The sequence below is a fragment of the Hordeum vulgare genome, chromosome 5H (assembly GCF_904849725.1).
Source record: "Hordeum vulgare subsp. vulgare chromosome 5H, MorexV3_pseudomolecules_assembly, whole genome shotgun sequence".
Lineage (NCBI taxonomy): Eukaryota > Viridiplantae > Streptophyta > Magnoliopsida > Poales > Poaceae > Hordeum > Hordeum vulgare.
The window spans coordinates 428,816,738-428,888,826 of NC_058522.1; the positions used below are offsets into that span (position 1 = coordinate 428,816,738).

The 72,089-nt window shown below is 43.5% G+C and overlaps 2 protein-coding genes across 3 annotated transcripts; both read left to right on the forward strand.

Moving 5' to 3' along the window:
- The first annotated feature begins 11,923 nt into the window (after window positions 1–11,923).
- LOC123397989 lies at window positions 11,924–13,103 on the forward strand. The gene is made up of 2 exons (XM_045092498.1): window positions 11,924–12,706; window positions 13,012–13,103. Exons 1-2 carry the CDS (start codon window positions 12,007–12,009, stop codon window positions 13,020–13,022), a joined length of 711 nt encoding a protein of 236 aa, XP_044948433.1. The 5' UTR covers window positions 11,924–12,006; the 3' UTR covers window positions 13,023–13,103.
- LOC123397990 (homeobox-leucine zipper protein HOX10-like) lies at window positions 13,041–16,234 on the forward strand. 2 transcript variants are annotated; one of them, XM_045092499.1, is made up of 10 exons: window positions 13,041–13,170; window positions 13,591–13,673; window positions 13,780–13,853; window positions 13,950–14,045; window positions 14,649–14,762; window positions 14,861–14,944; window positions 15,040–15,195; window positions 15,314–15,388; window positions 15,630–15,743; window positions 16,193–16,234. In XM_045092499.1, exons 2-9 carry the CDS (start codon window positions 13,655–13,657, stop codon window positions 15,717–15,719), a joined length of 708 nt encoding a protein of 235 aa, XP_044948434.1. In that variant the 5' UTR covers window positions 13,041–13,170; window positions 13,591–13,654; the 3' UTR covers window positions 15,720–15,743; window positions 16,193–16,234. The 2 variants fall into 2 exon arrangements, with proteins under 2 accessions (XP_044948434.1, XP_044948435.1); XM_045092500.1 differs by lacking the exon at window positions 13,950–14,045 and having other exon boundaries at window positions 13,057–13,170.
- Window positions 16,235–72,089: the final 55,855 nt, after the last annotated feature.

Sequence of the window (72,089 nt, forward strand, 5' to 3'; positions counted from 1 at the left end):
TGACAGTTCCTTACCTCCTCTCGTGCGAGAGGGGATGATCTAAGTTAGAGTATCTTTCATATTCTTCATAGTAGAAATTGGATATCCTCAAATTAACACAATAAATATAGCTATGCTCCCCCGCAAAAGTGCCAGAAAAAGGTCTTGATAACCCACAAGTATAGGGGATCGCGAAAGTCTTCATGGGTAGTATTTCGCCCTAATTTATTGATTCAAAACAAGGGGAGCCAAAGAATATTCAGAGGCCTTGATAGTTGAGTTGTGAATTCAACCACACCTGGGTTATCTCTCTGTAGCAAAAGATTTAGTAGCATGACAAATAATAGTGGTAGTAGTTACAGTGATACCGACAATTTTGGTAACGACAGTAGCAATTGAGTAGAAGGTGTTGATGGGGTTGTACATTAGGGGTGCCACGAACCTGCATTCCAGGGTCCACCTAAGACCCCACATGGACATCAATGTCCTCAAAACTACCAGTGCAGTTTGGGTCTCGCTCGGGCTGACAGGTTCTCACTCAGTTACTCAAGGTCACTCAGACCATCATCGGTCAGACGGACGTGCCCCGACACTCAGATAACAACAAGGTGTGGACGACAAAGGGACTGCAATGGAAATAGACTTAAACTACCACATGAAGTGTAGTGAAGACCAACTTTACCAGTAACGCTGGAGTTAGAGTTGTTGTTACTAGTAACTTCTGTAGTTCTTAGCATTAACTCGCCCTTGTAATGGTGCTCGGCCACTCATGGCGCACTCTATATAAGTCGCAGCCGAGCTCCTGGACAAGGGTTGAGCATTCTGTAATCTCACGCCCCCCATAAGCAAACACTAGCCTCTAGGCTCGAGACGTAGGGTCTTTACCACTCCTGAGTGGGGCCCGAACTCGTACATCTGAGTGCAACCATTGCACCGTAGCTAGGCTTCGCCCCTCGTTCGTACCCCTGGTACTATTGTGAGGATCATTCCCATGATAGTTGGCGCCCATCGTGGGGCTATGTGTTTAGCAAAATCTAGCACAGTTGGAATTTTCATTCCTTCCATCATCATGATGACACTCGGCGGAGAGATCCTCTTTGGTTCCCCCAGCTTCGTCGCTGACGACTCGACATGGCTGCAGGAAGCGTCGTTGGACACCAACGCTCTGCTCGCTCGAGGTGCTTCACGCTTTATCACGATGGCGCACGGGGTCCTGATCCGATAGCCATCGGTGTCGTATCATTCGTGACCCACGCCAAAATGCGGTTCGTCGCAAGTGCTCCGGGCGCTCACGAGTGCGGCAATGGATCAAGCATGGAGTGGCCCTTCACGCCACGTCGGGAGAGGTGGCCATGCACGACTCAGACGAGCCCACCGTCAGCCTTTCCCCTTCGTCGAGCGACCATTCGTTCGACGACTCCGACTGTGAAAGCAGTAGGGATGTCACAGAGGTCTCGATGACCGACACGGCCAGGGGAGGAGACATTGGTTTTTCCGCGAGGAATCCCACGGACATGATGGTAGCGAGCGTGGTCATGCCGACTCCGACGACCACGTTCCCCAGCGGCTCACGAAGCAGCAACTGGAGGAACTTCAACGGAGGAGCGATCAGGCTCTTCGTACCCCCATCATCGGGAACACCCAAGAGGAGAGAGCACTCGAGAACAAGCGCCAGGCCCCTCTGGCCGAGCGTGAACGACTCGAGCAACTTCAATGCTCACTCGACGTCTGAGCCGCGAGGGATCAGCCCAGTTCCATTTGCAACCGCCAATAGTTATTTTTCGAATGACCGCCAGCGAAACATCGAGGTGACGCGAACACCTTTGCAGAACCTGGCCATGACCACTCAGATTGCTGATTCCATTCAGCCGAGTGATTGCGCGGCCAGAGACCCACACTCTGTTGAGGACCGCACTCCAATAGAACTATGTGGTGTCATAATTGCACTATTGCATCCATAGCAAGTTCGTCCTAGCGAACATAGTGAAGTCAGCACACAACCCTCATGCATAAGAAGACGCCAAGTATCTCCTCATCTTCCGAGAGGCCCATATGAGGATTGGAGGCACGATTATTTGGTTCGTAGAAGGACACCTCCCCTGAGGAGTGGCTCACTCAGACACCGACCCCACGACCGCAGGCCAAGACGCAATCGTCACATGGCTTATGGAGACGACGGTTACCGTGCTCCCTAGTTCAACACAAGGTCCATAATCACGCAAAACATGGTTGAGCCGTCATGGGCGGGTCGGGGAGTCTCTGCCCTAAAGTGTTTCGAAAGACACATCCGCGAAGCAGAGATCCCCTCCAACTACCAATTGGCTACGGGGATCGGCAAGTTCAACGATGATTCCAAGCCGGAGACATGGATCGAGGATTACCGAGTGGCCGTCCAGATAGGCACAGGCAATGACTTCATCACGACGAAGCACCTGCCTCTCATGTTGGAGGGGTTGGCGAGGGCTTGGCTCAATCAGCTGCCCTCGAGTAGCATCCACAGTTGTGGGACCTTTCCCGGGTGTTCATCAAAACATTCGAAGGCACTTACAAGCATCCGGGTGGCCTGGCAGAGTTGCACCACTGTGTTCAGATGAGCTACGAGACTCTCCGAGAGTACATCCAGTGATGGACCATGTTGCACAACAACGTGGAGAATTTCACCAAACATCAGGCCATGTGTGCTTTTAAGGCAGACACTCGGTATAGGGATCTCATTCTCAAGTTTGGTCGATCGGGGGACCTGTCCCTTAGTGCGCCATGGAAGTTGCCAATATGTATGCTAACAGCGAAGAAGAAGACCGCCTCCATAATAGCAAAGGCCGAGCTGATGATGCCCCTCAATTGGGGGTAACACGGGAAAGAAGCAGAAGCGGAAGGCTGACGTGTCACGCAAGGCCGAAGTTTCTGTTGTTCCAGGGCAAGGCGAGAACAAGTCCAAGCATAAGAAAAAGAAGGATTGGGCGGCTAAGAAGAAAACTAAGTCCAAGAGCAACCCCTTGGACCAACTGTGCCTGATTCACACCAAGGAGGATGATGACAGAGAGCCCATTCTCCCTAAGCATACAGCTCGAGACTGTCGCCTGCTCCGGCAGGAGATGGGCGGAGAACCCTCTGGGGAAAAGGACAACAAGGACGATCACGACGTTACCTTGGGTATTCGAACATCGAGAAGGTCCTCATGACCTTCGTCGACGTCGAGAGTAATAGCCGATTGAAGGTCATCAATCGGGAGGTGAACATGGTAGTTCTGACTGTTATGAAGTATGTCGATTGGGAAAAGACGCTCGTCACATTCGATCGGCCGGACCACCTAGCCCACATTGCCACACCCGGGAGGCATGCGTTGGTTGTCGATTCGGCTCGCAATGGGGTCCGACTACATAGGGTCCTCATGGACGGCGGTGACAGACTCAACATCATCTACACTGACACGCTTATGGCCATGGACAACCCGTTCTCCCAACTGAGCAAGTGCAAATTCATTTCCACAGGGTCATCCCCGGGAAAAGGCCGAGTCACTCGGCCAGATCGCCGTGAACAACGAATTCGGCGGTGAAAGAAATTACACAAACTAGCGACTTACCTTCAAGGTGGTTGACTTCCAAAGCGCTTATCACGCCATCCTGGGTAGGCCTGCCTACGCACGTTTCATGGCCTGACCATGCTACGTGTATGTTAATCTTAAGATGCTAGGGCCGAAGGGTGTGATCATGGTGATCGGAACTTGGAAGATTGCTAAGGAGTGCCTCCAGCGGGGCTCCAAGATAGCCAATGAACAAGTCCACGCGGTCGAACTCGAGGAATACAAGAAGACGATGGACACTGCTGACTTGCTCAGGTCAAAGCGGCTTGTGATACGTCTCCAACGTATCTATAATTTTTGATGGATTCATGCTATTATCTTGTCAAACTTTGGATGTTTTGCATGCCTTTTATATATTTTTTGGGACAAACTTATTGACTCGGTGCCAGGTGCCAGTTCCTGTTTTTTCCATGTTTTTGACCCCTTTCAGAGGAGATTTTGAAACGGAGTCCAAACGGAAGAAAATCCCCGAAAAGATTTTTTCCGTAACGGAGGAAGATCGGGAAGCTTGAGAGCCAAGGCAGGGGAGCCTCAGGGGCCCCACAAGCCCTCACCCCGTGGCCAGGGGGAGGCCACGGCCCACAGGCTTGTGGGCCGCCTGGGCGCCCTCCGCCCTAGGGGTTGCGCCTATATATTCCCTAAAAATCCCAAAAGAATCATGAGTCATTGAAATCACTTTTCTGCCGCCGCAAGCTTTTGTCTCCCCAAGATCCCATCTGGGGCACGTTCTGGTGCCCTGCCGGAGTGGGGATTCGGATACGGAGGGCTTCTTCATCAACACCATGACCTCTCCGATGATGCGTGAGTAGTTCACCATAGACCTACAGGTCCATAGCTAGTAACTAGATGGCTTCTTCTCTCTCTTGGATCTTCAATACAAAGTTTTCCATGATCTTCATGGACATCTATCCGATGTAATCTTCCTTTGCGGTGTGTTTGTCGAGATCCGATGAATTGCGGATTTATGATCAGATTATCTATGAATCTTATTTGAGTTTCTTCTGATCTCGCTTATACATGATTTCATATCCTAGTAATTCTCTTCGAGTTGTGGGTTTTGTCTGGCCAACTAGATCTATGATTATTGCAATGGGAGAAGTGCTTGGTTTTGGGTTCATACCGTGCGGTGACCTCACCGAGTAACAGAAGGGATAGCGAGGCACGCATCGTGTTGTTGCCATCAAGGGTAAAAAGATGGGGTTTTCATCATTCGTTTGAGATTATCCCTCTACATCATGTCATCTTGCTTAAGGCGTTACTCTGTTCGTCCTAAACTCAATACACTAGATGCATGCTGGATAGCTGTCGATGTGTGGAGTAATAGTAGTAGATGCAGAAAGTATCGGTCTACTTGTCTCGAACGTGATGCCTATATGTATGATCATTGCCTTAGATATCGTCATGACTTTGCGCGGTTCTATCAATTGCTCGACTGTAATTTGTTCACCCACCGTGATATTTGCTATTTTGAGAGAAGCCTCTAGTGAACACTATGGCCCCCGGGTCTACTCCACACCATATTTTCAGCCTTACACTTTTTACTTCGTTGCACTTTCCGCCTTCAGATCTCACTTTGCAAACAATCTTGAAGGGATTGACAACCCCTTTGAAGCGTTGGGTGAAAGCTTGTTTGTGTTTGCGCAGGTACTCTGGACTTGACGAGACCCTCCTTCTGGATCGATAGCTTGGTTCTCAAATCGAGGGAAATACTTACTGCTCCTATGCTGCATCACCCTTTCCTCTTCAAGGGAAAAAACCAACGCAAGCCCAGTCTCCGTTAACGTGTCAATTTCTGGCACTGTTGTTTGAGAAGTAGCAGAAGGATTTTTGGCGCCGTTGCCAGGGAGGAAGATCAAGTCAAGAACTCATCCAAGTAGGTGTCGCAAACTCATCTTTTGCATTTACTTTGTTTGTCAGTTGCCTCTCGTTTTCCTCTCCCCCACTTCACCAATTTGCCTTTTTCGTTTGCCTTTTTCGTTCACCTTTTCTCGCTTGCTATTTGTTCGCTCGTGTGCTTGCTTGCTTGCCGAAGTCACCATGAATGAAAACACCGAACTTTGTGACTTCTTGAATACTAATAATAATTATTTTATTAGTACTCCAATTGCTACCACCACTAGTGTGGAGTCATACGAAATCAATGCCGCTTTGCTGAATCTTGTTATGAAAGAGCAATTTTCTGGCCTTCCTAGTGAAGATGCCGCATCCCATCTCAATACCTTCATTGAGCTTTGCGATATGCAAAAGAAGAAAGATGTGGATAATGACCTGATTAAATTGAAGCTTTTTCCTTTTGTCGTTGCGAGATCGCGCAAAAACTTGGTTTTCTTCTTTGCCCAAAAGAAGTATCGATTCTTGGGATAAGTGCAAAGATGCTTATATATCCAAGTATTTTCCGCCGGCTAAGATCATCTCTCTCCGTAATGATATCATGAATTTCAAGCAACTTGATCATGAACATGTTGCACAATCTTGGGAAAGAATGAAATTGATGATTAGAAATTGTCCAGCTCATGGCTTGAGCCTTTGGATGATTATTCAAATCTTTTACGCTGGCTTGAATTTCGCTTCTAGAAATATCTTGGACTCCGCCTCAGGTGGAACATTCATGGAAATCACGTTAGGGGAAGCCACAAAGCTCTTAGACAACATCATGACGAACTACTCGCAGTGGCACACTGAAAGGTCACCTACTAGTAAGAAGGTACATGCTATAGAAGAAATTAACTCGTTGAGTGCTAAGATGGACGAGTTAATGAATTTGGTTGCTAGTAGAAGTGCTCCTTTGATCCCTAATGATATGCCCTTGTCTTCTTTGGTTGAGAGTAGAAACTCTAGCTTGGACGTTAATTTTGTTGGTAGGAATAACTTTGGCAACAACAATGATTTTAGAGGAAACTATGTTCCTAGGCCTTTTCCTAGTAACTCCTCTAATAATTTTGGCAACTCCTACAACGATACTCATGGAAATTACAATAGATTACCCTCTGATCTAGAGAGTAATATCAAAGAGTTCATCAACTCTCAAAAGATTTTCAGTGCGTCCATAGAGGAAAAGCTACTCAAAATTGACGATTTGGCTAAGAGCGTTGATAGAATGTCTAGTGATGTTGATGCTTTGAAAGTTAGATGTGCTCCTCCTAAAATCAACATGGATGAAACTTTGAAAGCTATGCGTGTTTCCATGATTGAGAGCCAAGAAAGAACCGCCCTAATTCGTGCTAGACATGAATGGCTTAAAAAGGCGTGTTCTCGTGATGAGAATCACGAAGATCTTAAAGTGCTTGGTGTGACTCCCATTGAATCTTTGTTTTCTTGTGTCAAACCTAATGATTATGGGGCTGGATATGAATCCACTTTGGTTGAAAAGTGCCCTAATGATTCGGAGTCCATCTATCTTGATGCTAAAATCATTGAAAGTAGAGTACAAGATATTAAAACTTTGAGTAGTAATGAAATTACTACCGTGGATTTCAAGGAATTCAGTTATGATAGTTGCTCCTTGATTGAATGCATTTCTTTGATGCAATCCATGTTAAACTCTCCACACGCTTATAGCCAAAACAAGGCCTTTACCGATCATATCGTCGAAGCTATGATAAAATCTCTTGAAGAGAAACTTGAATTGGAAGTCACTATCCCTAGAAAGCTTCATGATGAGTGGGAACCTACCATCAAAATCAAAATCAAAAACTATGAGTGCAATGCTTTGTGTGATTTGGGTGCTAGTGTTTCTGCAATTCCAAAGTCTTTATGTGATGTTCTGGGTTTTAATGAGATTGAAGAGTGTTCTCTTAATTTGCATCTTGCTGATTCTACTGTCAAGAAACCCATGGGAAGGATCAATGATGTTCTTATTATTGCAAATAGGAAGTATGTACCCATGGATTTCATTGTGCTTGACATTGATTGCAATCCTACATACCCTATTATTCTTGGTAGACCTTTCCTAAGGACTATCGGTGCTATCATCGATATGAAGGAAGGGAATATTATATTTCAATTCCCTTTAAGGAAGGGCATGGAAAATAAGATTGCCTTATGAATCCATGATGAGGGCCACTTATGGTTTGAGCACCAAAGACGACGATACGTGATTCTATCGCTTTTATGCCTAGCTAAGGGCGTTAAACAATAGCGCTTGTTGGGAGGCAACCCAATGAATTTATCTTTTTCTTTCCATTTTGTTGCGTCCACACCATCACGATTCTGTTGTGATTGTGTTTTTTGTGTTTCTTTTTGTGTTTGAGCCAAGCAAAACCTTTATGACTAGTCTTGGTAATGGTTGTTTGATCCTGCTGGAAAAAGACAGAAACTTTGCGCTCACGATATCATTTTTCATTCTTATTCAGGAAGAGCTTTTGAGTTGATTATTTTTGTTGCTGGTTGATATGCTTTTTCCCAGGCCGTGGTAATTGTTCAGATTTTTTTAGGTACCAGAAGTATACGAAGTATACAGATTGCTATAGACTGGTCTGTTTTTGACAGATTCTGTTTTTGTTGAGTTGGTTGCCTGTTTTGATGAAACTATGGTTAGTATGGGGGGGGGTACTAGCCATGGAAAAGTGAGAATACAGTAGTCCAACACCAATATAGATGGAATTAAAGTTTGCTACAGTACCAAAAGAAGTGGTAGTTTGTTTTCTTGTACTAATGTTATCACGAGTTTCTGTTTAAGTTTTGTGTTGTGAAGTTTTCAAGTTTTGGGTGATGTTCTCATGGACGATGAGATAAGAAGTGGAAAGATCTCAAGCTTAGGGATGCCCAAGGCATCCCAAGCAAAATTCAAGGACACCAAAAAGCCTAAGCTTGGGGATGCCCCGGGAAGGCATCCCCTCTTTCGTCTTCAATCCATCGGTAACATTACTTGGAGCTATATTTTTATTCACCACATGATATGTGTTTTCCTTGGAGCGTCTTGTATCGTAGGAGTCTTTTTTTTGTTGTGTCACAATCATCCTTGTTGCACACCTTTTTGAAAGAGAGAGACATGCACTCATCGTGATTTTGCTAGAATGCTCATAGTGATTCACTTATAACTTTTGAGCTAGATACTTTTGCTCTAGTGCTTCACTTATATCTTTTAGAGCACGGCGGTGCGTGACTTGGTAGTTGGCTTATGCTATGAAAGTAGTCCCAAATTTGATAGGTACCCAAAGAGGATGCAAAAACATCCATTCTCATGTGCATTGAGTAGAAAGAGAAGTCTTGATTCCTCTCAATTAGTTTTGAGACATGGATTCGATAATATTGAGAGCTATGTTAGTAGGGTGTTGTGAATCTAGAGATACTTGTGTTGAAGTTAGTGATTCCCGTAGCATTCATGTATGGTGAACTGCTATGTTAGGAAGACGGAGCATAATTGATCTATTGATTGCCATCCTTTGTGTTGAGGTCGGGATCACGCGATGGTTAACTCCTACCAACCCTTCCCCTAGGAGTATGCGTTTAGCACTTTGTTTTGATTACTAATAAAAACTTTCTCAACAAGTATGTGAGTTTTTCATGACTAATGTGAGTCCATGGTATAGATGCACTTTCACCTTCCACTATTGCTAGCCTCTCTAGTGCCGCGCAATTCTCGCCGGTACACAAACCCACCATATGCCTTCCTCAAAACAGCCTCCATACCTACCTACTATGGCATTTTCATAGCCATTCCGAGATATATTGCCATGCAACTCCCATCGTTCCGTATCATGACTTGTGTCGTCACTCTCATATTGCCATTGCATGATCGTAAGATAGCTAGCGAGATGTTTCCAACGTCATACGTCGTGCTAGATCGTTGCACATCCCGGTACACTGCCAGAGGCATTTCCTATAGAGTCATCATCATTTTTGAGCTTTGAGTAAATAAAAGTGTGATGATCATCATTATTAGAGCATTGTCCCATGTGAGGAAATAAAAAAAGAGGCCGAAGAGCCCAAAAAAGAAAAAAAGACAAGAAAATAAAAGAGAAAAAAAAGAGGCCTAAGAGCCCAAATGAAAAAAAAGAGAAAAAGAGAGAAGGGACAATGCTACTATCTTTTTCCACACTTGTGCTTCATAATAGCACCATGTTCTTCATGATTGAGAGATTCTTGCTTTGTCACTACCATATGCTAGTTGGAATCTTCATTATAAAACTTGGCTTGTATATTTCAATGATGGGCTTCCTCAAAAATGCCCTAGGTCTTCGTGAGCAAGCAAGTTGGATGCACACCCACTAGTTCTCCTTTTGAGCTTTCACATACTTATAGCTCTAGTGCATCTTGTTGGAAATATGCCCTAGAGGCAATAATAAATTAGTTATTATTATATTTCCTTGTTCATAATAATCGTTTATTATCCATGCTAGAATTGTATTGATTGGAAACTAAAATACATGTGTGGATACATAGACAACACACTATCCCTAATGAACCTCTAGTTGACTAGTTCGTTGATCAAAGATGGTCAAGATTTCCTAGCCATAGGCAAGTGTTGTCACTTGATAACGGGATCACATCATTAGGAGAATCATGTGATGGACTAGACCCAAACTATGAACGTAGCATATTGATCGTGTCATTTTGTTGCTATTGTTTTCTGCGTGTCAAGTATTTGTTCCTACGACCATGAGATCATATAACTCACTGGCACCGGAGGAATGCTTTGTGTGTATCAAACGTCGCAACGTAACTGGGTGACTATAAAGATGCTCTACAGGTATCTCTGAAGGTGTCCGTTGAGTTAGTATGGATCAAGACTGAGATTTGTCACTCCGTGTGACGGAGAGGTATCTCGGGGCCCACTCGGTAATACAACATCACACACAAGCCTTGCAAGCAATGTGACTAAGAGTAAGTCATGGGATCTTGTATTACGGAACGAGTAAAGAGACTTTCCGGTAACGAGATTGAAATAGGTATGCGGATACCGACGATCGAATCTCGGGCAAGTAACATACCGAAGGACAAAGGGAATGGCACACGGGATTATATGAATCCTTGGCACTGAGGTTCAACCGATAAGATCTTCAAAGAATATGTAGGATCTAATATGGGCATCCAGGTTCCGTTGTTGGATATTGACCGAGGAGTGTCTCGGGTCATGTCTGCATAGTTCTCGGACCCGCAGGGTCTGCACACTTAAGGTTCGGTGACGTTTCGGTATAGTTGAGTTATAGGTGTTGGTAACCGAAAGTTGTTCAGAGTCTGGGATGAGATCCAGGACGTCACGAGGAGCTCCGGAATGGTCCGGAGGTAAAGATTGATATATAGGAAGTCCTGTTTTGGTCACTGGAAAAGTTTCGGGCTCATCGGTAGTGTACCGGGAGTGCCGGGAGGGGTGCCGGGGACCATCGGGAGGGGTGTCATGCCCCAAGGGGTCTCATGGGCTATGGGAAGAGATAAACCAGCCCCTAGTGGGCTGGAATAAGTTTCCACTAAGACCCATAAGGGTTGAGAAGGAAAAAACACAAGGTGGAAAGAGTTTCCAAGTGGGAAGGTAGAATCCTAGTCCAAGTAGAATTGGAGTAGGACTCCTCCTCCTCCAATTTCGGCCAAACCTTGAGGGTTTGAGGCTGCCTCCTCCCCTCCCTCCCTCCTATATATACTAGAGGTATTGAGGGTTTTTGAGACACAACTTTGCCACGGCAGCCCGACCACATACCTTCATGGTTTTTCCTCTAGATTGCGTTTCTGCGGAGCTCGGGCGGAGCCCTGCTGAGATAAGATCACCACCAACCTCCGGAGCGCCGTCACGCTGCCGGAGAACTCATCTACCTCTCCGTCTCTCTTGCTGGATCAAGAAGGCCGAGATCATCGTCGAGCTGTACGTGTGCTGAACGCGGAGATGCCGTCCGTTCGGCACTAGATCAGAGCGGATCGTGGGACAGATCGCGGGACGGTTCGTGGGTCGGTTCGCGGGGCGGATCGAGGGACGTGAGGACGTTCCACTACATCAACCGCGTTTATTAACGCTTCCTGCTGTGCGATCTACAAGGGTATGTAGATCTGAAATCTCCCTCGTAGATGGACATCACCATGATACACTACTAGGAAAAGGGCTATAGATAATATAGACACTAATGGCGCACCAGACAAGTGGTGCGCCACTACTATATAGCAGTAGCGCACCATGTGCAGGTGCACCATTAGTGTGCTGGACACTAATGACGCACCACACACACAGTGCGCCACTACTAATAAACTTTTTTTTCCAAAAATACTAATGGCGCATAGGAACAGAGTGCGCCATTACTAGTTTAACTAGTAATGACGCACCACTCACCCAGTGCGCCACTACTATAAATTTTGGTGGGCCATTAGTAACCAGACGGGACGGATCGATTCGCAGCAAAACAACAAGTTTGTTTCTTTAGTCGGCACCCAACGCATATCCTGCACCATTCAGGAGGGCATCTCACCCAACACACATCGCGGCCGCCGCCATCCTCCGACGGAGCTCGCCGCCAGCCATGGTCTCAACCACCTTCTCCTCCTCCCGTCCCGTCATCAGAAGAGAGGAGGGAGGGAGTTCCACCGCGACCGCGAACCAGCAGGTGAGCCGGCGGCCATGGCACGCCCAGATCCACGCGGCCACGGTATTTCGACCCGCGAGCTCGCGTGCTCCGTGCGGCGAGGAGGGGGCGCTGACCGGCGCATGCGTGCCTGCGGCGGTTGCTTCTCCTGGAAGCTTCGGTGGGCACGGCCCGATCCGGTTTAATCCGAGAGCAGGCGGCGGCAATGTCGGCCGCGGGGGAGGACATAGTGCAGCACCTCTCGTCCAACTCCAACCCGTCCTCGTCCAAGCTCGCCAAGCTCGAGGCGCGCATGGCCGGCAAGGCCGTCTCGGTGCTGCCCCCATCGTCGCCGCACCACCCGTGGTCTCCGCCACCTCCGCCCCCACCTTCATGGAGCAGGAGGAGCTGCTTGAGTTCTCCTCCTCTTCGGTGATGGCGATGAGAGGGGGAACAGCGACGGCGGTGGTTCCGATAGGGCCGGGATGGACTCGGGGAAATACGTGCGCTACACGCCCGACCAGGTCGAGATGCTCGAGCGGGTGTACGCCGACTGCCCCAAGCCGACGTCCTCGCGCCGCCAGCAGCTGCTGCGCGAGTGCCCCATACATGCCAACATCGTGGCGAGGCAGATCAAGGTCTGATTCCAGAACAGAAGGTAATAACATAAATCCTAGTTAGAATCTGCTGATTCTGAAAATACTGGCTATTGTAGCATCCTCTCAGTCATGCCCCTTCAGTTCAGAATATATGCCCCTACTCTTCATGGTGGTGTTCTTGTCAAAATGTACTGTAGCTCTGTAAACTGTTACATTGCAGTTGTGAACATGCAATTTGTTTTGATATGGAGAGAAATTGTCATCTCAATTGCTTGCTGCATTTCACCTCTATCAGGTCTATAGTCTTCCTTTTTTTTCGTTTCATATTGTGCTAATGTGGATGATTACGCCTGGCTGTTACAAGTGCCGAGATAAGCTGTGGAAAGAGTCTTCACGGCTTGAGTCCGTGAACAGGAAGGTGTCGGCCATGAATAAGCTTCTTATGGAAGAGAACGAACGTCCCCAGAAACAGGTCTCCCAGCTGGTTCATGAGAATGCACAAGTGCGGCAGCAGCTGCAGAATGTAAGTCTTTGTTGTGTGGTAGGCGTCACGCCCTCTTCACAAACATCCCCTTTCTGAAGTCTTGTTTATTCACATTTGGTTTTGCATAATGTACTAATACACAATTACACATTAACATCCCTCTTTGCATAATGTAAGACACATGGCATCTGCAGGAACGTTCAGTTTCATATGATGCTTCGTACTTGTATTTGAGCATGGTAGTATAGCAGCAGTGAGTTGTTAGTTGTACAGTAGTGTAGTTGTATGTGCCATTATCATATCGAGTCCTTATGCTGTTGTTGTAAGGTAGGTGTATGGTGTACCACCTAGAGGCATGTTCAATACAACCATGAACTCGTCCTTGAGATGTTAGAAACTTAACCAGATTGTTCTACTTTTACCTTACTTTTCCTAATAACATCTGTTGATTCAATACAGACTTCAATGGCAGATGATACAAGCTGTGAATCAAATTTGACTACCCCTCGAAACCCTATAAGGGATGCAAGTAACCCTTCTGGGTAAGAAAATTACTTGAAAGAATTCTTGCTGCTGACCTTGCCTTTTCAAGACCATCCTTTCCTGAAACTAGGTTTATTTCTCCTTCCATGCTCCTTTCAATTGCAGAGGAGACCCTGACAGAGTTCCTCTCGAAGGCTACTAGGACTGCTATTGAATGGGTCCAAATGCCTGGGATGAAGGTTACATGCCAGCCTTTTATTTTGTTCTGTTTTTGTGAACAACACTTATAAGATGTTCAACGATATGCTAATTATGTTCTGTTTTCATGATATTAGCCTGGTCCGGATTCGGTTGGTATTGTGGCCATTTCACACGGTTGCCGTGGTGTTGCTGCCCGTGCCTGTGGTTTGGTGAATCTAGAACCAACAAAAGAAAGTGTTTTACTGCTTCTTAGTGCTTAGTTTTGAAATTTATGTTATGTCAAGCTTCCTCCTTCTCCAAAAAAAATGTTATGTCAAACTTTTTTCTGTCAATATTTATGTGGGGTAACTGGGTAAGTATTTTGTGTGTTAGTATGCTCATTTGCAACTGATTTAGACTTGGTTTTGTGTGGATATGGTGATTTGTTATGGGTTAAAGAAACACAAATGCCATGGAAGACATTGTTGGTTATTTACGACTGAGTAAAGTTAGAGGGAAGACAATTCAATACTTAAGGCCTTAACTTTGAATGGTGTCCTCTTCTGCAGGCTCCTGGAAATTTTTCTCTGATCACTTAGGTTGTGCTACAAAGATAGAGTGCTCTACTCGTGTTAGTAGGTTGTAATACTATTTGATCGGAATGCAAATGAATACTTAAGGCCTTAAATTTGAATAGTCTCCTTTTCCACTCGCTCCTGGAGTAACCACTCAGCTTGTATGACATACATATGTTTTGTCTACTGAGTGTAATTGCAAAAAATCAAACTGTCAATACAACTTACAGTTGGTAAAGTAATCAAGACGTTGTGTCTGATATAACCTGTGTTATGTAGGTTGTAGAGATCTTGAAAGATCGACCGTCTTGGTTCCGTGATTGTCGAAGCCTGGAAGTCTTCACAGTGTTACCGGGTGCAAATGGAGGAACAATTGAACTTGTTTACACACAGGTCGGCATTAAACCATTTTTGGTTGAAATGTTTCTTCTGCCTATGTACTGATGCACATGGCTCCTGCTCTGAACTCTACCATTTGTTTTTATATGCAGTTGTATGCTCCAACAACTTTAGTACCTGCACGTGATTTTTGGACTCTAAGGTATACAACCATAGTGGAAGATGGCAGTCTTGTGGTATGTACGAGTATGAGCACTAACTTTACTTATTTTAACTCTATTGTATACAAGCTAGGATATCACCCTGTTGCTAATATTCTTCCATCTCTAAGGTCTGCGAGAGATCCTTGAGTGGTTCTAGGGGTGGTCCAAGTGCAGCTTCTGCACAACAGTTTGTCAGAGATGAAATGCTTCCAAGTGGATATTTAGTTCGCCCCTGTGATGGCGGAGGTTCCATTGTTCATATAGTGCACCATCTGGAATTTGAGGTCTGATCCCTGTTCTGTATCCTTATGTTTGCATTTTGATGTAGTTTGATTTTTCGGAAATAATATGACTGTTTCTTTGTGATGCCCATTAAACATTTGATTTTGTTTGATCTTTCAGGCATGGAATATTCCTGAAGTGCTTCGTCCGCTCTATGAGTCTTCTAGGGTGGTTGCTCAGAAAATGACTACCGCGATGAGTGTTTACTGTTTAGTGCTTGCAAAGTTTTGCTCCGCTCTATCTATGCATGTGAAATTATATCAGTACTGATTACAAGCTCTTCATTATGTGGAAAACCACTTAATCGTGAACTCTGAAGTTTTATATTTGATATGTGGTGAAAATGATTACGATTTTAAGTCACTAAGAGAACTTGGGAGTTCATTCTCTGCACCATACTTCATACTAAAAATTACTATCTGCACTACATGTCAAGGCACTCCGCCACATCAGACAAATTGCTCAAGAAACAAGCCTTTCAAGTTTGATATACCATCTCCTCATGACATGGTCTCCACGGGCTTAAAATCGTCCAGACATTTGCAAAAAGGTAGTCTTCGTAGCATTTCTCTTATTCTCTCGACTACTTAAAAGATGCATCTAAACATTTACTTCAAGAGAACTTCATGTTGTATTACCTTTTTGTTTGCAAGCTCATGTGGAACTTTTGTAGTTGATAACGATTTGACTAATCTTACATCTTTAAGTATAACCAGTGAGTCTGGTTATCATGTAGAGAGTAACTATTTACCACTGTCATCAAAGAACCTTATGAAATCTATTCATTTTACATCTTACATCTTTTGTTCTATTCGTTTCACCATAGATTTGGTAGCACTTTTAGGTTGATGCCATTGAACAAGATATTAAGTTTGTCATATACTGTAAGCTAAAAAAGTGAACTCTCTTTTGTACTGTTGTTCTCATGGTCCACGGATGCCACGTAATCTTCATGATTTAGAGTGTTAAATTTGACATGTTGATGATTTCATCTTGTAGGTTGCCACGCGGATGCTCTTTGGACTACGATATGGACATGAAGGCATTTGTTTTAGTGCCAAATATTACTTACTAATGCCTGCAAAGTATCGTTGTGTATTATATTTGCTATGGAGCTATGTATGTATGGATGCTATGGAACTATATGTTTATATGGATGCTATGGAATTTTGGATGTATGGATGCTATGGATCATGAAATTTGTTATGCAACTTTGCATATATGTTATGTGTTGTGGATTAGTAAAACTATCGAGCACATATTATGTATTATATATTTGATATATATGTTATGTGCTGTTGAATTTATGGTTTTGAAACAAAACATATATATGCCAGAATCTTTGATGTCATGGGGCTCTCAGCAAAGATTTCATACTAGTGGCGCACCACTCAGCACTTTAGTGGCGCACTGCAAAAAGCACACTAGTGGCGCATCGTCAACTAGTGCACCATTAGTAAGCTAGAGTACATGGGTAAATATGCCCCCCTGAGAGGCATACTAATGAAGCACCAAGGGCTATACTAATGGCACACTGCCTGGTGCGCCATTAGTAAAAAATTCTAATGGTGTGATGCTAGTGGTGCACCTGTAGTGTGCCGTTAGTAGCCAAAACAGGTGCGCCACTAGCAGGCCTTTTCCTAGTAGTGATAGGTCTTCGTGCGCGTAGAATTTTTTTTGTTTCCCATGCGACGTTCCCCAACAGTGGCATCATGAGCCAGGTTCATGCGCAGATGTTATCTCGAGTAGAACACAAAAGCTTTTGTGGGCGGTGATGTGCGATTTGCTGTCCTCCTTAGTCTTTTCTTGATTCCGCAGTGTAGGGTATGCTTGTGATGTGATATGGCGAACGACGTGATGTGATATATTGAATGTATGGGATGATCATGTTGTAATAGTTAATATCGACTTGCACGTCGATGCTACGGCAACCGGCAGGAGCCACAGGGTTGTCTTTAAACTAACGTTTGTGTTTGCAGATGCGTTACTATATTGCTAGGACGTAGCTTTAGTAGTAATAGCATAGAATACACGACAACCTCGATGGTGACACGATGATGGAGATCATGATGATGGGGATCATGGTGTGGCACCGGTGACAAGAAGATCATACCGGTGCTTTGGTGACGGAGATCAAGGAGCACTTGATGATGGCCATATGATGTCACTTATGAATTGCATGTGATGTTAATCCTTTATGCACCTTATCTTGCTTAGAACGACGGTAGCATTATGAGGTGATCTCTCACTAAAATTCCAAGCTCAAATTGTGTTCTCCCCGACTATGCACCATTGCGACAGTTCGTCGTTTCGAGACACCACGTGACGATCGGGTGTGATAGACTCAACGTTCACATACAACAGGTGCACAACAGTTGCACGCGCAAAACACTAGGGTTAAACTTGACGAGCCTAGCATGTACAGACATGGCCTCGGAACACAAGAGACCAAAAGGTCGAGCATGAATCGTATAGTTGATATGATTAGCATAGAGATGCTTACCACTGAAACTATTCTCGACTCACGTGATGATCGGACTTGAGATAGTGGATTTGGATCATGTACCACTCAAATGACTAGAGAGATGTACTTTTTGAGTGGAAGTTCTTAAGTAATATGATTAATTGAACTAATTATCATGAACATAGTCTAATGGTCTTTGCGAATTACGATGTAGCTTGCGCTATAGCTCTACTGTTTTTATATGTTCCTAGAGAAAATTTAGTTGAAAGTTGATAGTAGAAATTTTGCGGACTGAATCCGTAAATTGAGGATTGTCCTCGTTGCTGCGCAGAAGGTTTATGTCTTTAATGCACCACTCGGTGTGCTGCACCTCGAGCGTCGTCTATGGATGTTGTGAACATCCGACATACACGTTTCTAATGACTACGCGATAGTTCAGTGCAAAATACTTAATGGCTGAGAAGCAAGGCGCCGAAGACGTTTTGAAACGTCACGGAACATAAGAGATGTTCTAAAGAGATGAAATTGTGATTTCATGCTCGTGCCCTTGTTAAGAGGTATGAGACCTCCGCCAAGATTGTTTGTCCATGAAGAAAAGGAGAAAAGCTCAATCATTGAGCGTGTGCTCAGATTGTCTGAGTACGACAATCGCTTGAATCAAGTGGGAGTTAATCTTCCAGATGAGATAGTGATGGTTCTCCAAAGTCACTGCCACCAAGCTGTAAGAGCTTCATGATGAACTATAACATATCAATGATAGATACAATGATCCTTGAGCGATTCGCGATGTTCAACACTGCGAAAGTAGAAATCAAGAAGGATCATCAATAGTTGATGGTTAGTAAAACCACTAAGTTTCAAGAAAGGCAAGGGCTAGAAGGGATACTTCGTGAAACGACAAAACAGTTGCTGCACTAATGAAGAGACCCAAGATTGAACCCAAACCCGAGACTGAGTTCTTCTGTTGTGAGGGGAACGGTCACTGAGGCGGAGCTACCCTAGATGCTTGGTAGATAAGAAGGCTGGCTAAGTCGACAGAAGTATATTTGATATACATGATATTGATGTGTACTTTACTATTACTCCTAGTAGCGCGAGGGTATCAGATACCGGTTCGGTTGCTAAGTGATTAGTAACTCGAAATGAAAGCTACAGTATAAACGGAGACTAGCTAAAGGCAAGGTGACGATACGTGTTGGAAGTGTATCCAAGGATGATGTGATCAAACGTCGCACGCTCCCTCTACCATCGGGTTTGGTGTTAAACCTAAATAATTGTTATTTGGTGCTTGCGTTGAGCATGAACATGATTGGATCGTGTTTATTGCAATACGATTATTCATTTAAAGAGAATAATGGTTACTTTATTTGCTTGAATAATCACCTTCAATGGTTTATTGAATCTCGATCGTAGTGTTACACATGTTCATGATATTGGTGCCAAAAGATACAAGGTAATGATGATAAGTACCACCTACTTGTGGCACTGCCGCTTGAGTCATGTTGGTGTAAATTGCATGAAAGGCTCCCTGCTGATGGATCTTTAAATCTCACTTGATTTTGAATCACTTGAGACATGCAAATCATACCACATGAGCAAGGCCTTGTTTTCATTGAGATGAAACAAGAAAGTAACTTGTTGGAAGTAATACATTTTGATGTATGCCGTCCAATGAGTGCTGAGGCACGCAGTGGATATCATTATGTTCTTACTTCAATGAAGATTTGAGTAGATACAAGAGTGTTTACTTACTGAATCACAAGTCCAAAATATTGAAAATTTCAATTCTGTTTGAGAGTGAAGTTCGTCGTAACAAGAGGATAAACTATCTACGATATGATCATAGAGATCTGAGTTGCCAGTTTTGGTACACAGTTGAGACAATGTAGAAGTTGTTTCGCAATTCATGCCACCAGGAACACCATAGTGTGATGGTGTGTCCGAACGTCATAGCCGCGACCTATTTGATATGGTGCATACTATGATGTCTCTTATGGAGTTACCACTGTCATTTATGGGTTATGCATTAGAGACAACCGCATTCACTTTAAATAGGGCATTGCGTAATTTCGTTGAGATGACACAGTATAAACTGAGTTTAGAGAAATCTAAGTTGTCGTTTCTTGAAAGTTTGGGGCTGCGATGCTTATGTGAAAAGGTTTCAGTCTGATAAGCTCGAACCCAAAGCGGATAAATGCATCTTCGTAGGATATCCAAAACAGTTGGATACATCTCCTATCTCAGATCCGGAAGCAAAGTATTTGTTTCTAGAAACGGATCCTTTCTCGAGGAAAGGTTTCTCTCGAAAGAATTGAGTGGGAGAGTGGTGGAACTTGATGAGGTTATTGAACCGTCACTTCAACCAGTGTGTAGCAGGGCGCAGGAAGTTGTTCCTATGGCGCTTACACCAATTGAAGTGGAAGCTGATGATGGTGATCATTGAGCATTGGATCAAGTTACTACAAACCTCGTAGGTCGACAAGGTCGCATACTACTATAGAGTGGTATGGTAACCCTGTCATGGAGGTCATGTTGTTGAACAACAATGAACCTACGAGTTATGGAGAAGCAATGGTGGGCCCGGATTCCGACAAATGGCTGGAGGCCATGAAATCCGAGAGAGAATCCATATGTGAGAACAAAGTATAGACTTTGGAAGAACTACTTGATGGTCGTAGGACTATTAAGTAAAGATGGATCTTTATAAGGAAGACAGATGATGATGGTGAATCGTCACCATTAAGAAAAGCTCGACTTGTCGCAAGGATGTTTTCCGACAAGTTCAAAGAGTTGAGTATGATGAGACTTTCTCACTCATGGTGATGCTAAAAGTCTGTTGGATTTATGTTAGAAGTTGCTGCATTATTTATGAAATATTGCACATAAGATGTCAAAACATTGTTTTCCTCGACGGAAAGGTTGTATGTGATACAACCGGAAAGTTTTGTCGATCCTAAGGATGCTAACAAGTATGCAAGCTCCAGCGATCCTTCTATGGACTGGTGCAAGCATCTCGGAGTTGGAATATATGCTTTGATGAGTTGATCAAAGCTTTTGGGTTTATACAACGTTTATGAGAAACTTCTATTTCCAAAGAAGTGAGTGGGAGCACTATAGAATTTCTGATAAGTATATGTGGTTGACATATTGTTGATCAGAAGTAATGTAGAATTTCTGTGAAGCATAAAAGGTTGTTTGGAAGGAGTTTTTCAAAGGAATACCTGGATTGAGTGTAGCGACCCGACTCAATACGAGTCAAGCCTTTGGTGTTTCCGTACCATCCCAAGATCATGCTGGTACACACTCAGTACATCAATGTATATATCAAGAGTTCAATCACACAGCTTTATTAATCGAAATCTCATATCGAGTACTTTATTACAATAATGAATTACAATAAAGTGGCTGAAGGCCATCTCATGAGATATCTAACGAACACTAGCGGAAGCATCAGGTAGACGAGTCCATCCGACTTCAGGGCATGTCATTGAGCGTAGATCGTAGCCTCACTCCTGGTCGAAAAAGTACTCTGCAACATGATACGTTGCAGCCGTGTAGGTCAACATATGGAATATGCCGGCAAGTCATCAAGAGAGGGAAAAAAATAACCAACTATCTCTACATGCATATTTGGCATGTGGGGCTATAAGTTTTGCATAAAGCCAATTTTCTCCTACAACAAGAGGGGGCTGAAAGCAAAATATTACTACACTGTTTGTTGTTAACGAGATGGTTCCGCCAACCAATTCTCATACCCGAGTTGTTGTTAATTCCCACATCATTATTAAGTTGTGTCGAGAGTTCAGGGAAATTTCAATGCCTTCGGCTCAAGTTGTCCATGACCGTGGACACGACTAATCGATTAGGTTTGGGCACTCTGCAGAGTTTTGCACACGTTCCCCACAAGATTTGATCGCCTCCGAGTATGTCCTCGCACTTCAGGGTGTTTGAAGACCAGATGATCAAAACATGGTCTTTCAACGGGTCCCTCTGAATCCCTGTCGGTGCCCATCCATTCCTACCATTTGTCTACATCTGCTAGCACCGCCTGTCCAGAGTTGCCGCGTTGTCCAACCAAGCCAGAGCCCATAATGACTTGTGGCTGTGCAGGTAAGCCTTGGGTCTTGAAGCCTCCGTCCGTCTCTTCGAGCCTGGGTGAAGCTTTCCGCAGGATGTCATGGCCCGTCTCCAGCATCCCAGGGTCGTCCATTGGTTTCTCCAGGGAGCCCATCAAACCGTCCTTCACCCAGAGTTGCATTGCTTCATGAGGTCTTGAAAATCTTGACTTAACCGGTCTTGGGTATTTAATTATCCTCGCATCACTCGTGTTATGCACTCAACCAAAATCCCGTCTACTCAAGCATAGCAATATGAAATTTGTCGTCCCGGGCCAAGTATCGGGGTTTTTGTGTGCCTACCACATGATACTACAACCTATACTAAAATTTGCAAGTACCTACGCAGCATGCAATTGGGCAAAAAAAGGTGAAACTACCATGCATAGAAAAAACATAGGAGATAGTATGATCAAAATAACTTGCCTTGATGATAGTTGTCTTGATCGAGCGCTTCTAAGTAACAAGCTTCGCACTCCGGGTGATCTACCGATACAAACAAATACACACCATAAGCACTACAATCATCAACAAGTAAAATACATCACAAGCATAAAGTAGCTATGGCATAAAGTGAAAGAATTCACTTCACCTAACTAAGGCAGAAATTGTTTCTGTTAAAACCCCAAGTACAAATATATAAAAAATATTGAAACTTATACTACAGTAAGATATAATCACTAGGAAGCAATAGCAAAAAGAATCAAATACAAATCTATTTTTAAACTCCTGGAATAAGCAAAACAAGGTTTAAACTAAATCTGATCTAATTCAAATCTTAAAATTTCAAACATATACAAATTATATGTTTTTAAAAACTACATAAAAATATTGGTCTACTGGAAAAAGAATCAACCTCATTGGAATTCTGGATCAAAAGCTATGATCAAAACAAGGTTGGAACTTTTTCTGTTTTGGAATTAAAACAGAAAACTAAAATCTGAATTCTATCGGATAGGGGGTACACGTGGCGCCCTCTGATTGGTCTACAGGTGTTTGCTGCAGGGAAATCTAACAAATGGCCGAATCTTAACAAAAACCTCTTCGGCTAATATTAAGTAATGAAAAACCGGCCCGGTTTTGTTTAAAAGGCCGAAGGGGTATGGGTGATCTAATCTCTACCGTTTACTCACGATCTAACGGCTAAGGAAAAGATGGGGGGTCTCACCGTGAGTTGCTGGGGCTGCTTCTTCTCAGGCGAGATAGAGAAGAGGTGGTGCTCGGGGAGGGGGCTCCGGCGATCTCCGGCGGCGTCCGAGGCGTGGGGAGGACGGAGGTGGGTCTCCTCCGTCGATTGGCGTCGACGGCGAGGTGCTTCGAGGTCGGGGGAGAGCAGGGGTGGCCGGGGAAGTCTCTGTTGCCAGCCGAACTCCGGCGAGCAGCGGGGGTGCAGCGGCGTGGGGCGGCGAAGGGGGGGTTTACGGGGGGAAATGGAGCGCGGCGGCGATGGGGGTTTCTCCGGTGGCGTAGGCTCGGGCGGGGAGGTGCGGTAGTGGCCGGGGAGGCGTGGAGGATTTCCTACTGGAGCTTGGGCTCCAGCGAGGTACGAGGGCAGGGCGAGGTGGTTCTGGCGTGGGAGGAGGGGGCCGAGGGGGGGGGCTGGAGGCGGCGGTTATATAGGGGCGAGGGGGGCTCGGGGAAGGAAGGGGGGGAATCGGATCGGGGGGATCCCGGCGATCTAGGAGGTGGCGCCATGGAGGGTGCAGTGGCGCTGGGAAGGAAAGGGCACGGGAGAAAGAAAAGGAAAGAGGAACAAGAAGGAAGGAAAAAAAAGAAAGGAAAAAAAAGAGAAAGGAAGAAAGGGGTGCGCTGGGTGGAGGAGATCCCGTGGGATTTTGGATTTGGGCCAGGGGATTTGGCCCGATTCCTTTCCTACGCCTGCTGGCGGTTTCAAAAAAAGATTTCCTTTTATTTAAAACAGCAAGGGAAAAATAATAAAAGGAAACAAAATAAAAAGATTTATATGGGGTATTATATACCAAAATTTTCAGAAAAATATTTCCTACTCGTTTATCATTTTTCCAACACCAAAATAAAAACTTTTTAATTTTTTTTTTCAGAAAAATCCCTAAGGCTTTATTTTATTTTTGGAAATTAATTTCTCCATAAAACTTTGGTTTTTTCTTGGCTCAAATATTTTCAAAAGTGCCTCACATTTTGGAGGGTCATTTTCCTCCGCTCTTTCTTGCTTGCAAGAAATCATTTCCCGGCACTTCTTGCACGAAGAAAAAAAACAAATAGAAATGCAAAAGAAAAATTTGAAAGAATTCAAATGCAAATCTTTATTGCCATTCAATATGCATAGATGCTTAGCTACAATTGTAAAACATTCCCAATTAGGAAAATTGGGATGTTACATTGAGCTACTTGAACATTGAGCATCAAGATCTATGGAGATAGATCGAAACGCTTAATAGAAATTTCAACAAGATGCATGCCTTGACAAGTTTTTGAAGGAGTTCAAAATAGATCAGCAAAGAAGGAGTTCTTAACTATGTTGTAAGGTGTGAATTTGAGTAAAGACTCAAAACCCGACCACGGCAGAATAAAGAGAATAGACGAAGGTCGTCTTCTATGCCTTAGCCGTAGACTCTAAAGTATGCCATGCTGAGTACCGCACCTGATCTGTGCCTTGCAGCAAGTCTGTTAAGAGGTACAGAGAGTGATCCAGGATTGAATCACTCATCAGCGGTCAAAGTTGTCCTTAGTAACTAAATGGACTAAGGAATTTTTCTCGATTATGGAGGTGGTTAAAGAGTTCGTCGTAAAAGGTTACGTTGATGCAAGGTTTGACACTAATCCGAATAACTATGAGTAGTAAAACGGATTCGTATAGTAGAGTGGATATTTGGAGTATTTCCGAATAGCACGTAGTAGCAGCATCTATAAGATAACATAAAGATTTGTAAAGAACACACGGATCTGAAAGTTTCAAAACCATTGACTAAAACCTCTCTCACGAGCAAGACATGATCAGACCCCAGAACTATATGGGTGTTGGATTCGTTGAAATCACATGGTGATGTGAACTAGATTATTGACTCTAGTGCAAGTGGGAGACTGTTGGAAATATTCCCTAGAGGCAATAATAAATTAGTTATTATTATATTTCCTTGTTCATAATAATCGTTTATTATCCATGCTAGAATTGTATTGATTGGAAACTCAAATACATGTGTGGATACATAGACAACACACTGTCCCTAGTGAGCCTCTAGTTGACTAGTTCGTTGATCAAAGATGGTCAAGGTTTCATGGACATAAGCAAGTGTTGTCACTTGATAATGGGATCACATCATTAGGATAATCATGTGATGGACAAGACCCAAACTATGAACGTAGCATATTAATCGTGTCATTTTATTGCTATTGTTTTCTGCGTGTCAAGTATTTGTTCCTATGACCATGAGATCATATAACTCACTCGCACCGGAGGAATACCTTGTGTGCATCAAACGTCGCAACGTAACTGAGTGACTATAAAGGTGCTCTACAGGTATCTCCGAAGGTGTCCGTTGAGTTAGTATGGATCAAGACTGGGATTTGTCACTCCGTGTGACGGAGAGGTATCTCGGGGCCCACTCGGTAATACAACATCACAAACAAGGCTTGCAAGCACTGTGAATAAGTGTAAGTCATGGGATTTTGTATTACGGAACGAGTAAAGAGACTTGCCGGTAACGAGATTGAAATAGGTATGCGGATACCGATGATCGAATCTCGGGCAAGTAACATACCGAAGGACCAAGGGAATGACATACGGGATTATATGAATCCTTGGCACTGAGGTTCAACCGATAAGATCTTTGGAGAATATGTAGGATCCAATATGGGCATCCAGGTCCCGCTGTTGGATATTGACCGAGGAGTGTCTCGGGTCATGTCCGCATAGTTCTCGAACCCGCAGGGTCTGCACACTTAAGGTTCGGTGATGTTTCGGTATAGTTGAGTTATAGGTGTTGGTAACCGAAATTTTTTCGGAGTCCCGGATGAGATCCAGGATGTCACGAGGAGCTTCGGAATGGTCCGGAGGTAAAGATTGATATATAGGAAGTCCTGTTTTGGTCATCGGAAAAGTTTCGGGCTCATCGGTAGTGTACCAGGAGTGCCGGGAGGGGTGCTGGGGACCATCGGGAGGGGTGTCATGCCCCAAGGGGTCTCATGGGCTATGGGAAGAGATAAAACAGCTCCTAGTGGGCTGAAATAAGTTCCCACTAAGGCCCATAAGGTTTGAGAAGGAAAATACACAAGGTGGAAAGAGTTTCCAAGTGGGAAGGTGGAATCCTACTCCAAGTAGGATTGGAGTAGGACTCCTCCACCTCCAATTTCGACCAAACCATGAGGGTTTGAGGCTGCCTCCTCCCCTCCCTCCCTCCTATATATACTAGAGGTATTGAGGGTTTTTGAGACACAACTTTGCCACGGCATCCCGACCACATACCTCCACGGTTTTTCCTCTAGATCGCGTTTCTGCGGAGCTCGGGCGGAGCCCTGCTAAGATAAGATCACCACCAACCTCCGGAGCGCCATCACGCTGCCGGAGAACTCATCTACCTCTCCGTCTCTCCTGCTGGATCAAGAAGGCCGAGATCATCGTCAAGCTGTACGTGTGCTCAACGCGGAGGTGCCGTCCGTTCGGCACTAGATCGGAGCGGATCGTGGGATGAATCGCGGGACGGTTCGTGGGATGGGTCACGGGGCGGATCGAGGGCGTGAGGACGTTCCACTACATCAACCGCCTTTATTAACGCTTCCTGTTGTTCGATCTACAAGGGCATGTAGGTCTGAAATCCCCCTCGTAGATGGACATCACCATGATAGGTCTTCGTGCGTGTAGGAATTTTTTGTGTCCCATGCGACGTTCCCCAACACATCTCTTGTATGGCAATCCCTACTCATTCACATTGATATCTATTAATGGGCATCTCCATAGCCCTTTGATACGCTGAGTGAATGTGACCATCTCCTCCTTTTTTCTCTCACAACCACCACCACACTCTATTCCACCTATAGTGCTATATCTATGGCTCACGCTCATGTATTGCATGATAGTTATAAAAGGTTTGAGAAAGTAAGAGTGCGAAAACAATTACTTGGCCAATACCGGGGTTGTGCATGATTTACATTAGTTGTGTGAGGATGATGGAGCATAGCCAGACTATTTGATTTTGTAGGGATAACTTTCCTTGGCCTTGTTATTTTGAAAGTTCATGATTACCTTGCTAGTTTGCTTGAAGTATTATTGGTTTCATGTCAATAGCAAACTATTGTTTTGAATCTTACGGATCTGAACATTCATGTCACGTGAAAGAAGTTGCAAAGGATAACTATGCTAGGTAGCATTCCACATCAAAAATTCATTCTTTATCACTTCCCTACTCGAGGACGAGCAAGAGTTAAGCTTGGGGATGCTTGATACGTCTCCAACGTATCTATAATTTTTGATGGTTTCATGCTATTATCTTGTCAAACTTTGGATGTTTTGCATGCCTTTTATATATTTTTTGGGACTAACTTATTGACTCAGTGCCAAGTGCGAGTTCCTGTTTTTTCCATGTTTTTGACCCCTTTCAGAGGAGATTTTGAAACGGAGTCCAAACGGAAGAAAATCCCCAAAAAGATTTTTTCCATAACGGAAGAAGATCGGGAAGCTTGAGAGCCAAGGAAGGGGAGCCTTAGGGGCCCCACAAACCCCCACCCCCCGGCCAGGGGGAGGTCGCGGCCCACAGGCTTGTGGGGCCCCTGGGCGCCCTCTGCCCTAAGGGTTGCGCCTATATATTCCCTAAAAATCCCAAAAAAATCAGGAGATAATCGAAATCACTTTTCCGCCGCCGCAAGCTTCTATCTCCGCAAGATCCCATCTCGGGCACGTTCTGGTGCCCTACCGGAGGGGGATTCGTATACGGAGGGCTTCTTCATCAACACCATGACCTCTTCGATGATGCGTGAGTAGTTCACCATAGACCTACGGGTCCATAGCTAGTAACTAGATGGCTTTTTCTCTCTCTTGAGTCTTCAATACAAAGTTCTCCATGATCTTCATGGAGATCTATCCGATGTAATCTTCCTTTGCGGTGTGTTTGTCAAGATACGATGAATTGTGGATTTATGATCAGATTATCTATGAGTCTTATTTGAGTTTCTTCTGATCTCTCTTACGCATGATTTCATATCCTTGTAATTCTCTTCGAGTTGTGGGTTTTTTCTGGCCAACTAGATCTATGATTCTTGCAATGGGAGAAGTGCTTGGTTTTGGGTTCATACCGTGCGGTGACCTCACCCATTGACATAAGGGGTAGCGAGGCACTCATCGTGTTGTTGCCATCAAGGGTAAAAATATGGGGTTTTCATCATTGGTTTGAGATTATCCCTCTACATCATGTCATCTTTCTTAAGGCGTTACTCTGTTCGTCATGAACTCAATACACTAGATGCATGCTGGATAGCGGTCGATGTGTGGAGTAATAGTAGTAGATGCAGAAAGTATCGGTCTACTTGTCTCGTATGTGATGCCTATATGTATGATCATTGCCTTAGATATCGTCATGACTTTGCGCGGTTCTATCACTTGCTTGACAGTAATTTGTTCACCCACCGTGATATTTGCTGTTTTGAGAGAAGCCTCTAGTGAACACTATGGCCCCCGGGTCTACTCCACACCATATTTTCAGCCTTACACTTTTACTTCGTTGCACTTTCCGCCTTCAGATCTCACTTTGCAAACAATCTTGAAGGGATTGACAACCCCTTTGAAGCGTTGCGTGCAAGCTTATTTGTGTTTGCGCAGGTACTCTGGACTTGACGAGATCCTCCTTCTGGATCGATACATTGGTTCTCAAACTGAGGGAAATACTTACTGCTCCTGTGCTCCATCACCCTTTCCTCTTCAAGGGAAAAAACCAACGCAAGCCCAGTCTCCGTCAGCTTGTCAATTTCTGGCACTGTTTGAGAAGTAGCAGCTTGCTACTGAGTCCACATTTTAGTTGGCCGGTGAGACCAAGCAGGTTCACATTCACCCCAATGATCCGAGTGCCTCCGCGACGAACATCTCCACCTCACTCGGCAACAAATAGGAGGACGAGCTCATCCAGTTCATCCATGAGAACTGGAACATCTTCACATGGAAGCCATCTGACATGCCTGGTGTTCCCAGGGAGCTGGGTGAGCACCGCCTTTGAGTGGCCTCCATGGTCAAGCCCGTCAAGGAACACTTGCGTTCTTCCTCCGTGGAAAAATGCAAGGCGATAGGTGAGGATATAGCTCGGCTCCTAGCTGCCGAGTTCATCCGCGAGGTCTACTACTCCGAGTGGCTGGAAAATGTAGCCATAGTGCCCAAGAAGAACAATTCACTCTGAATGTGTATTGACTTCAAGCACCTCAATCGGGCCTGACCGAAGGACCTTTTCCCCTTACCTCGCATAGATCATATTGTAGACTCTACTGCTGGATGTGAACGCCTATCATTCCTGGATGCGTACTCCGGGTACCACCAGATCCAAATGTATGGACCCAATGAAATAAAAACGGCCTTCATCACCCCATTTGGGTGTTTTTGCTACATCACTATGCCATTCGATCCCAACAATATTGGGGCTACTTTCCAGCGTATGATCCAGAAGTTTTTAGAGGAACAGATCAGTCGAAACGTGGACGCTTATATGGATGACATCATCATCAAGTCCAGGAAAGGTTCCGACCTCCTAACTGACCTCACTGAAACCTTCGGAAACCTACGGTGCTACGGGATCAAACTCATCCCAGCCAAGTGTACCTTCGGTGTGCCAACCGACAAACTACTCGGTTTTCTTGTTTCCAAACGAGGCATCGATGCCAACCCCGATAAAATTGGCGCTATAGTCCAAATGAGACGACCAGAATGCATCCATGATGTACAGAGGCTTACAGGTTGCCTTAAGGCTCTGAGCCGCTTCATCTCAAGACTCGACGAAAAGGCATTGCCTCTTTACCAATTGATGAAAAAATCTTACAGATTCAAGTGGAACAACAAAGTGGAAATCACAATCTACCAGCTGAAGGCTTTTCTTTCCATCCAGCCGGCGTTAGCTGTTCCGGGTAGCCGGGAGGTCTTACTCATGTACATCATAGCCACTAGCCAAGTGGTTAGCATCGTTCTCACTGTGGAGCGTGAGGAAGTAGGCAAAGCGTACAAGGTTCAGAGGCCCATCTATTACATCTCAGATGTATTGACACCCTCCAAACAAAGGTACCTGCATTACGAAAAGCTGGTCTACAGTATCTACGTGGTCGTGAAGAAGGTGGTCCATTCTTCCAACATCACTCGGTCACATTTATCAGCGATGCCCCCTTGTCAGGAATCCTGCACAACAGAGACGCCACTGGCCGAGTGGCCAAATGGGTGATTGAACTCCTCCTGCTAGAGATCAAGTTTGAAGCCAAAAAAGCGATCAAGTCTCAGGCCTTGGTGGACTTCCTGGCCGAATGGATAGAAGAAGAGCAGCCGGCCCCTAGTGTCCCCAAGCATTGGATTATGTTCTTGGATGGATCCAGGATGCTCCATGGCTAGGGGGGCTGGAGTAGTCCTTGTTTCCCTGAAGGGAGACCGATTGAGCTACGTGCTCCAAATCCACTTCGATTCATCTAACAATGAGGTCGAGTATGAAGACCTCTTCTACGAGCTCTATATGGCCATCTCACTCGGTATCCGACGTTTGATGGTCTAAAGTGACTCAGAACTCGTCATCAATGAGGTGATGAAGGAATGGTACATTTGGAGCCCGAACATCACAGTTTACTGCAATGTAGTCAGGAAGCTAGAGAAGAATTTTGAAGGCTTAGAGTTGCACCATGTGCCCCGAGCCAAGAATTAGGCGGCCGATGACTTGGCCAAGATCGGTTCAACTCGGCGAGCCGTTCCAAAAGGCGTGTTCCTTGAACACTTACGCGCCCCCTTAGTTAAAGAAGATACTTTTATAGAGGAGCCCTCACAGGTAGTCGGTCCTGCAAATCCGACTGAAATGGACGTTCCGGTCGTGGTCGACCTCAGCCACGAGATGTTGGTTGTCACATCCGAATGGACTCAATCTTATCTAGCTTACTTGCTCCAATAAGAAATCCCTGAAGACGAAGAGGAAGCCCGCCGAATCATTCGACGGTCTAAAGCTTTCAAAGTTTTGGGAGACAAATAATTCAAGAAAAAGTGCTACATGAGTCAATCAGAAGTGCATTTCCCCACGAGAAGGTCAACAAATCTTGCACGAGATTCACTCGGCAACGTGTGCTCATTCGAGCGGGTTTTTATTGGCCCCGAGCCAATGAGGCAGCAAGAGACCTAGTTGAGCTATGCGTCGGGTGCGGGTTCTACAAAAATCAGTCACACAAGCCTACATCTGTGCTAAAAACTTGTGAAGGGCTTTTTTGATAAAACATTATTGAAACTGCCTATCTCCTATTGGTGCACAGGAATCAAGGGGTGCCATCAACCTTGAAGCAGAAAATTCAATGTGTGGGCCACGCGACAGTTCAAAAATTGGGAATGCACCGTGAGCTAAATTGGAGTGAGCCGGACATTGGATAAGAGGGGAACTCGCGGCAGAAGCCGAAGATTTTGGATGTATGAAATTGCTAGATCAAGACCGTGGCATTGGTGGCCAGTTCGGGGGAATTGAGGGAGTCCGGGATTAAGGGGTCCTCGGGCCGATGGCCAATCTCTATGGTCCTGATAGGTGGGCCACTCTGTGATCATCACTAAAGGACCTAAGATTGTGATGACAATGTGTCCAAGCCGGAGACCTCCTAAGCCGTGCCGTGTACTCCAAGTCATGGTGGTGGATTCGGCATGTTTACTCCTAGACGTAACCGACATTGTGTAACCCTAGGTACCAATGGTATGTATGTAAGCCAAAGGGTTTTAGTCCGTAAGGTAGATTAAGATCAATATTCTTAGGGTTTAGACTACATCACATGATCTCGAGGTAGATCAACCCTGTACTCGTTACTTCATCATCAATACAAACAAAGCAGGACATAGGGTATGTTGGAAATATGCCCTAGAGGTAATGATAAAATAGTTATTATTATATTTCCTGTCTCAAGATAATCGTTTATTATCCATGCTATAATTGTATTGAATGAAAACATAAATGCATTTGTGGATATATAGACAAAACAATGTCCCTAGTATGCCTCTAGTTGACTAGCCAGTTGATCAAAGGATAGTTAAATTTTCTGACCATATGCAAGTGTTGTCACTTGATGACTAGATCACATCATTGGGAGAATGATGTGATGGATAAGACCCAAACAATAAACGTAGCATGTGATCGTGTCATTTTGTTGCTATTGTTTTCTGCGTGTCAAGTATTCATTCCTATGACCATGAGATCATGTAACTCACTAACACCGGAGGAATACCTTGTGTGTATCAAACGTGGCAACGTTACTGGGTGACTATAAAGGTGCTCTACACGTATCTCCGAAGGTGTCCGTTGAGTTAGCATGGATCAAGACTGGGATTTGTCACTCCGTGTGACGGAGAGGTATCTCGGGGCCCACTCGGTAATACAACATCACATATAACACTTGCAAGCAATGTGGCTAATGTGTTAGTCACGGGATCTTGAATTACGGAACGAGTAAAGAGACTTGCCGGTAACGAGATTGAAATAGGTATAGGGATACCGACGATCATATCTCGGGCAAGTAACATAAAGAAGGACAAAGGGAATGGTATACGGGATTATATGAATCCTTGGCACAAAGGTTCAACCGATAAGATCTTCGTAGAATATGTAGGATCCAATATGGACATCCAGTTCCCGCTGTTGGATATTTACTCGAGAGTGTCTCAGGTCAGGTCTGCGTAGTTCTCGAACCCGCAGGGTCTGCACTCTTAAGGTTCATTGCCGTTTCAGTATAGTTGAGTTATAGGTATTGGTGACCACAGCTTGTTCGGAGTCCCAGATGAGATCAAGGACATCACGAGGGTTTCTGGAATGGTCCGGAAACGAAGATTGATATATAGGATTGTTTCATTTGTCCTCCAGAAAGATTTCGGGCATTACCGCAGTGTACTGGGAGTGACGAATGGGTTCTGAGTTTTTACTATGTAACATCCCAACTTTTGGAATGTTAATAAAATTATTAGTTTGTTTGTTTGTTTGCTTGAGTGATTGAAACTTGAGTGGAAATCTGAAACTTTTTAAAAACTTTTGAATGAGAGGGAATAAAATGACTTTCCCCTTCTCCGGTGAATTCAAATTCAATCATTTAAAAGCAAAGAGAGAAGATGACATGACTTCTTCAACTATAAAGAATTTGAACGGAGATATTTGTATTTGAATTATCTTGCATTTCTATTTGTTTTCTTCGTGCAAGAAATGCCGGGAAATACATTCTGTCAAACAGAAAAGAGAGGAGGAACATGACCCTCAAACACCCGGGCATTTTGAAAGTTATTTGAACCCTAAAACTTAGAGGGTCATTTGAAAATTATTTGCAAAAGAAAATAAATCTTTTAGGCAATTTTGTGAAAATAATTTTTTTCTGAAGTTTTTATTTTTGCCGTGGAAAAATGCCCATCTTTTAGATTTAATTTTTCTGGTAATTTTAGTATATAGAAACTCTATTTTCGGAATTGATTTGATTTCCTAAATTTTCCTTTTACCTTCCTGTTTCATTTAAAAGGAAAATTCTCCTATATTAGGAAAATCGTCAGAGGCCCAATAGGCAGGTTTGGGCCCGATCCTCTTTCTTCCTCCTGTGATCGTCTACTTCCTTCTGTCCAGGAACCTTCCATCAATGGAGGAAGGAATCCTCTCCTTCCCGATCTCCCTCTTCCTTCCTTCCGGACGCCATCCGAGGCCGCCTATAAAACCCTCAGCATCTACTCTCTCCATTTTCCCCAAGAGACGCCCCTCACCTCGCCTCTAGCTCGCGCGCCACCTCGCCAGAGTTCATCCCCGGGAGAGCTTCGCCAGGACCCTGTCGAGCGCCCCGTCGCCCCAGCGTCACCCCCTCCACCACCTAGACCCCGCCAGCGCCACCCCCACCCGCCGCACCTCCCTCCACCTAGTCGCCCCCCCTGCATCCCTCCCCACCCCGCCGAGAACTCCTGCCAGGAGCTCTTCGCCAGGAGCCCCCACCCCTCTCCATCTCCCCCTCGCCCCCCTGCAGGTCCCTCCCCTCCCTGGAGCCTCGCCGCCCCCTCCGCCGGATCCCCCTCCCCGCCGCCCCCCTACACCACCGGAGCTCCACCACGACCCCCAGCCACCATCGGCCACCATTATCAGCGCTGGAGCTACTCCCAGCCACGGTAAGGCTCCTCCTCCTCCTGTTTTTTTTTGGTTTGCCTATTAGATCAAGATCTACGGTGTAGATTAGAAGGGCATACCCCTTCGGTTCTTTGACAAGAACCGGCCGTTTATTTTTATTAACCAAAGCGTTTTCTTATAATCCGGCCATTCGCTGGTTAGCCTACGCAGCGCACACCCCCTAGCCAACCAGAGATCGCCACGTGGCCCGTTCATTAGTTAGCTTTTATTCATTTTTTCTGTTTAATTCCAAAAACAGAAAAGTTTCAATTTTCGTTTGCTCATAACTTTTGATCCACAACTCCAATGGAGTTAATTCTTTTTCCAGTAGATCACAAATTTTCTGTAGTTTGTAAAAACATATAATTTGTCTATGTTTGAAATTTTAAAATTGGAATTAGATCAGATTTAGTTTAAACCTTGTTTTGCTTATTCCAGGAGTTTAGAAATATATTTTAATTTGATTATTTTTGCTACTGATCACTAGTGATCTTATTTATCAGTGGTAAAATTTCAGATTTGTTTGAGTATTTTAGCTCATTGTTTCTTGTGAAACAATTTCTGTTTCACCTCTTTTAGGATTGTGACTAATTTACTTCCTTTAGTTGTTTTTAAATTATTTTATTTTATATTTCAGAAATATTATGTTTTGTTTATGTTAGTTAAACAGTAGGTTTGCAACAAGTTTTTATTTTATTTTTATTTGTTATCATGAAACCAATTCTGGTTCCTTAGTAACTTGCAATTGGTTTCTCCACTGTTTCAAATCCCGTTTGGAAATACTTTCAAATAGTTTTGTGAAAAATACTTTATTTTATCTTAGTTAAATTTATATCTTAGTTCCTTGTTATTATTTTCTGTTAGACAAAAACTATTTAGTGTTTGACGTAGTAGAAGACTCCCTAGTCTTATTTGAAGTTTCTTTCGGATTCTTATTTCGCTCTCTCTTTTGTTTTGATTGCTAGAATGATTGCTAGTATGAGTGCTTATGTGAATGATATGTTTGTTATATAGATTTCATCGCAGAGTGACGAGTAGTCTATCAAGTTATTTCTCGAGAAAACTCTTCTTCGTCAACATCACCAGGAAAGTCACTTTGATCATACTATCGCCTATGTTTTATGCATCGTAGTTCTACCATCCTATGCCCAATTTGCATGCTGCTTAGGTACTTGGAAATTTTAGTATGGATTGTAGTATCATGTGGTAGGCACACAACAACCCCGATACTTGGCCCCGGGACGACAAATTTCATATTGCTATGCTTGAGTAGACGGGATTTCGGTTGAGTGCATAACACGAGTGATGCGAGGTTGATTAAATAATCAAGACCGGTTAAGACAAGATTTTCAAGACCTCGGACGCAATGCAACTCTGGGTGAAGGACGGTTGATCGGCTCCCTGGAGAACCTAGTGGATGACCCGGGATGCTGGAGAGGCCATGACATCCCGCGGAAAGCTTCACCCAGGCTCAAAGAGACGGACGGATATTTTCAAGACCCAAGGCTTACCTGCACAGCCACAAGTCATTATGGGCTTTGGCTTGGTTGGACAACGCGGCGACTCTGGACAGGCGGTGCTAGCAGATGTAGAAGAACGGTAGGAATGGATGGGCACCGACAGGGATTCAGAGTGACCCGTTGAAAGACCATGTTTTGATCATCCGGTCTTCAAACACCCTGAAGTGCGAGGACATACACGGAGGCGATTAAATCTTTTGGAGAACGTGTGCAAAACTCTGCAGAGTATTCAAACCTAATCGATTAGCCGTGTCCACGGTCATGGACAACCTGAGCCAAAGGAACTGAAGTTATCTGGAATTCTCAACACCATTACATATATTTGATGAGGGTATTATTGATAACCTAGGTATGAGAACTGGTTGGTGGAACCATCTCATTAACAACCAACAGCCTAGTAATATTTTGCTTTTAGCCCCTCTTGTTGTAGGAGAAAATTTGCTTTACGCTAAAACTTACAACACCACCTGCCATATATGCATGTAGAGATAGATGATGATATTTTCCCCCTCTCATATGTGACTTGCCGGCATATTCAATATGCTGACCTACACGGCTGCAACGTCTTATGTTGCAGATCTTTTTCTTCGACGAGTAAGAGTATGATTCAGGGTTATGGTCTAGACTGAACTTGCCGTTGGTGTTATTGGGACTCCACTCCCTTGACTGCTTCCGCTGAGATATTTGAGGTATATATATCAGTTTTACGCTATTTACATGTGATTGCACTTTGATATTTACATTGTTGTACTGTGTGTGCCAGCATACTGATCCAGGGATGGGACAGAAACACAGAGGCTTGACTCGTCTTGAGTCGGGTCGCTACAGAAATGGTATCAGAACACATGTTGACTGTAGGACGTGACCCTAGAAACTGGAAACTTCTTAGGATAGGATCTCTCAAAAATCTTATTTTCAAGAACATCCTTCACTTCTCATCTCTTCTGATTTCATCAAATGTTCTCTCTCACCTCAAATAGTTATACAATCCCCTTACCCCTTGAACCTCATGAATTATCAACGGAGTTCTACTTCATAGTAAAGAGGATTTCACCACGCGTTTGAAGAATTGAAGCTACACCAACAGTAGACTCTCAAGACCCGAAGAACTCGAAGACCCCGAAACGTTCGAATATTTATATGACCATTAGAAGTCCAAACCCCTGTTATATACCCACGTTAGTTACGATGATTTGTGAGCCGTCATTGGTGTGTGTTTTCCGACGGCCACAAATAAAACCTATTCTCAAAAAATATTGTTTGTATTGTGTGTATCTCCCTCCCTCTCTTACCCGTCTCATCCCCAAAACCTCAACCCTACCAGATGGAGTATGAAGATGGACTTGTAGTCTCTGGACCAATGACCCAACTGGAAGCTGATATGTGGATTCAAAACATGGAGAACCACTTCGGGAGCAACCTGATCTCAAGGAAGTATGAAGTGGAACATGCTCTTCAGTACTTTACACAAAGTGCTGCAATCTGGTGGAAAATGCATCATGCCATACAAGGATTTAGTGGAGCAGAAACCTGGGACGAATTCAAGAAGACTTATTAAGATCTCGTCTTATTCAGAAGTGCTATGATAATCCGAAGGAGAAGACTTGTGCATGCAAGATCTATGGAGAAATAGGACACACCCAGGAAGAACACAAGGATGGATGCACTCATTGTGAAGAAAATCACCCAGCTGAGGAGTGCCCAAGTAGTCAGGTGACTTGTTTCTTGTGTGAAGGAACCACCCACTACCCAGCTCAGTGTCACATTTACCCCAAGGTGCAACAAGTTGTCAAGCAGCAGAAAGATGCAGTGACGGAAACCCTCAAGAAGAAGATTCTAGAAGAACTGGTGATGAACGAAAATATTGAAGACCCTGATGGACAAGGTCTGACCAGATTTTTCTCCAATGCATGCTACTCATGTGGAGAAGAAGGACATTATTCACAGGATTGCACGAAGAGAAGCCAAGAGTATCTGGGAAACTTCCCGACGGAAGAAGTGGAGTTTGATCCATTTGAAATAAAAGAACTAGCCAAAATAAAGGAGTCTGGAAAGAAGAAAAAGTACCCCCGGAAGAGCCAAATCTCTGCAGATATAGACCTGAGTCATGTCAGATGTTACAAGTGTATGGGATTTGGCCACCACAAATACATGTGCTCAGGAAGGAAGCCGGAAATCCCAGGAGCAAAAGAAAAAGTTAAGAAGCCTCGAGACTTGTCAGAACTCATTTGCTTTCGTTGCAAGGAAGTAGGACATTTTGCTAGCGATTGTACGCAAAGGAAGAAAGCTAGAATGGAGTAGTTAAGTTTTGACCAGGGCAATAAGTGTAATCCGAAGCACTCTTGTTTTTCATAAGATCATGGAGTGAAATTTTTTGTAACAGAAGTCCCTGAGATTGTAATAACATCATGAATAAATGGAATTTATTGTCTCATGATTGCCTATGTTCAAAATGTATGCGTTGTTTCTCTACGAGCAAAGATCTCTGAACATTATGAGGATATGAGAAAATATGGTCTATGCAGGCATGAGTATAATTCATTTAAGAGTGGTAGTAATCGGTAAACCCACACGATCCACTGAGTAGGAATGTGCCATAACTACCAAGGAGACTTATGCATTCCTCTGAGTACCTATTTACTGACACCTACAGATGACAATTCTCTACGAGTCATTCCTCAAGGGCCCAGAAACGATCATGACCCTGACCAGTGACCATGATTACCCGAAAATCCTGAAGGACATGATGAAGCACATTCATCTTGAAGGTGATGCAGTCTACAAAGGCTACCCATTCATGGAAAGTGGAGTAGAACTTTGGTACGTGGAAGTACACCTCCACCATGTGAAAGGAGTTTGTCCAAAGACTATGGGGCAATACTTTTTCATTTCACGTGTACCACGAGCAACCTTCTTTGATGCTGTTCGTGAAGCTACCATGGAAGCCATACGTCAGATCGGAGAAATACTGGAAGCAAGACTCCGTCATACCCAGGATTACCTGAGTGAGGTACATGCGGAGATGATGGAGATGAAGCTCATGACCACCATGATGAAGCAAAAGATGGATGATTTCAAGGAGCACATTGGAAAGTTCGAGTGGAACTAAAGTACCTCCAAGAGAGAGAGATGAATAAAGTTGGCAGAAATGCTTGACCATACCGAACAATGTGGATGGCAGCATTTGTAATAAATTACTTTTGAGTTGGAATTTTGAAGAAAGCAAGGATGTAATAAAGGATTGATTATGAACTGAATATGATTTATGGAAGAAGCTATGATGGATCAGCAAACGTTTTCTTAGGAGCATACGAAAAACCTGAGAGTTGTGAAGATACGATAGATGTTTTGTTCAGCTTGCAGAACCAATGGATTATCCGAACTTCATTCGTGGACAAGAGAAATTCTGCAACACTTGTGAGGATGCCCAAGTGTTAGAATGCGAGACTCGCTAAACCTTATACAGAGAAATGATTTGGGTGCGGAATGGATTGATCACCATGACGACTTACTCTTATCATTTATCTTGCTATTCGGAATAGTAAATATGAGAGACTTACCCGTATAGAGAGACGACGTTCTTTGAAGCTTTTGTTTAAGCCTTAGAATGGTATAATGAAAGCTCAAGTACATGGCATTCGTTGTCACGCGTAGGAAATTTTATGGTGAGAATGAAACCAAGACCCCTCTCTCTGCAGGATAACCACGAATGGTAGACCACCATGAGAATCATCGATGTGTTATTTAGAATGGACCACGCGACTGTCAGTTAAAGAAGACCCAGTAACGGAAGAAGCTTAAATCAATGGAAGAACCCTCGTTTTGATGGAGCCGTTATGAATATAACGGAAGATATGAAGACTGTGAGAAGTCAGTTGCCAAAACCCCAGAGGGTCGTTAAAACATTTTGAGGGACCGGTAACTCTCATTTTAAGTGCGGTAGCATCCCACTCTACAGGAGATTGGATTGCTAGAAGACCCCCAAACCCTAACCTTTTCTTTCTAGCCCTTCCGAATCTCGAGGACAAGATTCATTTTAAGTGTGGTAGATTTGTAACATCCCAACTTTTGGAATGTTAATAAAATTATTAGTTTGTTTGTTTGTTTGCTTGAGTGATTGAAACTTGCAATTGGTTTCTCCACTGTTTCAAATCCCGTTTGGAAATACTTTCAAATAGTTTTGTGAAAAATACTTTATTTTATCTTAGTTAAATTTATATCTTAGTTCCTTGTTATTATTTTCTGTTAGACAAAAACTATTTAGTGTTTGACGTAGTAGAAGACTCCCTAGTCTTATTTGAAGTTTCTTTTGGATTCTTATTTCGCTCTCTCTTTTGTTTTGATTGCTAGAATGATTGCTAGTATGAGTGCTTATGTGAATGATATATTTGTTATATAGATTTCATCGGAGAGTGACGAGTAGTCTATCAAGTTATTTCTCGAGAAAACTCTTCTTCGTCAACATCACCAGGAAAGTCACTTTGATCATACTATCGCCTATGTTTTATGCATCGTAGTTCTACCATCCTATGCCCAATTTGCATGCTGCTTAGGTACTTGGAAATTTTAGTATAGATTGTAGTATCATGTGGTAGGCACACAACAACCCCGATACTTGGCCCCGGGACGACAAATTTCATATTGCTATGCTTGAGTAGACGGGATTTCGGTTGAGTGCATAACACGAGTGATGCGAGGTTGATTAAATAATCAAGACTGGTTAAGACAAGATTTTCAAGACCTCGGACGCAATGCAACTCTGGGTGAAGGACGGTTGATCGGCTCCCTGGAGAACCCAGTGGATGACCCGGGATGCTAGAGAGGCCATGACATCCTGCGGAAAGCTTCACCCAGGCTCAAAGAGACAGACGGATGTTTTCAAGACCCAAGGCTTACCTGCACAGCCACAAGTCATTATGGGCTTTGGCTTGGTTGGACAACGCGGCGACTCTGGACAGGCGGTGCTAGCAGATGTAGAAGAACGGTAGGAATGGATGGGCACCGACAGGGATTCAGAGTGACCCGTTGAAAGACCATGTTTTGATCATCCGGTCTTCAAACACCCTGAAGTGCGAGGACATACACGGAGGCGATTAAATCTTGTGGGGAACATGTGCAAAACTCTGCAGAGTACTCAAACCTAATCGATTAGCCGTGTCCACGGTCATGGACAACTTGAGCCAAAGGAACTTAAGTTATCTGGAATTCTCAACACCATTACATATATTTGATGAGGGTATTATTGATAACCTGGGTATGAGAACTGGTTTGTGGAACCATCTCATTAACAACCAACAGCGTAGTAATATTTTGCTTTTAGCCCCTCTTGTTGTAGGAGAAAATTTGCTTTACGCTAAAACTTACAACACCACCTGCCATATATGCATGTAGAGATAGATGATGATATTTCCCCCCTCTCATATGTGACTTGCCGGCATATTCAATATGCTAACCTACACGGCTGCAACGTCTTATGTTGTAGATCTTTTTCTTCGACGAGTAAGAGTATGATTCAGGGTTACGGTCTACACTCAACTTGCCGTTGGTGTTATTGGGACTCCACTCCCTTGACTGCTTCCACTGAGATATTTGAGGTATATATCAGTTTTACGCTATTTACATGTGATTGCACTTTGATATATACATTGATGTACTGTGTGTGCCAGCATACTGATCCAGGGATGGCACAGAAACACAGAGGCTTGACTTGAGTCGGGTTGCTACATACTAGGAGGGGCCCACCCACCTGGGAGTGAACCTAATAGCCAAGGGTGGCGCACCAGCCCTTAGTGGGCTGGTGAGGCCAGCCCAAGTGGGCTATTTCGGCTAAGAAGAAAAAATCAAAGGAGAATAAAAGAGGAGGTGGGAAGGAAGGAAGGGACTCCTCCCTCCAAACCGACTTGGAGGAGGATCCCTCCACCTTTCGGCTGGCGCCCCTAGGGTAAGCCCCACCCGTTGGCTCCTCCCATATATACTTGAGGTTTAGGGCTCTTTTGAGACATAACTTTTCCACGTGCAACCCTAAACATCTACTTCGTAGTTCTTCCTCTAGATCGGTTTTCTGGGGAGCTCGGGTGGATCCCTGTAGGAATAGATCATCACCATCACCGGCGCTTCGTCACGCTGCCGGAGAACTCATCTACTTCCCCGTCTCTCTTGCAGGATCAAGAAGGCAAAGATCGTCATCGAGCTGCACGTGTGCTGAACGCGGAGGTGTCGTCCGTTCGGCGCTAGATCGGAACGGATCGTGGGATGACGGTGATTTGAATCACAAAGCTCTACCACTACATCAACCGTGTTTCTTAAAGCTTCCCTCTTAGCGATCTACAAGGGTATGTGGATCCGATCTCCCTCTCGTAGATGAACATCACCATGATAGGTCTTCGTGTGCGTAGGAAATTTTTTGTTTCCCATGTAACGTTCCCCAATAGGGTATTACCTCCATCAAGAGGGCATGAACCTGAGTAAATATCATCTCCCTTGTCTCATGCTACCAACAACTAGAAGTTTATGGAAAGAACCATGAATAAAATGTGAACCACCAATAACTAGATATGTCGGTTTTGACACCAACTACTAGAAGTTTATGGAAAGAAGCATGAATAAAATGTGAACCACCATCAGTCATTAAATATCTAGGGACTCCAAACCTTAGGAAAATATAATCGTTAAGCATTTTAATATAAGTGTTATGATCAACACTACTAGTAGGAATAGCTTCTACCCACTTAGTAACGTAATCAAGAACAACTAGAATATGAGTACCCATTAGAAGAAGAAAAAGGTCCCATATAATCAAAGCCCCAAACATCAAATGGTTTAATAGCAAGTAAATAATGCATAAGAATTTCCTGGCGTCTACCAATGTTACCAACTCTTTGAAATTCATCACAAGAGAGGACATACTTACGAGCATATTTGGAAAGAGTAGGCCAATAAAAGCCAGATTGTAGTACCTTGTGTGCAATTCTCTCACGAGTAAGGTGTCCTCCGTATGCCTCGGAGTGACACTTCTGTAGGATCTGTCCATGTTCATGCTCAGGTACACAACGTCTAATAACACCATCTACTCCTTTATAAAGATGTGGGTCATTCCAAAAGTAATGTCTTAAATCAAATAAAAGCTTTTTCTTTTGTTGGTTTGTAAAACTAGATGGTATATATTTAGCAACAATGTAATTAGCATAGTCTCCATACCAAGGAGTACCATGTGAACCATTTATAACAGTGAATTGCTCATCATGAAAATTATCATCAATAAGTAGTGGGTCATCAAGAACATTTTCCATCCTAGACAAGTTATCCGCTATAGGGTTTTCAGCTCCCTTCCTATCTACGATATGAAGTCAAATTCTTGGAGTAAAAACACCGACCTAATAAGTCTAGGCTTAGCATCCTTTTTTCCATAAGGTATTTAATAGTAGCATGATCGGTATGAATAGTAACTTTAGAATCAACAATGTAAGGTCTAAACTTATCACATGCAAACACAACTACTAAAAGTTCCTTCTGAGTAGTAGCATAATTTCTTTGAGCGATGTCTAAGGTTTTACTACAACTTGAATAACATTCAATTTATTGTCTACTCCTTGCTCTAGAACAGTGACACCAGCATAATCACTAGCATCACAAATAATCTCAAATGTTAAATTCCAATAAGGTGGTTGTACAATAGGTGCAGAAATCAAGGCTTTCTTAAGTACTTCAAAGGCTTCTACAAAAACATCATAAAAAGGAATATATATTTTAACAAAATTAGTTAGTGGTCTAGAAATCTTTAATGAAGCGCCTATAAACCATCATGACAGAGAAAACTTCTCATACCTATGATATCTTTAGGACATGTCATTTTATCTGTTGCATCAACTTTAGCTTTGTCTACCTCAATGCATTGTTCACAAAATTTATGCCCTAGTACTATACCTTCATTCACCATGAAATGGCACTTCTCCCAATTCAAGATAAGGTTAATTTCCTCGCATCTCTGCAAAACTCGGTCACGGTTGCTCAAGTAATCATGAAAAGCAGTCCCATACACGGAAAAATCATCCATGAAAACCTCAACAATCTTTTCACAAAAGTCAGATAATATAGCAGTTATACATCTTTGAAAGGTAGCAGGTGCATTACATAAACCAAAAGTCATGTGTCTATAGGCATAAGTACCAAAGGGGCATGTGAAAGTAATTTTCTCTTGGTCCTCTTTAGAGATAGGTATTTGCGAGAAACAAGAATATCCATCAAGAAAAAAATGTGTATTCTTAGATAATCTTTCTAACATTTGATCAATAAAAGGCAAGGGGTAATGATCTTTTCTAGTAGCTTTTTTTAATTTCCTGAAATCAATTGCCCATCCTATATCCACTTATGATTCTTTGTGGAAAAAGTTCATTTTTATCATTAGGAACAACAGTTATACCTCCTTTATTAGGAACAAAATGAACAAGACTTACCCATCTACTATCAACAATAGGATAAATTATACCTACCTCGAGAAGCTTTAGTACTTCGGTTCTCACCACTTCCTTCATCTTAGGATTTAAGCGGCGTTGATGATCAACGACAGGTTTAGCATGTAGTTCTATATTAATCTTGTGCTGACATAGAGTGGGGCTTATGCCCCTAAGATCATCACAATATATCCAATAGAAGCCCTATGCTTCTTAAGAGTTTTAAATAATCTCTTTTCTTCATGCTCTGAAAGGTTATCACTAATGATAACAGGATATATCTTGTTTTCATCAAGATAAGCATATTTCAAAGTATTAGGTATTTTTTTAGATCAAACACGGGATCTCCTTTGGGTGGAGGAGGATCCCCTAATATATCAACTAGTAAATTGTGTTTAAGAATAGGTGTTTGTCTAAGAAATATATCATCTATCTCATTTCTCTCATTCATATGCATATCATTTTCATGGTCTAGCAAATATTGTTCTAATGGATCAGTAGGAGGCACGACAATAGAAGCAAGACCAACAATTCCATCTTTACTAGGAAATTCTTTCTCATGTGGTTGTCTACCAAACTTAGAGAAATTAAATTCATGAGACACATCGCCAATTTTACTGTAACCTTTTCAGTAGCACAATTATTTTCAACGTTAACTGTATTCAACAACGGTCTACCAAATATAATGGGACAAAAGTTATCTTGTTCTAAACCAAGTAGTAAGAAATCAGTAGGGTACTTAGCTTTTCCACACAAGACTTCGACATCTCTAACAATCCAAAGTGGTTAAATAGTGTCTCTGTTTGCAAGTTTAATGGTGACATCTGTATCTTCAATCTCAGGGGGTGCTATGGCATTCATAATTTCTGGATATAGAGTAAATGGTATAGCACTAACACTAGAACCCATGTCACACAAGCCATGATAACAATGATCTCCAATTTTAATAGAGACAACAGGCATGCCAACAATAGGTTTATTTTTGTCTAACTTATCTTTTGGATTTCTAACATGTTTTACAATTCTAACAGATCCATCAAACAAATAAATAACATGGCCATCTATGTTATCAAGTAGGAGATCTTTAAACATAGAAGTATTAGGCTCAGCATTTATTTGTTCAGAAGGTACAGGTGTTCTAATGTAACTTCTATTAACCACACTTGTAGCCTTAGCATGTTCCTTAATTCTAAAAGGAAAAGGTGGTTTCTCAGTTTAAGTCATAGGAACAACTCGATCAACATGGTTAAAAATTATTTCTCCCTTCTTAGCTTTAATACGTTCCTCTAATGGTTTTTCAACGGGTGGATGATATTTAAACCACTCCTCCTTAGGGAGATCAACATGAGTAGAAAATGATTCACAAAAAGAAGCTACTATCTCAGAGTCAATACCATATTTATTGCTAAACTCATGAAAAGTATCACTTTCCATAAAAGATTTAACATAATCAAACTTAAGCATTATACCTGACTCTTTACCTTTATCGAATTCCCAATCTTCAAAGTTGCGTTTAATTTTTTTGGGGAGATCCCATTTGAATCTATAGTCGTTCTCATGAAGGAACGAGTAGAAGAAGAATCGAGTCGTAACTGATCATTATGAGAAAGTCGAGCATAATTTTTTTGTATATTCATTTCTTTTGAGTGATCATGCTTGGGACAAGTGTGCATCATATATTTAAGCTTGAGCGATGCTTTCTCCTTCATAAGACCAAAAATTATATATAAAGTTCTCATCATGATGAACAAGATGCATAGGATTAAATTATGATGAAACTCCATCTTCAAACGATTCCAGTCCCATGATCCAATATCATCCAATAGCGTGTACCACATCAATACTTTTCCCTCCAAAGATAAAGGGAAAAACTTATTCTTAAATTTGTCTCTAGATAAGCCTGCAAGCTAAAATAATCCATAAATCTTATCGACATATATAAAGTGGCAATCAGGATGAGTTGTACCATCATAAGGAGTGGTTTCTCTAACATACCCGAAGGAATATCATAATAATATTTTCAATAGGTTCAGTAGGTTAAGATACAACCTTTTACACTTCTGTTCGAGGCGAAGGTGCCCCAAACAAGCCACTCAAAGAGTGACCGTCCATAGTAACAAGCAATAGTAAATTTCAGCACAGACCGAAAATGTTTCTTTACCAATTTCCACTTACCAAAGGTGCTTCAACCCGTGACAACGGTGCTAGAAAAGAGTATTTATGATCCACAAGTATTAGGGATCAATTGTAGTTCTTTGGATAAGTAAGAGCGTCGAACCCAATGAGGAGCAGAAGGAAATGATAAGTAGTTTGAGCAAGGTATTCTCTGCAACTGTTATGAGTAACAATGATAAGTAGTTTCGTAGAAAGATAATTCATAACAAGTGACAAGTAACAATAGTAGAAAGTATGCAGAAAGTACCCTTATATGAAGCAAGGGCTCCCGGGGGCATATGGGAATTTCTATCTAGTCATGTTCATCATGTATGAGTTGATTCACGTTTGTTACTTTGATAATTTTATATGTGGGTGGACCGATGCTAAGATGATGTTCTTACTTGAATAAGCAACCCACTTATGTTTACCCCCTTTCTCAAGCATCCACAACTACGAAAGAAGAATTAAGATAATTCTAACCATAGCATGAAACGTGTGGTCCAAATGAGCCCCTCATGAAGCAACGCATAAACTGGGGTTTTAGCTTCTGTCACTCTCGCAACCCATCTGAAAGGACGTGGATGTTGCCTATAGGAGGGGTGAATAGGCGCTTTAAATTAATTACGGTATATGCTTGAACAAATGTGGAATAGAACTAATGTTTAATTTGTCAAGCACAAAACCTAAAATAACTAGACTCACCTATGTGCACCAACAACTTATGCTAAGAAAGATAGACAACTAAGTGATAGCAAGATACATAACAAGAAACAATATGGCTATGAGAAAGTAAAGAGCATAAGTAAAAGGCTCAGGTAAGAGAAAACTGAGGCACGCGGAGACGATGATGTATCCCAAAGTTCACACCCTTGCGGATGCTAATCTCCGTTTGGAGCGTTGTGGAGGCACAATGCTCCCCAACATGCCACTAAGGCCACCATAATCTCCTCACGCCCTCGCACAATGCAAGATGTCGTGATTCCACTAAGGTCCCCTTGAGGGCGGTCATCGAACCCATACAAACAAGGGTGGGGCAATATCCACAACTTAATTGGAGGATCCCAACGACACCACGAAACTTCACCACAATGGACTGTGGCTCCGTGATGACCTCAAATGCTTGGGGCAATCTCCACAACTTAATTGGAGACCCCAATGCATGCCTGGAGCTTTACACCATGATGATTGAGCTCTAAGGCACCACCAAGCTTGTAGGATGCCAAAGCATCCACGGAGAACAATTTCTAGGGTACCAAGTACCCAAGGGTAATAATCTTCTCAAACTTCACTTCCACGTATCACCGTAGAGAACTCAAACCGATGCAACTAATGCAATGGCAAGAACAACCAAAGTGGTCAAGTCCCTCACACTCAAATCCCTCCACAACAACAAAATCTATGGAGGAATATGAGAGGAAGAACAAGGAGCTCACAAAGAACTCCAAGATCAAGATCCAAGGGGTTCCCCTCACATAGAGGAGAAAGTGATTAGTGGAGATGTGGATCTAGATCTCCTCTCTCTTTTTTCCTCAAGAACTAGCAAGAATAATTAGAGCGATTGAGGGTTAGCAAGCTCTAAGAAGGTCAAAACTGGGGGGCAAACACGAGTTCGAAGGATGGTGAACCATTGGGGAACAAGAACCCCTTAAATAGGCCCCCACAAATCTACCCGTTATGTGCAGAATTACACACGGACGGTACAACCGGTTGCCAGGGTGGTACAACCGGGCTGTCTATTTTAGTAGTACAACCGCCCACCCACCGCTCAATAAGTGGACCACAACAGAAGGTTGGCCAGCAGTTCCACCTGCCACGGCTGGTGGGCATGACTAAGTCCAAAGCGGTACAACCACTAAGAACACCGGTAGTGCCGGCTATAGTAATGTAGTGGTACAATCGGGCCACCACCGCCCAACCACCGCAGCACAACAGAACCGTGTCCGGTTGTGGTCCGGTGCTAGGACGGTTCAACCACTCACAGGGAGGGCGGTACAACCGCCCGGGGCAGCGCTACAACCGCTGGAAGAAAACACGAAATACCGAAACTACCATAACTTCTGCAAATGAGCTCCGAATTGAGCAAAATCAAGCTTGTTGGATTGAGGATGACAAATCTTAAGAAGGGGCAGTTATGAAAAATGCCAATGATATATAGATGTGCAACCTCTATGAATGAAGAACCAACAAATACATCAACATTCAAAATATCATTGAAGATGCACATGAACTCCATTTTCGATGAACTCGAGCTTGTCATAAAGATGACCATAAGCTCTAATACTCACAAAGAGAAACACCAAACAAGAACCAAGAAATATGATGCAATGATGCAAATGGTTTGAGCTCTCAACGAACGATACGATCAAGCTACTCACTTGAGATCCCGCCTTGACAGTACGACAATTGATGACCGACAAGTATAGGGGATCAATCATAGTCCTTTTGATAAGTAAGAGTGTCGAACCCAACGAGGAGGAGAAGGCTCTGATAAACGGTTTTCAGCAAGGTAATAACTGCAAGCACTGAAAGTAGCGGTAACAAGTGATGGTGTAGTGAGGTGAAACGTAGCAAGCAAAAAGTAAAAAGTAGCAAGTAGTAGCAACGGTGCAGCAAGTTGCCCAATCCCTTTTGTAGCAAGGGACAAGCCTGAACAAAGTCTTATAAGAGGAAAAACGCTCCCGAGGACACACGGGAATTTCTGTCATGCTAGTTTCATCATGTTCATATGATTCGCGTTCGTTACTTTGATAGTTTGATATGTGGGTGGACCGGTGCTTGGGTACTGCCCTTACTTGGACAAGAATCCCACTTATGATTAACCCCTCCCGCAAGCATCGGAAACTACGAAAGAAAAATTAAGACAACGTCTAACCATAGCATTAAACTAGTGGATCCAAATCAGCCCCTTACGAAGCAACGCATAGACTGGGTTTAAGCTTCTGTCACTCCAACAACCCATCATCTACTTACTACTCCCCAATGCCTTCCTCTAGGCCCAAATATGATGAAGTGTTATGTAGTCGACGTTCATATAACACCACTAGAGGAAAAGACAACATACAACATATCAAAATACCGAACGAATACCAAATTCACATGACTATTATCAGCATGACTTATCCCATGTCCTCAGGAACAAAAGTAACTACTCACAAAGCATAATCATAATCATGATCAGAGGTGTAATGAATAGCATCAAGGATCTGAACATAAACTCTTCCACCAAGTAATCCAACTAGCATCAACTACAAAGAATAATCAACACTACTAGCAACCTTACAAGTACCAATCGGAGTCGGGAGACGGAGATTGGTTACAAGAGATGAACTAGGGTTTGGAGAGGAGATGGTGCTGATGAAGATGTTGATGGAGATGCCTCCCCTCCGATGAGAGGAGTGTTGGTGATAACGATGGCGGCGATTTCCCCCTCCGGGAGGGAAGTTTTCCCGGCAAGATCGTCCTGTCGGAGCTCTAGATTGGATCTGCTCAAGTTCCTCCCCGTGACGACGGAGAATCCACGAAAAAGCTCCACCCTGATATTTTTCCGGATGAAACCCTTCATATAGCAAAAGAGGGGGGCCAGTGGGCCACCAGGGTGCCCACAAGCCCTGTTGCCGCAGCCAGGGGGTAGTCCGCGGAAACCAGGCTTGTGGGCCCCTGGTTGCTCCCCTCTCACACTTCTTTCGCCCAGTATTTTTTATAAATTCCAAAAAAAATCCACGTTGATTTTCAGGGCGTTTGGAGTAGCGCAGAATAGAGGACTCAGACTTGCTCCTTTTCCAGTCCATAATTCCAACTGCTAGTATTCTCCCTCTTCAAATAAACCTTGCAAAATAAGAGAGAAAAGGCATAAGTAAGGTTCCACAAAGTACAATAACAGTCCATAAAGCGATAAATATCAACATGAAAGCATGATGCAAAATGGACGTATCAACTCCCCCAAGCTTAGACCTCACTTGTCCTCAAGCGAAAACGAAGACCCAAAACATGTCCACATGTTTAGGGATGAAGGTGTCGATAAAACGATATACGGACATGAGGGCATCATGATCACACATAGAACAGCAATACATCATAGAGATTCTTATGGGAAAGTAACAATTCCTTCACAAAGCAAAGTATGAAACAAAAACCTTACCGAAAAGTAGCCAACAACAGTCCACAGTCATTGAAGCAATTGCAATTTATCATATTATCAGAAAGTGTCCAATAAGACCTTGTAAGGCAAATCCACATACTCAATCATCTCTTTTGTTTTCCACAATTGTTACAACTCACGTGGTATATACTCATGGTATCGAAGCTTCAGTTGGACACAGAGAAAGATAGGGGCTTATAGTTTGCCTACCAACTATTTACCTCAAGGGTAAAGTCAACAATAATAAAGCATAAGTACTCAAGAAAAAGGCTAGATAAGGAATTGGTGAAGATCACCATGAGTCTTACAAGGGCAGAAAGTAAATGTACAAGATAGGCCCTTCGCAGAGGGAAGCAGAGGTTGTCATGCGCTTTTGAGGTTTGGATGTGTGTCCTCTTAGTGCGGAGGAACGTCACTTTATATTGCCTCCTATGATAAAGAACTTTATTATGCAGTCTGTCGCTTTTATATCTTCCTCATCACAGGTTCGTACAAAGCTTATTTTCCACACACTAATAGATCATACATATTAGAGAGCAATTTTAATTGCTTGCACCGATGACAACTTACTTGAGGGATCCTATTCAATCCATAGGTAGGTATGGTGGACACTCATGGCAAAACTGGGTTGAAGGTTTATGGATGCACAAGTAGTATCTCTACTTGGTGCGGGAGTTTTGGCTAATATGAGGTGGAACTAATCGTCACATGTTAAGGGATCTCTAATAATATAAGATTGTTTGGAACCAAGCAAACACAATTCATTATGTTGTCTTCCTTGTCCAACATCTACTTCTAAGCATGTAATAGTTTGGTGAGTGCTCACAATTATAGAAAGTGTCTAAGATGATATATTTATATGTGAACCTCTCTTTCCTTATTACTTCTTATTAATTGCAACAATGACTGAGGTCTATGTTGGTCTACTCTCAACAAGTTTCAATCATCATACTTGTTATATGTGAAGCTATCACTTTCCATAAGATCATCTCATGATATTTCATGCTATCGTCCTTTTCATACTTTTGATCACGGCACAAAACAAAGCCCTTGACTAAGATACTCATTATTATATAGCTCGCAAGCTCGAATACATCTGGGGAGACACAGGGCAAAAGACTCAAACTAAAACACTAAAGACTTATTCCACTAAGAGAAGAAATAAAAACTAAAAAGGAAAGAACTAAAACAAAGGTAAAAGCAAAAGATATAAAGGTGATACGATACCAGGGCAACTCCCCCAAGCTTGGCAAAAGCCAAGGGGATTGCCCATACCAATGCTTAGTTGTCTTCCTTCGGTGGTGATGGTGGTGGTGTTGTTGAAGTAGTCCGATCCTCCGTCTTCCAAGGCATAGGTGCTCCATCATGGTAGGATGAACGAGTCGCCGGAATCCTCAAATCTGCAACCAACCGTATTGATTTAAATATATACTCATACTCACAGTTTTGGTTCTGCAGGTCATAGATCTGGCCCTGGAGTTGATCTACCCTGTCATAGAGCCTGGAGAGGTGCTTCCCAATGACAATGGCATCCATCTTGTGATTGCTGGTGAATTCTGTGATCATCATGTGGTTGGCGTTGAGTCCACGCTCCACCATCCCTTGGCACTTGAAGACTTGTTGTTCCATTGCTTCGAGCCCCGTCTCCACGCTTCCGGTTTTCTTAGGCCCCTCAACATCACGGATGTGCAACATCCCCTCACTCATCTTAATAGATTGAGGGTGTTTCAGCACTTCCGTGAGGTAGGGATTGATGACCTTCTCGAAGATCTTGTCCTTAGGAGCTTTTGGGGAAGTCATGATGGTCTAGATCTGCGACAGAAACAAGCTCGAAACGAAAACAGAGGAAACTGCGCGATACGGAGATCAAAACCCTCAGGCATATATATAATGATTTTTTCTGGACCAGAAGGAGTGCTCCGCAAGAAAACGGAGTCCGGGAGGCACACGAGCTTCCCACAAGCCCTGTTGCCGCAGCCAGGGGGGAGGCCGTGGCGACAAAGCTTGTGGCCGCCTCGTGCGCTCTCCGGACTGCTTTTTATTTTTCTAATTTTCCATAAATTCCAAAACGGAGAAATTTCCTATTGGAAAAGTTTCGGAGTCCAATTACTTACCGAAACAGATACCTCTTGGTTTTCAGGGTCTAGAAAGGCTGATAAACATCCCTTATGTACTCCTGTGGAGTTATGACATTGATGATATTGGTCTCAACATTTATGGGAGTACCAGAGATATAATGCTTGATTCTTTGCCTGTTTACCACCCTAGGAAAATTACCTTCCATGTTATTGATTTTGATGGCACCGGAACGATATACTTCCTCGACAACGTAGGGACCTTCCCATTTAGAGAGAAGCTTGCGTGCGAAGAATCTCAAACGAGAATTGTATAGCAGGACATAATCACCTACATTGAACTCTCGTTTTTGTATTCGTTTGTCATGCCATCTCTTAACTTTTTCCTTGAACAACCTCGCATTCTCATATGCCTGGGCTCTCCATTCATCTAACGAGCTGATATCAAACAACCGCTTCTCACCGACAAGTTTGAAATCGAAGTTGAGCTCTTTGATTGCCCAATAGGCTTTGTGTTCAAGATCAAGAGGTAAATGACAGGCCTTACCGTAAACCATTTTATATGGCGACATGCCCATGGGATTCTTATAAGCAGTCCTATAAGCCCATAGTGCATCATCAAGTTTGCTAGACCAATTCTTTCGAGATCTATTGCCGGTCTTTTGTAAGATCAATTTGATCTCCCTATTACTCAACTCCACTTGACCACTAGACTGAGGATGATAAGGAGATGCAACTCTATGGTTGACATCGTACTTAGCGAGCATCTTGCGGAAAACACCATGAATGAAGTGTGGACCGCCATCAGTCATCAGATATCTAGGGACTCCAAATCTTGGGAAAATGACTTCTTTAAGCATCTTAATAGAGGTGTGGTGATCAGCATTTTTAGTGGGGATAGCTTCTACCCACTTAGTGACGTAGTCCACAGCAACTAAGATGTGAGTGTACCCATTGGAACTCGGGAAGGGTCCCATATAATCAAAGCCCCAGACATCAAATGGTTCAATGACAAGTGAATAGTTCATAGGCATTTCTTGACGCTTACTGATATTCCTTATTCTTTGGCATTCATCACAAGACAAGACAAACTTTCGGGCAACCTTGAAGAGAGTGGGCCAATAGAAACCTGGTTGCAATACCTTATGAGCAGTTCTGTCTGCAGCACGGTGTCCTCCATAGGCCTCGGAATGACACTTCTGTTGGATCTGTCCCTGTTCATGTTCAGGCACACAACGTCTAATAACACCATCTACTCCTTCCTTATAAAGGTGAGGATTATCCCAAAAGTAGTGTCTCAAATCAAAGAAAAATTTGTTCTTTTGCTGGTAGGTGAAAATGGGTGGTATGTATTTGGCTACGATATAGTTTGCGTAATCAGCATACCACGGTGCACTATGTGAAGTACGGATGACATTCACTTGCTCATCAGGAAAGCTGTCATCAATAGGTCATGGGTCATCAAGGACATTCTCTAGCCTGGACAAGTTATCTGCTACAGGGTTATCCGCACCCTTTTGGTCAACAACGTGCAAATCAAATTCCTGTAGCAGGAGAACCCATCTGATTAGCCTAGGTTTAGCATCCTTCTTCTCCATGAGGTACTTAATAGCAGCATGATCAGAGTGAATAGTGACTTTGGAGTCAACTATATAAGATCTGAACTTTTCACATGCAAACACGACTGCTAAATGTTGGGGAACGTCGCATGGGAAACAAAAATTTTCCTACGCACACGAAGACGTATGATGGTGATGTCCATCTACGAGAGGGGATGAGTGATCTACGTACCCTTGTAGACCGTACAGAAGAAGCGTTAGTGAACGCGGTTGATGTAGTGGAACATCCTCACGTCCCTCGATCCGCCCCGCGAACAATCCCGCGATCAGTCCCACGATCTAGTACCGAACGGACGGCACCTCCGCGTTCAGCACACGCACAGCTCGACGATGATCTCGGCCTTCTTGATCCAGCAAGAGAGACGGAGAGGTAGAAGAGTTCTCCGGCAGCGTGACGGCGCTCCGGAGGTTGGTGATGACCTTGTCTCAGCAGGGCTCCGCCCGAGCTCCGCAGAAACGCGATCTAGAGGAAAAACCGTGGAGGTATGTGGTCGGGCTGCCGTGGAAAAATCGTCTCAAATCAGCCCTAAAACCTCCGTATATATAGGTGGGAGAGAGGGGACCTTGCCTTGGGGCTCAAGGAGCCCCAAGGGGGTCGGCCGAGCCAAGGGGGGAAGGTCTCCCCCCCCAAACCGAGTTGGACTTGGTTTGGTGGGTGGGAGTCCTTCCTTCCCTTCCCACCTCCTCTTTTTTTTCCTTCTCTTTGATTTTTCTTCCAATGCGCATAGGGCCCTTTTGGGCTGTCCCACCAGCCCACTAAGGGCCGGTGCGCCACCCTCAAGGCCTATGGCCTTCCCCGGGGTGGGTTGCCCCCCCCGGTTAACTCCCGGAACCCATTCGTCATTCCCGGTACATTCCCGGTAACTCCGAAAACCTTCCGGTAATCAAATGAGGTCATACTATATATCAATCTTCGTTTCCGGACCATTCCGGAAACCCTCGTGACGTCCGTGATCTCATCCGGGACTCCGAACAACATTCGGTAACCAACCATATAACTCAAATACGCATAAAACAACGTCGAACCTTAAGTGTGCAGACCCTGCGGGTTCGAGAACTATGTAGACATGACCCGAGAGCCTCCTCAGTCAATATCCAATAGCGGGACCTGGATGCCCATATTGGATCCCACATATTCTACGAAGATCTTATCGTTTGAACCTCAGTGCCAAGGATTCATATAATCCCGTATGTCATTCCCTTTGTCCTTCGGTATGTTACTTGCCCGAGATTCGATCGTCAGTATCCGCATACCTATTTCAATCTCGTTTACCGGCAAGTCTCTTTACTCGTTCCGTAATACAAGATCACGTAACTTACAATAAGTCACATTGCTTGCAAGGCTTGTGTGTGATGTTGCATTACCGAGTGGGCCCCGAGATACCTCTCCGTCACACGGAGTGACAAATCCCAGTCTTGATCCATACTAACTCAACTAACACCTTCGGAGATACCTGTGGAGAATCTTTATAGTCACCCAGTTACGTTGCGACGTTTGATACACACAAAGTATTCCTCCGGTGTCAGTGAGTTATATGATCTCATGGTCATAGGAACAAATACTTGACACGCAGAAAACATTAGAAACAAAATGACACGATCAACATGCTACGTCTATTAGTTTGGGTCTAGTCCATCACGTGATTCTCCTAATGACGTGATCCAGTTATCAAGCAACAACACCTTGTTCATAATCAGAAGACACTGACTATCTTTGATCAACTGGCTAGCCAACTAGAGGCTTGCTAGGGACAGTGTTTTGTCTATGTATCCACACATGTAAATGAGTCTTCATTCAAATACAATTATAGCATGAATAATAAACGATTATCTTGATACAGGAATTATAATAATAACTATATTTATTATTGCCTCTAGGGCATAATTCCAACAGTCTCCCACTTGCACTAGAGTCAATAATCTAGCCCTCACATCATCATGCGAATTACATTGTAATAAATCTGACACCCATACAGTTCTCGTGTTGATCATGCTTTGGCCGTGGAAGAGGTTTAGTCAGCGGGTCTGCTACATTCAGATCCGTGTGCACTTTGCATATATATACGTCCTCTCCTTCGACGTAGTCGCGGATGAGGTTGAAGCGTCGTTTGATGTGTCTGGACTTCTTGTGAAACCGTGGTTCCTTTGCTAAGGCAATGGCACCCGTGTTGTCACTGAACAAGGTTATTGGATTCAGTGCGCTTGGCACCACTCCAAGATCCATCATGAACTGCTTCATCCAGACACCCTCCTTAGCCGCCTCCGAGGCAGCCATGTACTCCGCTTCACATGTAGAATCTGCTACGACGCTTTGCTTGGAACTGCACCAGCTTACCGCACCCCCATTAAGAATAAATACGTATCCGGTTTGCGACTTAGAGTCGTCCGGATCTGTGTTAAAGCTTGCATCGACGTAACCTTTTACGGCGAGCTCTTCGTCACCTCCATACACGAGAAACATCTCCTTAGTCCTTTTCAGGTACTTCAGGATATTCTTGACCGCTGTCCAATGATCCACTCCTGGATTACTCTGGAACCTACCTTCCATACTTATGGCCAGGCTAACATCCGGTCTAGTGCAGAACATTGCATACATGATAGAACCTATGGATGAAGCATAGGGAACGGAGCGCATATGCTCTCTATCTTCATCAGTTGCTGGGCACTTAGTCTTACTCAATCTCGTACCTTGTAAAACTGGCAAGAACCCTTTCTTGGACTGTTCAATTTTGAACCTCTTCAAAACTTTATCAAGGTATGTGCTTTGTGAAAGTCCTATCAGGCGTTTTGATATATCCCTGTAGATCTTAATGCCTAGAATGTAAGCAGCTTCTCCTAGGTCCTTCATGGAGAAACTTTTATTCAAGTAATCCTTTATGCTCTCCAAAAACTCCACGTTGTTTCCAATCAGCAATATGTCATCCACATATAATATTAGAAACGCCACAGAGCTCCCACTCACTTTCTTGTAAATACAAGATTCTCCAACCACTTGTATAAACCCAAATGCTTTGATCACCTCATCAAAGCGTTTGTTCCAACTCCGAGATGCTTGCACCAGTCCATAAATGGATCGCTGGAGCTTGCACACCTTGTTAGCATTCTTAGGATCGACAAAACCTTCGGGTTGCATCATATACAATTCTTCCTTAAGGAAACCGTTAAGGAACGCCGTTTTGACATCCATCTGCCATATTTCATAATCGAAAAATGCAGCTATTGCTAACATGATTCTGACGGACATAAGCATCGCTACGGGTGAGAATGTCTCATCGTAGTCAACTCCTTGAACTTGTGAAAAACCCTTTGCCACAAGTCGAGCTTTATAAACGGTCACATTGCCGTCAGCGTCCGTCTTCCTCTTAAAGATCCATTTGTTCTGAATAGCCTTGCGGCCCTCAGGCAGTACCTCCAAAGTCCACACTTTGTTCTCATACAGGGATCCTATCTCGGACTCCATGGCTTCTAGCCATTTGTTGGAATCCGGGCCCACCATTGCTTCTTCATAATTTGCAGGTTCATTGTTGTCCAACAACATGATTGATAATACGGGATTACCGTACCACTCTGGAGCAGCACGTGGTCTCGTCGACCTGCCTGGTTCGACAGAAACTTGAACCGGAGTTTCATGATCACCATCATTAACTGCCTCCTCAGCCGGCGTTGCAAAGACAGAGGTTTCCCCTTGCCCTGCGCCACCATCCAGAGGGATGAGAGGTTCAACAACCTCGTCAAGTTCTATCTTCCTCCCACTCAATTCTCTCGAGAGAAACTCCTTCTCGAGAAAAGCTCTGTTTTTAGCAACAAACACTTTGCCCTCGGATTTGAGATAGAAGGTGTACCCAACTGTCTCCTTTGGGTAACCTATGAAGACGCACTTTTCCACTTTGGGTTCCAGCTTTTCAGGCTGAAGCTTTTTGACATAAGCATCACATCCCCAAACTTTAAGAAACGACAAATTTGGCCTTTTGCCATACCATAGTTCCTATGGCGTCGTCTCAACGGATTTTGATGGTGCCCTATTGAAAGTGAATGGAACTGTTTCTAATGCATAACCCCAAAACGATAACGGCAAATCGGTAAGAGTCATCATAGATCGCACCATCTCTAATAAAGTACAATTACGACGTTCGGACACACCATTACGCTGTGGTGTTCTAGGCGGTGTTAACTGTGAAACAATTCCACATTGTCTTAAGTGAGCACCAAACTCATATTCACCCCCACGATCAGACCGCAGGAACTTGATCTTCTTGTTACGATGATTTTCAACTTCACTCTGAAATTGCTTGAACTTTTCAAATGTTTCAGATTTGTGCTTCATCAAGTAGACATAACCATATCTACTCAAATCGTCAGTGAAGGTGAGAAAATAACGATATCCGCCGCGTGCCTCCACGCTCATCGGACCACACACATCGGTATGTATGATTTCCAATAAGTCACTTGCACGCTCCATTGTTCCGGAGAACGGAGTCTTAGTCATCTTGCCCATGAGGCATGGTTCGCACGTGTCAAGTGAATCAAAGTCAAGTGACTCCAAAAGTCCATCAGCATGGAGTTTCTTCATGCGCTTTACACCAATATGACCTAAGCGGCAGTGCCACAAAAATATGGCGCTATCATTGTTAACTCTAACTCTTTTGGTCTCAATGTTATGTATGTGTGTATCGCTATCAAGATTCAATATGAACAATCCTCTCACATTGGGTGCATGACCATAAAAGATGTTACTCATAAAAATAGAACAACCATTATTCTCTGACTTAAAAGTTACCGTCTCGCAATAAACAAGATCCAGATATAATGTTCATGCTCAACGCAGGCACTAAATAACAATGATTCAAGTTCATAACTAATCCTGATGGTAACTGAAGTGAAACTGTGCCGATGGCGATTGCATCAACCTTGTAACCATTTCCTACGCGCATCGTCACTTCATCCTTCGCCAGCCTTCGTCTATTCCGCAGTTCCTATTTCGAGTTGCAAATATGAGCAACAGAACCGGTATCGAATACCCAGGCACTACTACAAGAGCCGGTTAAGTACACATCAATAACTTGTATATCAAATATACCTGATTTTTCTTTGGCCGCCTTTTTATCTGCCAGATACTTGGGGCAATTGCGCTTCTAGTGACCCATACCCTTGCAATAGTAACACTCCGTTTCAGGCTTAGGTCCAGCTTTGGGTTTCTTCGTACGATTGGCAACAGGCTTGCCGCTCTTCTTTGAATTACCCTTCTTGCCTTTCCCGTTTCTCTTGAAACTAGTGGTCTTATTCACCATCAATACTTGATGCTCTTTACGGAGTTCAGACTCTGCGACTTTCAGCATCGCAAACAACTCGCCGGGAGACTTGTTCATCCCTTGCATGTTGTAGTTCAACACAAAGCCTTTATAGCTTGGCGGCAGTGATTGAAGGATTCTGTCAGTGATAGCCTCTTGCGGGAGTTCAATCCCCAGCTCAGCTAGACGGTTTGAGTACCCAGACATTTTGAGCACATGTTCACTGACAGACGAGTTTTCCTCCATCTTGCAAGCATAGAATTTATCGGAGGTCTCATACCTCTCGATCCGGGCGTTCTTCTGAAAGATAAACTTCAACTCCTGGAACATCTCAAATGCTCCATGACGCTCGAAGCGACGTTGAAGTCCCGGTTCTAAGCCATACAAGACTGCACATTGAACTACTGAGTAGTCCTCATTACGTGCTAACCAAGCGTTCTCAACATCCTGATCAGCCGTAGCGGGTGGTTCATCTCCTAGCGCAGCATTAAGGACATAATCCGTCTTCCCAGCTTGTAAGATTAGCCTAAGATTACGAGCCCAGTCTACAAAGTTGCTTCCATCATCTTTCAACTTAGCTTTCTCTAGGCACGTATTAAAATTCAGGGTGACTGTCGCGTGAGCCATGATCTACAACACAAATATATTCAAAGTGGACTTAGACTATGTTCAAGATAATTAGAGTTTAAATTAATCAAATTATTCGCTAAACTCCCACTCAAAAAGTACATCTCTCTAGTCATTTGAGTGGTTCATGATCCACTTACACTAGCTCAAGTCCGATCATCACGTGAGTTGAGTATAGTTTCAGTGGCAAGCATCCCTATGCTAATCATATCATCTATATGATTCATGATCGACCTTTCGGTCTCATGTGTTCCAAGGCCATGTCTGCACATGCTAGGCTCGTCAAGCTTAACCCGAGTGTTCCGCGTGCGCAACTGTTTTGCACCCGTTGTATGTGAACGTTGAGTCTATCACACCCGATCATCACGTGGTGTCTTGAGACGACGAACTGTAGCAACGGTGCATAGTCGGGGAGAACACAATTTCGTCTTGAAATTTTAGTGAGAGATCACCTCATAATGCTACCGTCGTTCTAAGAAAAATAAGGTGCATAAAAGGATTAACATCACATGCAATTCATAAGTGACATGATATGGCCATCATCACGTGCTTCTTGATCTCCATCACCAAAGCACCGGCACGATCTTCTTGTCACCGGCGCCACACCATGATCTCCATCAACGTGTCGCCATCGGGGTTGTCGTGCTACTCATGCTATTACTACTAAAGCTACATCCTAGCAAAATAGTAAGCGCATCTGCAAGCACAAACGTTAGTATAAAGACAACCCTATGGCTCCTGCCGGTTGCCGTACCATCGACGTGCAAGTCGATATTATCTATTACAACATGATCATCTCATACATCCAATATATCACATCACATCGTTGGCCATATCATATCACAAGCATACCCTGAAAAAACAAGTTATACGTTCTCTAATTTTGTTCATGTTTTACGTGGTGACCACGGGTATCTAGTAGGATCGCATCTTACTTACGCAAACACCACAACGGAGATATATGAGTTGCTATTTAACCTCATCCAAGGACCTCCTCGGTCAAATCCGATTCAACTAAAGTTGGAGAAACCGACACTTGCCAGTCATCTTTGAGCAACGGGGTTACTCGTAGCGATGAAACCAGTCTCTCGTAAGCGTACGAGTAATGTCGGTCCAAGCCGCTTCAATCCAACAATACCGCGGAATCAAGAAAAGACTAAGGAGGGCAGAAAAACACACATCACCGCCCACAAAAACTTTTGTGTTCTACTCGAGAAGACATCTACGCATGAACCTAGCTCATGCTGCCACTGTTGGGGAACGTCGCATGGGAAACAAAAAATTTCCTACGCGCACGAAGACCTATCATGGTGATGTCCATCTACGAGAGGGGATGAGTGATCTACGTACCCTTGTAGACCGTACAGCAGAAGCGTTAGTGAACGCGGTTGATGTAGTGGAACATCCTCACATCCCTCGATCCGCCCCGCGAACAATCCCGCGATCAGTCCCACGATCTAGTACCGAACGGACGACACCTCCGCGTTCAGCACACGTACAGCTCGACGATGATCTCGGCCTTCTTGATCCAGCAAGAGAGACGGAGAGGTAGAAGAGTTCTCCGGCAGCGTGACGGTGCTCCGGAGGTTGGTGATGACCTTGTCTCAATAGGGCTCCGACCGAGCTCCGCAGAAACGTGATCTAGAGGAAAAACCGTGGAGGTATGTGGTCGGGCTGCCGTGGAAAAATCGTCTCAAATCAGCCCTAAAACCTCCGTATATATAGGTGGGAGAGAGGGGACCTTGCCTTGGGGCTCAAGGAGCCCCAAGGGGGTCGGCCGAGCCAAGGGGGGAAGGTCTCCCCCCCCAAACCGAGTTGGACTTGGTTTGGTGGGTGGGAGTCCTTCCTTCCCTTCCCACCTCCTCTTTTTTTTCTTTCTCTTTGATTTTTCTTCCAATGCGCATAGGGCCCTTTTGGGCTGTCCCACCAGCCCACTAAGGGCCGGTGCGCCACCCTCAAGGCCTATGGCCTTCCCCGGGGTGGGTTGCCCCCCCCCCCCGGTTAACTCCCGGAACCCATTCGTCATTCCCGGTACATTCCCGGTAACTCCGAAAACCTTCCGGTAATCAAATGAGGTCATACTATATATCAATCTTCGTTTCCGGACCATTCCGGAAACCCTCGTGACGTCCGTGATCTCATCCGGGACTCCGAACAACATTCGGTAACCAACCATATAACTCAAATACGCATAAAACAACGTCGAACCTTAAGTGTGCAGACCCTGCGGGTTCGAGAACTATGTAGACATGACCCGAGAGCCTCCTCGGTCAATATTCAATAGCGGGACCTGGATGCCCATATTGGATCCCACATATTCTACGAAGATCTTATCGTTTGAACCTCAGTGCCAAGGATTCATATAATCCCGTATGTCATTCCCTTTGTCCTTCGGTATGTTACTTGCCCGAGATTCGATCGTCAGTATCCGCATACCTATTTCAATCTCGTTTACCGGCAAGTCTCTTTACTCGTTCCGTAATACAAGATCACGTAACTTGCAATAAGTCACATTGCTTGCAAGGCTTGTGTGTGATGTTGCATTACCGAGTGGGCCCCGAGATACCTCTCCGTCACACGGAGTGACAAATCCCAGTCTTGATCCATACTAACTCAACTAACACCTTCGGAGATACCTATAGAGCATCTTTATAGTCACCCAGTTACGTTGCGACGTTTGATACACACAAAGTATTCCTCTGGTGTCAGTGAGTTATATGATCTCATGGTCATAGGAACAAATACTTGACACGCAGAAAACAGTAGCAACAAAATGACACGATCAACATGCTACGTCTATTAGTTTGGGTCTAGTCCATCACGTGATTCTCCTAATGATGTGATCCAGTTATCAAGCAACAACACCTTGTTCATAATCAGAAGACACTGACTATCTTTGATCAACTGGCTAGCCAACTAGAGGCTTGCTAGGGACAGTGTTTTGTCTATGTATCCACACATGTAAATGAGTCTTCATTCAAATACAATTATAGCATGAATAATAAACGATTATCTTGATACAAGAATTATAATAATAACTATATTTATTATTGCCTCTAGGGCATAATTGCAACACTAAAACTCCTTCTCCGTAGTGGCATAGTTTCTTTGGGCACTGTCTAGAGTTTTACTAGCGTAGTGAATGACATTCAACTTCTTATCAACTCTTTGTCCTAGAACAGCACCAACGGCATAAGCACTAGCATCCCACATGATTTCAAAGGGCAAGTTCCAATCGGGTGGTTGAACAATAGGTGCGGTTATTAAGGCCTTCGTAAGTATTTCGAAAGCTTCCTCACAATCCTCATCAAAAACAAAAGGAACATCCTTCTGCAAGAGGTTGGTAAGAGGCCTAGAAATCTTAGAGAAGTCTTTAATGAACCTCCTATAGAAACTAGCATGACCTAGGAAACTTCGTATACCTCTGATATCTGTGGGGCAAGGCATTTTATCAATTGCATCAACCTTAGCCTTATCAACTTCAATGCCTTTGTGAGAGATTTTATGTCCTAAGACGATGCCTTCATTAACCATGAAGTGGCACTTCTCCCAGTTCAAGACGAGGTTGGTATCTTTGCATCTCTGTAAGCCTCGATCAAGGTTGCTGAGGCATTCATCAAAGGAAGAACCGTAAACGGAGAAATCATCCATGAAAACCTCAACAATCTTTTCACAAAAGTTAGAGAATATAGCCATCATACATCTTTGAAAGGTGGCAGGTGCATTGCACAAGCCAAAAGGCATGCATCTATAAGTGAAGGTAGCGAAGGGGCATGTGAAGGTGGTTTTCTCTTGATCAGATTGTGCAACAGGTATTTGCGAGAAACCTGAATAACCGTCTAGATAGCAGAAGTGTGTGTGTTTAGATAGCCTTTCTTGCATGTGGTCGATAAATGGCAAAGGATAATGGTCCTTCCCAGTTTCCTTGTTCAGTTTCCGAAAGTATATCACCATCCTATAGCCAGTAATAATCCTCTGCGGGATTAGTTCATTCTTATCATTAGGAACGACGGTGATACCTCCCTTCTTAGGTACGCAATGTACTGGACTTACCCAATCACTATGAGCACAGGATAAATAATTCCTGCTTCCAGAAGCTTCAATATTTCTTTTCTCACGACCTCTTTCATCCTCGGATTTAGTCTCCGTTGATGATCAACAACTGGTTTAGAATCAGGATCGGTTTTAATCTTGTGCTGACATAGAGTGGGGATAATACCCTTAAGATCATCAAGAGTATATCCAATAGCAGCATAGTGCTTCCTCAAAGTTTTTAATAACTCCTTCTCTTCGTGATTCGAGAGGTGAGCACTAATAATAATAGGATATATCTCCTTCTCATCAAGATAGGCATACTTAAGAGTATCTGGTAACTGTTTTAGCCCAAACACAGGATCACCCTTTGGTGCGGGAGGATCCCCAAGCAGTTCAACAGGTAGATTATTCTTGAGAATAGGATATTGTTCTAGAACAATTTTATCTATCTCATCTCTTTCATCCATATGCATATCATTTTCATGCTCAAGTAGATATTGCTCTAAAGGATCCATAGGAGGTACGGCAATAGAGGCAAGAGCAATGATTTCATCCCTACCAAACGACTCTTTTTCATGGGGTTCTCTTCCAAACTTGGAGAAGTTAAATTCATGAGACACACCCTCGAAACTAACGGTGAGAGACTGTTTAATGCAATCAATGTGAGAATTGGTAGTGTTGAGAAAGGTTCTACCAAATATGATGGGACAAAAGCTATCTTGTGCAGTAGCAAGGACGAGGAAATCAGTAGGATACTTCGTCTTACCACACAGGACTTCTACGTCTCTCACAATTCCTAGAGGGAAGATAATGTCTCTATTAGCTAGCGTAATAGTGACATCAATGGGTTCTAACTCAACAGGTGCAATCTCATAGTTGATTTCATCATATAGGGAACGGGGTATTGCACTAACACTAGCACCCATATCACATAAACCATGGTAACAGTGATCTCCTATCTTGACAGAAACAACGGGCAGGCCAACTACAGGTCCGTATTTGTCGTTCGCGTGAGGTTTAGCTATTCTAGCGGAGTCCTCACGGAATTTGATAACATGCTCATCTATGTCTTCGGCTAAGAGGTCATTGATAATAGAAACACTAGGTTCAACTCTAATTTCCTCAGGGGTTGCAAGTGGTCTAATCTAACCCCTACGTATCATAGTTGGAGCTTTAGAATAATCCTTCTTCCTAGCAGGGTAAGGTGGTTTCTCTGCGTAGGCACAAGGAACAATAGGATCACTAAAGGCAATTACTTTCTCCTCAACTAGATTGGGTTTAACTATGTTGATTTCTACAGGAGGATGATACTTAAACCACTTCTCTTTGGGAAGATCAACATGAGCAGCAAAAGATTCACATAGAGAAGCTACTATCTCAGAGTCAAGTCCATACTCAGCGCTAAAATCTCTAGAAGTGTTTGTTTCAACAAAAGATTTAATGCAATCAAACTGGAAATTCATACCTGACTCCTTACCTTCTTCAAGCTCCCAATCTTCAGAGTTACGTTTGATTCTTTCCAATAAATTCCACTTGTGGTCAATATCCTTCTTCATAAAAGAACCGGTACACGAAGTGTCAAGCATGGTACGGTCTTCATGGGAAAGCCGAGCATAAAAGTTTTGAGTAATAATTTCTCTCGAGAGCTCATGATTGGGGCATGAATATAACATTGATTTAAGCCTCCCCCAAGCTTGAGCAATGCTTTCCCTATCCTGAGGCCAAAAGTTATAAATATAATTCCGATCACGATGTACTAAATGCATAGGATAAAACTTTTGATGAAATTCCAATTTCAACCGATTGTAGTCCCATGATCCAGTATCATCACATAGCCTATACCATGTCAACGCCTTATCCTTAAAAGATAAAGGAAAGACTTTCGTATTTACCTCATCCTCGGGCAAACCTGCAAGCTTAAATAAACCACAAACTTCATCTACATAGATTAGATGCAAGTCTGGATGTGAAGATCCATCTCCTGTAAAAGGATTAGCCAGCAGTTTCTCAAGCATACCCGAAAGAATTTCATAAAAGATATTTTCAGTAGGTACCTCAGGTTGAGGAACAACTCCTCGTGCTTCCATTAGTGGTGAAGATACACCGAACAAACTCCTCAAAGGAACATTTTCCATAGTGACAGGTGACAATAAATTTCAACACAATATATAAATGTTTCATTACCAATTTCCACTTACCAAAGGCGCTTTCCTCCGCGGCAACGGCGCCAGAAAAGAGTCTTGATGACCCACAAGTATAGGAGATCAATCGTAGTACTTTTGATAAGTAAGAGTGTCGAACCCAACGAGGAGGAGTAGGCTCTGATAAACGGTTTTCAGCAAGGCAATAACTGCAAGCACTGAAAGTAGCAGTAACAAGTGATGGTGTAGTGAGGTGAAACGTAGCAAGCGAAAAGTGACAAGTAAAAAGTTGTACCAATGATGCAACAAGTGGCCCAATCCCTTATGTAGCAAGGGACAAGCCTGAACAAAGTCTTATAAGAGGAAAAACGCTCCCGAGGACACACGGGAATTTCTGTCATGCTAGTTTCATCATGTTCATATGATTCACGTTCGTTACTTTGATAGTTTGATATCTAGATCGACCGGCGCTTGGGTACTGCCCTTAATTGGACAAGCATCCCACTTATGATTAACCCCTCTCGCAAGCATCCGCAACTACGAAATAAGAATTAAGACAACGTCTAACCATAGCATTAAACTGGTGGATCCAAATCAGCCCCTTACGAAGCAACGCATAGACTGGGGTTTAAGCTTCTATCACTCCAGCAACCCATCATCTACTTACTACTCCGCAATGCCTTCCTCTAGGCCCAAATATGATGAAGCGTTATGTAGTCGACGTTCACATAACACCACTAGAGGAAAAGACAACATACATCATATCAAAATACCGAACGAATACCAAATTCACATGACTATTATCAGCATGACTTATCCCATGTGCTCAGGAACAAAAGTAACTCCTCACAAAGCATAATCATAATCATGATGAGAGGTGTAATGAATAGCATCACAGATGTGAACATAAACTCTTCCACGAAGTAATCCAACTAGCATCAACTACAAAGACTAATCAACACTACTAGCAACCTTACAAGTACCAATCGGAGTCACAAGATGAAGATTGGTTACAAGAGATGAACTAGGGTTTGGAGAGGAGATGGTGCTGATGAAGATGTTGATGGAGATGCCTCCCCTCCGACGAGAGGAGTGTTGGTGATGACGATGGCGACGATTTCCCCCTCCGGGAGGGAAGTTTCCCCGGCAGGATCGTCCTGCCGGAGCTCTAGATTGGATCTGCTCAAGTTCCGCCTCGTGGCGGCGGAGAATCCACGAAAAAGCTCCACCCTGATTTTTTCCGGACGAAACCCTTCATATAGCAAAAGAGGGGAGCCAGTGGGCCATTGATACGTCCATTTTGCATCATGCTTTCATGTTGATATTTATCACTTTATGGACTGTTATTATACTTTGTGGAACCTTACTTATGCCTTTTCTCTCTTATTTTGCAAGGTTTATTTGAAGAGGGAGAATACCGACAGCTGGAATTCTGGACTGGAAAAGGAGCAAGTCTGAGTCCTCTATTTTGCGCAACACCAAATGCCCTAAAAATCAACGTGGATTTTTTTTGGATTTTCTAAAAAATACTGGGCGAAAGAAGTGCTAGAGGGGAACAACCAGGGGCCCACAAGCCTGGTTGCCGCGGCCTAGCCCCCTAGCCGCGGCAACAGGGCTTGTGGGCACCCTGGCGGCCCACTTGCCCCCCTCTTTTGCTATATGAAGGGTTTCGTCCGGAAAAAATCAAGGTGGAGCTTTTTCGTGGATTCTCCGCCGCCACGAGGCGGAACTTGAGCAGATCCAATCTAGAGCTCCGGCAGGACGATCCTGTCGGGGAAACTTCCCTCTCGGAGGGGGAAATCGTGGCCATCGTCATCACCAACGCTCCTCTCGTCGGAGGGGAGTCATCTCCATCAACATCTTCATCAGCACCATCTCCTCGCCAAACCCTAGTTCATCTCTTGTAACCAATCTCCGTCTCGCGACTCCGATTGGTACTTGTGAGGTTGCTAGTAGTGTTGATTACTCTTTGTAGTTGATGCTAGTTGGATTACTTGGTGGAAGAGTTTATGTTTAGATCCTTGATGCTATTCATTACACCTCTGATCATGATTATGATTATGCTTTGTGAGTAGTTACTTTTGTTCCTAAGGACATGGGATAAGTCTTACTAATAATAGTCATGTGAATTTGATATTCGTTCGGTATTTTGATATGTTGTATGTTGTTTTTCCTGTAGTGGTGTTATGTGAACGTCGACTACATAACACTTCACCTTATTTGGGCCTAGAGGATGGCATTGGGGAGTAGTAAGTAGATGATGGGTTGCTGGAGTGACAGAAGCTTAAACCCGAGTCTATGCGTTGCTTCGTAAGGGGCTGATTTGGATCCACTAGTTTAATGCTATGGTTAGACATTGTCTTAATTCTTCTTTCGTAGTTGAGGATGCTTGCGAGAGGGGTTAATCATAAGTGGGATGCTTGTCCAAGTAAGGGCAGTACCCAAGCGCCGGTCCACCCACATATCAAACTATCAAAGTAACGAACGCGAATCATATGAACATGATGAAACTAGCATGACAGAAATTCCCGTGTGTCCTCGGGAGGGTTTTTCCTCTTATAAGACTTTGTTCAGGCTTGTCCCTTGCTACAAAAGGGATTGGGAAACTTGCTGCACCATTGCTACTACTTGCTACTTCTTACTTTTCGCTTGCTACGTTTCACCTCACTACGCCATCAATTGTTACAGCTACTTTCAGTGCTTGCAGTTATTACCTTGCTGAAAACCGTTTATGAGAGCCTTCTCCTCCTCGTTGGGTTCGACACTCTTACTTATCGAAAGGACTACGATTGATCCCCTATACTTGTGGGTCATCAAGACTCTTTTCTGGCGCCGTTGCCGGGGAGGGAAGCGGCTTTGGTAAGTGGAATTTTGTAAGGAAACATTTATATACTGTGCTGAAATATATGGTCACTTGTCATTATGGAAACTGTTCCTTTGAGAAATTTGTTCGGGGTATATTCACCACGAACGGAAGCACGAGGAATTGCTCCTCAACCTGAGGTATCTACTGAAAATATATTTTATGATATTCCTTCGGGTATGCTTGAGAAACTGCTGGCTAATCATCTTTACAGGAGATGGATCATCACATCCAGACTTGCATCTAATCTATGTAGATGAAGTTTGTGGTTTATTTAAGCTTGCAGGTTTTCCCGAGGATGAGGTAAAGAAAAAGTCTTTCCTTTATCTTTGAAGGATAAGGCGTTGACATGGTATAGGCTATGTGATGATACTGGATCATGGGACTACAATCGGTTGAAATTGGAATTTCATCAAAAGTTTTATCCTATGCATTTAGTACATCGTGATCGGAATTATATTTATAAATTTTGGCCTCGTGACAGGGAAAGCATAGCTGAAGCTTGGGGGAGGCTTAAATCAATTCTATATTCATGCCCCAATCATGAGCTCTCGAGAGAAATTATCACTCAAAACTTTTATGCTCGGCTTTCCCATGAAGATCGTACCATGCTTGATACTTCTTGTACCGGTTCTTTTATGAGGAAGGATATTGATCACAAGCGGAATTTATTGGAAAGAATCAAATGTAACTCTGAAGATTGGGAGCTGGAAGAAGGTAAGGAGTCAGGTATGAATTTCCAGTTTGATTGCGTTAAATCTTTTGTTGAAACAAACACTTCTAGAGATTTTAGCGCTAAGTATGGACTTGACCCTGAGATAGTAGCTTCTTTATGTGAATCTTTTGATGCTCATGTTGATCTTCCCAAAGATAAGTGGTTTAAGTATCATCCTCCTGTAGAAATCAACATAGTTAAACCCAATCTAGTTGAGGAGAAAGTCATTGCCTTTAGTGATCCTATTGTTCCTTCTGCTTACACTGAGAAACCACCATACCCTGCTAGGAAAAAGGATTATTCTAAAGCTCCAACTATGATACGTAGTGGTTACATTAGACCACTTGCACCCCCTGAGGTAATTAGAGTTGAACCAAGTGTTGCTATTATCAAAGATCTCTTAGCCGAAGACATAGACGGGCATGTTATCAAATTCTGTGAGGACTCCTCTAGAATAGCTAAACCTCACGCGAAAGACAAATATGGACCTGTAGTTGGCTTGCCCGTTGTTTCTGTCAAGATAGGAGATCACTGTTACCATGGTTTATGTGATATGGGTTCTAGTGTTAGTGCAATACCCCGTTCCCTTATGATGAAATCAAAGATGAGAATGCACCTGCTGAGTTAGAACCCATCGATGTCACTATTACGCTAGCTAATAGAGACACTATCTGTCCCGTGGGAATTGTGAGAGACGTAGAAGTACTGTGTGGTAAGACGAAGTATCCTACTCATTTCCTCGTCCTTGCTACTACACAAGACAGCTTTTGTCCCATCATATTTGGTAGACCCTTTCTCAACACTGTCAATGCTCACATTGATTGCATTAAACAAACTGTCACTGTTAGTTTCAAGGGTGTGTCTCATGAATTTAATTTCTCCAAGTTTAGAAGACAACCCCATGAAAAAGAGTCGTCTGGTAGGGATGAAATCATTGCTCTTGCCTCTATTGCCGTACCTCCTACGGATCCTTTAGAGCAATATCTGCTTGAGCATGAAAATGATATGCATATGGAGGAAAGAGATGAGATAGATAAAATTGTCTTAGAAAAATATCCTATTCTCAAGAATAATCTGCTTATTGAATTGCTTGGGGATCCTCCCCCACCAAAGGGTGATCCTGTGTTCGAGCTAAAACAGTTACCAGATACTCTTAAGTATGCCTATCTTGATGAGAAGGATATATATCTTGTTATTATTAGTGCTCACCTCTCGAGTCACGAAGAGAAGAAGTTATTAAAAACTTTGAGGAAGCACAGAGCTGCTATTGGATATACTCTTGATGATATTAAGGGTATTAGCCCCACTCTATGTCAGCACAAGATTAAAACCGATCCTGATATTAAGCCAGTTGCTGATCATCAACGGAGATTAAATCCAAGGATGAAAGAAGTCGTGAGAAAAGAAATATTGAAGCTTCTGGAAGCAGGAATGATTTATCCTGTTGCTCATAGTGATTGGGTAAGTCCAGTAGAGGATTATTACTGGCTATAGGATGGTGATAGACTTCCAGAAACTGAACAAGGCAACCAGGAAGGACCATTATCCTTTGTCGTTTATCGACCAGATGCTAGAAAGGATATCTAAACACACACACTTCTGCTTTCTAGACGGTTATTCAGGTTTCTCGCAAATACCTGTTGCACAATCTGATTCAGAGAAAACCACCTTCACATGCCCCTTCGGTACCTTCGCTTATAGACTCATGCCTTTTGGCTTGTGCAATGCACCTGCCACCTTTAAAAGATGTATGAATGCTATATTCTCTGACTTTTGTGAAAAGATTGTTGAGGTTTTCATGGATGATTTCTCCGTTTACGGTTCTTCCTTTGAAGAATGCCTCAGCAACCTTGATCGAGGCTTACAGAGATGCAAAGATACCAACCTCGTCTTGAACTGGGAGAAGTGCCACTTCATGGTTAATGAAGGCATCGTCTTAGGACACAAAATCTCTGACAAAGGCATTGAAGTTGATAAGGCTAAGGTTGATGCAATTGATAAAATGCCTTGCCCCACAGATATCAGAGGTATACGAAGTTTCCTAGGTCATGCTGGTTTCTATAGGAGGTTCATTAAAGACTTCTCTAAGATTTCTAGGCCTCTTACCAACCTCTTGCAGAAGGATGTTCCTTTTGTTTTTGATGAGGATTGTGAGGAAGCTTTCGAAATACTTAAGAAGGCCTTAATAACCGCACCTATTGTTCAACCACCTGATTGGTACTTGCCCTTTGAAATCATGTGCGATGCTAGTGATTATGTCGTTGGTGCTGTTCTAGAACAAAGAGTTGACAAGAAGTTGAATGTTATTCACTACGCTAGTAAAACTCTAGACAGTACCCAAAGAAACTATGCCACTACGGAGAAGGAGTTTTTAGCAGTCGTGTTTGCATGTGAAAACT

Coding starts and splice junctions, on each gene's coding strand:
- LOC123397989 (XM_045092498.1), top strand. CDS start 12,007: ATGGTCTCAACCACCTTCTCCTCCTCCCGTCCCGTCATCAGAAGAGAG.
- LOC123397990 (XM_045092499.1), top strand. Junction 14,763..14,860: donor TTGAACTTGTTTACACACAG/GTCGGCATTAAA, acceptor TTTTATATGCAG/TTGTATGCTCCAACAACTTT. Junction 15,389..15,629: donor CTCAGAAAATGACTACCGCG/ATGAGTGTTTAC, acceptor CTACATGTCAAG/GCACTCCGCCACATCAGACA.